Genomic DNA, 62,108 nt, shown 5'->3' with positions numbered 1-62,108 from the left:
GTACAGGATTTTCTTCATTTGAGTTCAGCTGGTTTCATATTCTGAAGGAAAGAGAGAAGATGGAAGCAGAAAAATACAGGAAACGGCAGGAAGGGTATGGAGTTTCGAGGATCTCATTCAGAGGAGCAGAAGAGCATAGAACCAGCTGTTACAACATTCGCATTGCTCTGTCTATAGAGTCATATTAATACTTAGGAGTCACACAATCAATCTGAGCATTTGAAGCATTTCACATATACAGGTCTACCTTGGAAGCTGCTTTATAAACGGAGCTAGGCACCAAACCTATCTAGCTCAGTATTAACAACACTGACAGGTAGTGCTCTCCAGAATGTCAGGCAGAGATGTGAAGTCGAAGGCTTTCATGGCCGGCATCCATATTTTTTTGTGGGTTTTTTCGGGCTTGTGGCCATGCTTCTAGAAGAGTTTCTTCCTGACGTTTCGCAGCATTGTGGCTGGCATCTTCAGAGAATGTTTGCCTAGGAAAGAGTAGGGTATATACACTGTGTGACCTGGAAAGGCAGGAGTGATTTGCATGTGTATGTGTCTGTTGCTGATGGCAGGCCTCAGGGTGGAGAGGGTCTGAAAAGGAGGATGATGTCTGCTTGATTAGTCTCACTGTTGCTGGGAGATTTCTCATTTGCATTTGTTGAGTCTTTACTTGCTCTTTTTCAGGACTGGGTAGCCAAACCTTGTTAAGGATTTCCTCTTTCCGTTGAAATTGGCCAGTGTTTTTGTGATTCAATGGCTTCTCTGTGCATCCTGACATGGTAGTGGTTGGCATGGTCCAGAATTTCAGTGTTTTCAAAAGTATTTTTAGCAAGATGGTTTGTGGCAGTTCTGATGGATGACTAAGGAACTTTCAACTGAGCTAAGTTTTAAACGGAACATGTATAAGAAAATAGAAAAACTGAGACATCACCAAGAGGGGTTCAAACAAATAGCAAGCACATGTAGGGATAAATCAGAAAAGCAAAAGCGCAAAATGAACTCAGGCTTGCTAGAGAGGTAAAACAATAAAAAGGTTTTTTGGATATGTTCCGCAGCAAAAGGAGAAGAAGAGAACAGTAGGGTCACGGTGGAGAAGATGGCAAAATGTTAACAGAGAAAAGGCAGAAGTACTCAACACCTTCTTTGCCTCAGACTCAGAAAAGAAAAGGGTGCTCAACCTGGGAATGGAGCAGGACAGAAAGGGGAATTTCAGCATAGAAAAGCAAAGATAGTACAGGAATACCTGGTGATCTAAATGAATATAAATCTCAGGACCAGATGAACAACATCCAAGGGTATAAAAGAACTGGCAAATAATATCAGAGCCATTGGCATAATCTTTGAGAAGTCCTGGAGAACAGGAGAAGTGCCAACAGACTGGAGGAGGGCAAACATTGTCCCCATCTTCAAAAAGGGAAAAAAGAGGATCCAACAGTTATCATCCAGTTAGTCTGACATCATACCGGAAAGTTCTGTAGCATCATTAAACAGAGAGTCTGTGAACATCTAGAAAGCAATTCCATAATCACAAAAAGTCAACACTGTTTCAGAGAAACAAGTCACCAGACAAATCTAATCTCTTTGATAAAATATCAGCTTGGTAAGATGAAGGGAATGCTGACCTAATTGAGAAGCGTGAGCCAGGCATCCCCCTCCTCACCATTTGCAACCATCAATCTTGTATGGATGATCCACACCTCTGGGGTATGGTACTGGGAGAGAACTGCTGCCACCTGGTGGATAGTAATGGATGATATTACTGTACTTGGGTCTTTCTGTTGAAGGGAAAGTTTTGGCTGCCTACTGGAATGCCAAGAGGGATGGAGCCAGCTTGACTTCCCTTGGGAGGGAGTATCACAGATGGCATCTGGCTACAGAGAAAGCTTTGTTTATGTACTGACTAGCCTAGCCTCTTGGAATGGTGAGATACCATTACTCCAAGCAGCTCAAGGTGAAACACTGATCCTCTGTTCCCATTTTTATCCTCACAACAAGTCCTGCAGGTATGTAAGGCTGAAGATGAGTGACTGGCCTAAGATCACCCAAAGAGCTTCATGACCAAGAGGGAATTGAAACAGGGGTCTTCCAAATCCAGTGTTCTAACTGCTAAACCACTTGTTCTGTTTTCCTCTCTTTTTCTATCTTAGTTATAATTTAGTTTAGGTTGCTCCCAAATATTAATCTCATTGTTCTTGTCTCTCAAAGGTATCCTGAAATTAAGGCATGTCTGGAACTTGCAAAAGATGAGGTGGTAAGTATGAGAAAGGATGGCTGTTCCCTAAGAGAAAGGAATGGATTTGGTTTTGTGGCTTCCCACAAGATTTTCCATTCTATATTCTGTGGCCTTCAAGGGTTTCCTGAGACTGTAAACAAAGGTTTAGTGTGGCATGTTGTGAAAATGGTTTATTAGTCTTTTTCCTGTCCCAGGACCCCCACAGCTGCAGACATATGTTTCACTAAGGAGCTGCATTCTCGTTTCTTCAGCCTTGGGCGATGTGTTCCTGTCTGTCGTGGTAAGTGGATGGATGGCTTGACCAATGCTTGTGGTACAAATAAAGTAGCTGTCCAGACAAGACTAGGACCATGAACAGCAGTACCCAGATCCAGACCTGAGAGGTAGTTTTGTTCTGTTTCAGAGTTTCTGCTTTTGTGGAACTGCAGAACCTTGGACCTCTTTTTCCAAGCCTTTGTTTTCTACCCTGCCACCTGTGAAATGGAAACAATAGTGACATTGTGATGTGTTTGTTCCAAATATTACTCAAGATTTCCAGCCTTTGTTACAAATCAAAATGGCTAGAAATAAGGGACTAAACAGACCGCCCCTTTAGAGCGGCCTGCTGCCGCCCCTTTCAGCACCAGATTGGGTCTGCAGCAACTACATGCTGCGGCCCCAATCTGGCATTTCCATGGTGCAAAAAAGAGCTGCAAAAACAGGCTCCTTTTTGCGTCACAGAAAGGGCCCCTTTGCCACCATGGTGGCACCTTCTGGTGCTCCTTTTGGCATTGTGGCATCTGGATGCAGCGCCAAAGGAGTATTGTGACACCCCTCATCGTGTGCAGCATCAGGGCAGCATCAGGGCAGCTATGCATTGTGTGGACACCATGCCCCCTTCTGCCCTGAGGCCGGCATATAACACTGGTCTGTTCAGCCTTCAACTCACTTATAGGAGGAAAATGAGGATTGTTTTAAATTATTATGAGGTTTTTTATCCTAAGCACTGGTTGAGGATGGACTACATAGACATATATGAGTAGGGTTTATGATGGCCTAAAATATTGTGCCACCTAGAGCAGAACAGAAAATATCAATCCCCATCCATCCTAGTTCAGGTTGTTGTTGTGTGCCTTCAAGTAATTTCTGATGTATGGTAACCTGAAGACAAACCTATGGCAGGGTTTCCTTGGAAGAATTTGTTCAGAGGGGTTTTTGCCTTTGTCTTCCTCTGATACTGAAAACATGCTTCCTAAAAACAACCACTCACTCTGCCTATTGACAGGATCAGATATACTCTAAATGTTTGGTACTACATGTCTTATCATCAGTCCCAGCATGACCAGTGGTAAAGGGTTGCAGAGGGCAAAGTTTGTCTACCACTGGGTCAGCAACACATAATTAGGGAGATGATCTTGCCCTCGATATGTGATAGCACTGTCACTAGCTTATTTGTTCTCTTTGCAGGAGATGGGGTCTACCAGAAAGGCATGGATTACATACTTGAGAAGCTCAACCATGGAGATTGGGTGCATGTGTTCCCAGAAGGTCGGTGGACATGTTGGGTGTATCTGGGCAATGTTTGATAAAATACAATGGGTAAAGCCATTCTGCAGTTCTCCCAGTCACCTTGATTTTTCTCTCAACTTCCTCTTGCAGGAAAAGTGAACATGACCCAAGAGTTTGTACGCTTCAAGTGGGGTGAGTATTTTTTTGAGAAGGCAGAGAGGAGGACATTCTGAGGTACTCTTCTCCTCTCTAATTCCACTTCCTTTTGTTTCTTCCAGGCGTTGGACGCCTTCTAGCTGAGTGCCGCCTGCACCCTATCATAGTGCCACTCTGGCATGTAGGTGAGACCTGAATCAGGGGAGGAACAAAATTTGACAGTAGGCATGGGGCAGTGGATTCAAAATGACGGATTCTTCTTTTTTTACATTTTATTTAGTTAAGGGAACACAACTAAACAGTAGTGCATAGGTGCTATTCAAGTATCATCGACTAAGTAAGAATGTTTAAAAGTACAAAGATAAACAAACAAAACAGAATAGAGAACATCAGTAGTTGGATTTATTTGTCACAGCTGCACGTGGTTCCAGTTGACTTTACGTCAGACCTCTGTTTGAAAATACCAGTAAACGAGTAGATGTCCTATGGATTATGGCATTGCAGAGAGCTGCGGATGCCAGCAAATCCCCCTCCAGAAGGTTGTGTGGGATTTGTGTGGTCAAATTGCCAGATTCCGTGTGAGACAGGACTCCTTTTCCTTTAACAGCTGATTACTTTTGGCAGAGACCACTTCTCTGAGCCAAAACTGGTGTGGGCCTGAAAGCAAAGCTAACACCCAAAGGGTATATAGGGAATGGTGGCAGAACTTGCTGCAAGTAAATTCTTCATCATAGTTGCCAAACCACCATTTTGTTTCTCCATAGTAGTTTGACGAGATTATTGAAATTCGGGATGTGGGAAAGAATTCTGAGTGATTGGAGTGACTTGAGGTAGAAAAGTATGATAGTTGATGTCGGTCTTCCTTTATTTATTTATTTATTTATTTATTCATTTGACTTATCAGTATTGAACCCTCCAGCCTTTATTCTCAGAGTCCAGGATGATGATGAAATCATCCTGTTGGGTAGAGCAACCATCCTAGCTTTCAGTTTTCTTTTCAGCTGGGTGTGAGATAGACTATACATGCTCTCAGTTAAGTGACCCTTTCCTGATAGCGAGGGAATATTAATGAAGAGTTCTGAGAAGCTTCCATTCTATCTGCTGAACATGAAAACTTTTTAACTACCTTGTGTAATCAGCATTGAATGTTTTGAACCAAACTGTCAATTTCATCTGGTTTTTCAATTCCTGTAGGGATGAATGACGTACTTCCCAATGCACCCCCTTATGTGCCCCGTTTTGGACAGGTGAGTGTTCTTAAATGGGCAGGATGTGGAGTGATTGGCACTGCAGAAGGAAGTAGCCAGTGATTTCAGCCTGCAAGAAAGCAAAGAAACCCAGGAAATAAAGAAATGGCCTCCAGTTTTCTAATGGTCCTTCTTATTTCAGAAAATCACTGTATTAATTGGGAAGCCATTCAGTTGCCGTCCTTTGCTGGAGCGCCTACGGGCAGAGAACAAGTCAGCGGTGAGTACAGTGGGGAGACGCTAGGACGCTGTGCTGTGAAGGAGAGGGATTAGAATTGGATTGACTTGAAAGAGTCATACTCTCTTGGGCCTTTTTCTATGATGAATAATTATCAAACTTTTCCCATGGAGTTAAAATTGTGCTTTCTGTTGCTGGTCTCTCTATCAAAATTATTTGGAGGCAGGGGGTTCTTCTCCTTTCTTACAAAATCAGAAACACATAGCAGTGCTTCCAAATGGGGAAAGACGCTTAGAATAAATAAACTATCCAACAAGAGCAGCGAAAGAATGTCCCAGGACCAGAAGATGAGTTTTCAGACTGGGATGCTGTCCCATCAATCTGATTTTGTGTCTCAGCACAGCAATAAATTGATTTACAGATCTAGTATATTAGAGATTCCAAATGCTGTTTCAGGATATGCCTTAGTTCTATTCGTTTGTGTGCAGGAATGGTAACTTGTCAGTATATTGGTGGATACTGGAGGTGGAAAGCAGAGTTCTGTCAAAACTGCTATTCTACATGTGAATAGTGTGTGTTGCAATGGCTGCTTCTTCTTGCAGATGGAAATGCGCAAAGCATTGACAGATTTCATTCAGGACGAGATCCAAACTCTGAAGGACCAGGCTGAGAGACTGCATCAGACATTCAAGCTGCAGGGCTAGCAATGGGGGTGCCAATGAGCCTTGGAGGCCCTCCCACTGAAATGCAGAATGGACAGTCCGGAAGCATGATGGGGAATGAAGTCCCTCCGTGGAAAGCCTCTAACCTTAGCTCTTGAGTGAAACCTTCCTACTTTTCCACCTGCCACCTGTGCTTCCCAATGCCACAAATATATTGGCAGTGCATGCAGAGCACTGGTTGAAGGTTCCCATGCACCACACTGAGCCTTGCACCCCATTGGTGTGCTCTCTCATTGTGCCTGTCTCCCAAAGGGGAGAGGAAGGACTCAGAACTGTTTTTGTAAGTAGCATTTTCCATTGCCAGAACGTAGAGTTGCTGAAATTTCAACTTAGCGTCTCTTGGTGAGGCATGTACAAAAACTGGGAAGAGCTTGAGGGAGGAGGTAAAGGCAGACCCTGCCCCCTCATAGCAGTGATGCCCCTTTGCACCAGCCTCCCTTGCTTGGGGGAAAGAAGGATAGAGAGATCCTTTTTTAAGGTGAAAATATTGGTCTGTAGATGACTTTTATACTTCGGACTTTTCCAATAAATGATTCCAATCCCTGCCTCAATCTGTGCTAAATTCTTCAGTAATGGGAGATGGGGAGGGCATTCAGATCAAGGCTGAGGATGGCTTCTGCATTCACTTTGCAGAGAGATGTATAAAAGAGAGAGGCTTCCTCTTTTTCTAGTCACTCCACACTATGACAACCAGCCAAAGGTCTAATCTGCGCTGCAGAAATAATGCAGTTTGACACTGCTTGAACTGTCATGGCTCAGTGCTGTGGGATTCCGAGACTTGCAGTTTCGTGAGATATTTAACCTTCTCTGTCAGAAAGCTCTGGTGCCACAAAAAACTACAAATCCCAGGATTCCATAGCATTGAGCAGTGGTAGTTAAAGTACATTATTTCTGTTCTGACTAATGGGTGTTGCAATCCAATAATGTCTGGAAAACTAGATGCTCCCTTCCTCTGGTCTGTGAAGTACTTTTATAGGGAGAAAGGAGTATTATGCAGGAATAGGTCTTACAAATGGTATTTCCCAGAAATTGTATCAGAAATTGCAGCCCACACTTAGACCACAAACAAATGTGTTGTGTATGAAAAGTCTCATTTTTTTTAGTTACAGCATTACAAAATTAAATACCTTCCTATAAAAGTAGTGTCTTCTTAAAGTCACATAGCTTCCAAATTTCGCCAGTAGAGAATAAAGAAAATCTATATAGAAGTGAAGGCAGAGGAAGCATGGACTGGTTTGAGCGTTGGGGTATGACTCTGGGAGACCAGGGTTGGAATCCCTCTCAAGCTGCATCTTTACTGCAGAATTAATGCAGTTTGACACCACTTTAACTGCCACAGCTCAATGCTATGGAATCCTGGAACCTGTAGCAATGGTCCAAAACACACTGCAGAAATAATCCAGTTTGACACTGCTTTAACTGCCCTGGCTCAGTGCTTGTGAATCATGGGGACTGAAGTTTATTCTGGCACAAGAGCTCTGGGACAGAAGGCTAAATGTCTCACAAAACTACAATTCCCAGGATTCCCTAGCACGGAGACAGGGCAATTAAGCGGTCTTAAAATGGATTATTTCTGCAGTGTGTTTTGGACCTTTGTGTGGTATTTAGCCTCTGTCAGAGGTCTGATGCCACAATAAAGTACAAATCCCAAGATACCACAAGATGGAGTCATAGCAGCTAAAATAGTGTCAAACTGCATTACTTCTGAAAGTCACTCTCTCTCAGCCTCAGAGGGAAGCAATGCACAAACTTCCCCTAAATAAATCTTGCCAAGAAAGAAAACATATGAGAGGATTGCTGTAACAACATGAAAGTGAAGGGAGATGTCTCACATCTTTTTTCTTCTTCTGACCAACTACTGAATATTTTCCTGTTGAAACTTCAGGTGGGTTGGAGATATGGCTCTGCAGTTGCTGGACTGCAATTCCCATGAGCCCTTACACAGCCAAGGACAAGGGAGGATGAGAGTTCCAGTCCAAAAACCTAAGAGGGATCAGTCACACCAGATCACTAGTGCTGCATCTGCACTGCAGAAATAAACCAGTTTGACACCACTTTAACTGCCGTGGCTCAATGCTATTCTGGGATATGTACTTTTGGGAGATACTTAGCCTTCCCTGTGAGAGGGCTCTGGTGTCACAACAAACTACAAATCCCAGCATTCCATAGGATGGAGCCATGGCAGTTAAAGTGGTGTCAAACTATTATTTTCGCAGTGCAGATGCAGCATTGAACACCATGGAGATCGTATTGACAATGTTCTATTAAAATCTTGAATGGCAAACAGAAAGGTCTAGGGAAAAGTAATCAATAAGTAATACATAAGAATGTTTTAAGGTCTGGAAAATTCAATAAATGTAGTTACAGTAATCTCCTGGCATCCAGGTAAACAGTGTGTGCTCAAAGCAATACACTGTGCCAGAAAACAGAAACAACAAGTAATGTAAATACTGCCAATATACATGGAAGATTAGAAATACACCAGTTTCCAAATAACATGCAAAATATAAAAATATCCAACATCCAAAGTGCAAGGAGAAACAGAAGTATGTGCACTTCCAAATGACGTATAAAATTAAAATTATAAAAGCCTATCCATATTTGTTTGTTAACTCATATCCAAGAAGCCTAAGGAAGATTACAGAGTCCTTAGCTCCTTACCTTCCACTTTTCCCCAACACTTCTGTCAAATTTATTGTTACTGTGTCCCTGTTAAGTAGCTGAAGCTAAAGGACAGCGGCTGGTCCAAAGTCACCCACTGGGATCCAGAACTAGAAAGAGATTCGAACCTTTGACTCTAGTATCGACAAGGCCTATTCAGCCTGCCACAACCTGAAACATCTGGGGGGATCCTTGGGTGCAGCACAAAAGTCTGCTTCATGGCTAAGAGGTCTTCCAGAATCATTTTCTCCTGATGTTCAGAACTATAAGGACTTCCATCAAGCCAGAACAGGAGTCTTCAGATTCACCAGACCTTGGAGAATAAGTTAACCAACTGGAGATTTATGTTCACTGTTGGAATAAGATTGCTAACCAGACTACATTTTAGTGTACCGAAATACACTTGTCCCTCGCCTTGTCAATGTGGAAAACCTGCAAATAACAAAAACACCATGTTTTTACTTGAGAGGACACCTCTCTAGGAATCTCTAGGCCCTAGGGCAACAGACACTGACCATAGGACTGCGCTGGAGGAGCTACAAAGGCCTAGTAGAGTATTCTCTCTAGGAATCTCTAGGTCTTTCAGTGCACCTTTTAGTTAAAGTTGACCATAGAGTTGCAGTGGAGGACCTAGATATTCCTAGAGAGAACATATTAATCAAATCCGCAAATATCAAAGCCGCAAATATGGCGGGATGAGTGTAGTTGTTTTCTGTCTGAAACCTCCACAAGATTATAGTTATTCTGAGGCCACATGAGGACACACTCACTTCTCACGGTTATATATTCCCAATATTCTAAGGCTGGATCCACACTGCAGAAATAATCCAGTTTGACACCACTTTAACTGCCATGGCTCCATCCTACGGAATCCTGGGGTTTGTAGTTTTGTGGCACCAGAGCTCTCTCACAGAGAAGGCTAAAAAGGCTCACAAAACGACAATTCCCAGCATCCCACAGCACTGAGACGTGGCAGTTAAAAGCGATGTCAAACTGGATTACATCATTTCTGCATTGTAGATGCAGCCAAAATACCTCAGATGATTCCGTCCACAAATCTTGCAATGCTTTTTTTTACTTGGGGCCAAAATACACTGGAGAATTAATCCATTTTGAGACCGCTTTAACTGCCATGGCTCAGTGTTATGGAATTCTGGGAACTGTAGTTTCTTGTGGCAACAAACCTCTCTGACAGAGAAGGCCCAATGTCTCACAAAACTACAGATCCCAGGGTTCCCTAGCACTGAGCCAGGGCAGTTAAAACGTGCTCAAACTGGATTATTTATGCACTGTGTTTTGGACCTCCCTCCTTCGCAGTCAAAGCGCCCTTGGCTCTTTGGAGGGTCAGCTGTTTTGCAGAGGAGGAAGTCGGAGCATAGAGGAAGAGCGTTCCTATTGGCTGTGGCTGATCCTGCTCCGCGTCCTAATTGGCTGCCGCCTCTTGGCCCTCTGGAATCCTGACTGATTCTCGCGTTCTGATTGGCTACGGCGCGCCGGGGACGCAGGAGCAGGGAGCTGTTGAGCGAGAGGGGCAAAGCAGAGAGAGGAAGATGGCGTTGCGGGAGGTGGCCGGGCTTGTGCTGCTGGGCCTGACGCTGGCGGCGGCGCAGACGGGGCAGGTGCCCTTGCTGGCCTGGTCCAGCCACAGGTACGAAAGCGGTTCCCAGGGAGGTCTGGACTGTATGTAGGCAGACCTCTCAGGAGTCACGCTCCCAGGGGCTCCTAACCCGGCTGTATCCACACTGGAGAAATAACACGGTTTGATACCGCTTTAACTGCCATGACTCAGTGCTATGGAGTTCTGGGAACTGTAGTTTGTTGTGGCACCAGAGATCTCTGACAGAAAAGCCTAAATGTCTCGCAAAACTACAGTTCTCCAGAGCTCTATTGAGGCAAGCCAGTTAAAAGTGGTGTCAAACTGGATTATATCTGCAGTGTGGATGCAGCCAAGGAGGCATGGATTCGCTGTGGGTCTGTACGAAGTGTGCAATCCTCCTGGGTTATGTGCGGCATGTTCCCCGCATGGTTATGATTGGAGTGTTTAATGGATGGGCTGCCGACTTATGATCTTACCTATACACACACACAGACACAGATACACACATATATATACACTATACACATCCAGAAAAAAATGCACCTGATTATACCCAGAAAGCCAGCCTTCAGCTCTGAACACACACACCTACATATGCACACCTACATATATAGTACATACACACACACAGTCACTGCTCCATATCCATGGATGTTTTAACATGGATTCAAGCATCCACAGCTTGAAAATGTTTTTAAAAATATATAAATTCCAAAGAGCAAACCTTGATTTTGTCTTTTTATATAAGGCACACCATTTTACTATGCCACTGTATTTAGTGGGACTTGAGCATCCACAGATTTTGGTATCCATGGTGAGGTCTGGAACCAAACCCCAGTAAATACCAAGGGCCCACTGCATGTGTATTTAAAAATGCTGGTTAAGATCACAAGTGAGCAGCCCATCCATTAAACACTCTGACCACAACCAAGGGGGGGAACATGCTGCACATAACACAGGGGGAATACATGCTTAGCATAGACAGGCAGTGAACCCATGCTTCCTTACTTAGTTTCTCTACACAGGGTACACTTTGGATACCAGGGTACAAATACCTACTGGGCCACGGAAGCCCACTGGGTGACCTTGGGCTAGTCATACCCTCTCAGCCTCGGAGTAGGGCAAAGGCAGACTCACCTCTGAACACATCTTGCCAAGAAAGCCCTGTGATATGTTCACCTTAGGGTCTCCATAGGCACACAACAACATAATGTGAATGGGGTGTGTCATATAGGAAGGGAGTGGTGCATTAAAAGTGGAGAGAGTTATAGAATGAGGTAAAATGGTTATGAACAGGTCTAAATACCCCAAAGGCACCAGATCCCATCTGATATTGGAAGCTAAGCAGGGCACCAGCCCTAGTTAGGACATGGATGGGAGACTGCCAAGGAATGCCAGGTGCTGTAGGCTATATTTCAGAGGAAGAAACTGGCAAACCACCTGTCAGTATTTCTTGCCAAAGAAAAATCTATGAAATTTGTGAGATCGCTATACATCCGACATGAAAGCACATACACATACAAAGTGCTAGCTGAGTAAAAATGGTGTGTTATGGGGCGTGGCAAAGAATAGAAATGTATACTGTTAGTGTTGGGCAGGAGGTTGGTTATGGGGTTCCTGGCATGGCATAGTAGGCAATGATTTTGCTTTTAATCTGTTTTTTCCTTTCTATATGGTAATTTTATCTATTCCTCTTTTAATTGTTATTATCTTAGAATGTACACCTTGGGCAGGCTTTTATTTACTCCTAATTTTACCGACTTTGTACAGCGCTGTGTATAATTACAGCGCTATAGAAATAAAGTTTAATAATAATAATAATAATTTTACTCTTTATGGAAATTAATTTTTGTTTTTTGACATATTTCTTATTTTAACCACAGGGTGAGAGTCAGGCAAATTTAATGGGATTAAATGAAGCAAGAATTAGGAATGTTTGGACTTCAGCTTCCAGAAATTCCACCGCATATGCCTGGTTATAAAGGATTGTGGGGGGAGTTGTCCAAAATACTGGAAGGGCCAACGTTTCCTTAATGTAGATGAAAGGGACAGAGCTGAGTCTAGTGCTTTCCTTGGCCACAGGCTCAGCTTCTTCCTATCAAAATTATTTGCCACATTAAGTACTTGCAGAAATGTTTCCACTGCATGTATGTGTGGCAGACAGTTGCATCCAGTTCTGCCTTCTGATATATTTACATGTAAACAAGTAAGTGTATAATATATAAATATATAAATACAGAGGCTTGCAAATGTATATTTACAGTACAGTATTTCGTTGGTCAGTCAAACAATGTCATTGCCCGTACTGCTGTTATCACTAAAAGCATAGTGTGTAGTCAAAGGTTTTCCACAATGGGATAGCTTAAAGAGTGATATTTAGGAAAGAGGAGCAGTTTGGTCTTCCTCTGGCATTGTAGAATCTGCTAAAATTACTTGGTGCGTAGGACAGATAAGAATATTATGCACATGGGATATACCTGGTTCAGTGGCAAGACTCCATCTTTAGAAGAAATACTAGTCAGCCCTCCCTGTCTGTGCATCTAGGGCAGTTAAAGTGGTCTCAAAGTGGATTATTTCTGCAGTGTGTTTTGGACCTGAGAGACATAATGCCCCATTGCTGGAAGTAGTCTCTAGTCATTGATCGCTTTATTCTCTGTAGCTATGATTCCTGTCCTTTTAAAGCCATCTATGTTTCATGGTCATCCACTACATCTTATGTTACCAAATACTGACTATTTACTCTGTGATTATTTGTCCAAAACTGTCCAGCATTGAACTCTGTTGTGTGACTCAATAGGTGCTAGCGTTTTGAAAGGAAAGAAAAACCCCTGGTTTGCTTTGTCCAGATCTTGCATAATTTTATGCCACTACATTATACTCCTCTTTCCTCTGTTTTCTTTCTTTAGTTGAAGGGCTCCAAACCTTGAAACCTTTCCTCATAGAGGAGCTGCTTCATCTCCTTTGTCACTTGGGTTGCTTTTTTGTCCTTTTCCGGCTCTACAGTAACTCCTTTGAGAGTGCTCTTTTCTGTAACCCCGTGATCCTGTTTATACTTGATAGTTGCAGGAGTTGAAATTATAGTACTGTACTGTAGTTTCCTCAGTTAGCCTATGGTTTTAGCCCACTCTGACATGTGTCTTTGGAAATTAAAATTAGACTTGGGGGTGGAAAGGGACAGAGCAAAAATTCTCATTGTGCCTCTCTGTCCTTATGTTTTATAGTCATACTCCCATAAAAGATAGCAGGATATTCTCACCCTTCCCAGTATTCTAAGGTTGCATCCGCACTGCAGAAATAGTCCAACTCGACACTGCTTTAAATGCTATGGCTCAATGCTGTGGAATTCTTCTGTGAGATATCTAGCCGCCTCTGTCAAAGGGTTCTGGTGCTGGGGCAAACTGCAAACTGCAATTCCCAGACTTCAATAGCACTGAGCCATGGCATTTAAAGTGTTGTCAAACTGGATTATTTTTGCAGTGCAGATGCAGCCTAAAGCAAGGATGGGCAACTTGTCTTTGGTGGTTCTGGGGGTCAATTTGTTACCTTTTGGACTTTCCCAAGACCCCATAGATTTACAGAAAATGACAAAAAATTGGAACTGACTGGAGGTTTGCTGCTGCTTTTGAAAAAAGGCTATTATTTGATGTTTAAACCATGTGAATGGGGCTATAACATACTTGCAAGTTACAAGTTAACTTGTAAGTTAATACAAGTTAATACAAGTTAACTTGCTATTTAAAAGAGGAAAATTGCCCCTTTGGGGATCCAAAACAAGGTCCAGTTCAGGCACTCTGTAAGGGTCAATGGCCACCAAAACAACCTTGGAGGGGCAGAGTTTGCCCACCCTATTTTAAGAGTAGGGGAAGTTGGTTGCCCCAGTCTCAATGGGGTGATGAACTGGCTCTGCTGAAAGCATTTTGGGCTGGGTTTTAGCACCTTTGCTGGTTCCTTGAAAGTTCTGACTGGAACTCGGAGCAGATTTGCTGCCCCATTCACATCACAGCCACCCATTGTCCCTGAATAAGAGAGCACCTCTGTGTCAGAAACTCATGTCTTCCCGAGCTCTTCTTCTCCTTTTCACCCCTTTGCTTTGCCTGTCTTTTGTGCAAAAGATCCTTGTGGTCCCCTTTGGCAGCCCCACATGAGGGACATGTGGTGACAGAAACTCAACTGGCAGCACTACTGGACTCGGCATTAGACGGTGGACCTCACAATGTGTTGCTTTTCCTTCAGGAGAAAGTGAGTATTTGTTTCCTGGCCCTTGGCATATACTGGGGTAGGCAAAGAACAGATTGTGGACCACGTTCTGGCCCCGGACCCTACTTTTGTAGTTCCACAAAGTCCCCCATTTAAAAAAAAAAAAATCACACATTTTTGTCAATTTTTGCCCCCAAACCACAGAGAAACCCCCCAGGTGCATGAAAACACATGAAATATCCCATGCCCCTTCCTGACAAGCACTCCAGAATCCCCAAAATACCTCATTTTTCCTCTGCAGTTCCTCTTAAAATGGGGACAAGAGGTGGCACAATGGAAGTGGAGAGGTAGTTGGGTTTGCTTAGGGTGAGATTGGCATAGCACTGCCCCATGGTCCACACCTAGCTGAGCACCTAAGGTATGGGAATCAACCTCTGCAAGTAGTTTTCCTTTCTTAGAGAATCATTGGAATTGTTCTCCAATGAAAGTACTTCAAATCTATGCAGGGAGGATGAGTGTCTTGACAATTGTATTATTTAACCTTGGGCACCCATCCCCAAGCTGAGGCCCTCCAGATGTGTCAGAGTACAATTTTTCCCCATCATCCTCACTCACCATGGTTGATTTGATGGTGCATGATGGATTTTGTGATTTGTCACATCTGGATGGCCCCAGTTTGGGAAAGGCTGTCTAGGTATATGTGGGGGCGGAATTAACATGCCACTAAGTAAGTCCTGATGCATTTTTTTCAGGCTCTAAATCCTCTTGTATCATCCTAATCTCTGGGAGTAGAATACTCTTCTGGAAATAACTTCCGTATAATTTGCATAATGCCATAATTGAGTTCACTACCCTGAGACTATTTCTCGTCACTTTTTGAGGTTCAGAAGGAGATTCTGTTATGTATTTTTAACTTATTATCATTTTACACATCACAATGCAGCTTAGATGTAACAATTTACTGGATCAACACCAAAAAAACAATATCTAAAAATCAACCATCTGAATAGTGGTTGTGTTACCCAAGACTTTCAGGAAGATTAAAGCCAGGCCTGGGAGATGGGATTTCACAACAGTCATAGCAGTCAAGGCGAAAAAGCTTCCTAGCCCTAGTCATGTGAGCCAGGAGCCTCATGACTTTCCATTTATCACTTCCTCATACTATTTATCTATTCTCATGCTGTCTGGTCCTCTCTTTGCTAGGACCTCAGATGTTTGAAACAAATTGTAGGGTGCTGGTGTTTTCATTTTCATTTTCTCTGTCTGTCTGTTTAAAAGATTTGGTGAAAAATAGGTAGAATAAAAATTTTCCTCTAATCTGGAGTAGCAGGGAATTAGAGAGCATTTCTTGTCAAACAATGCTCACCTCTTCCCCAACCACAGTCTAGAGTAGTCATGGGCCGTCTTTTACAGAGTATAGCCCTCTCCTTGTTGGTGTCTTTCAAAGTCTGAAAGGCTATCCACTCCAAGTCATTTCAAGATACAACAACTGTAAGAGAGACATCAGAGACGGTGAGTTTGCCCATCACCAGGTAGCACCTGGGTAGCAGGCTTAGCATCAGCAAGCACACTGGTTCACAGTCTTCTATATTCAGATGAGAGGCATTGTAATGCTGTTTAAATGGCAAAAATATCTAATTATGTCTCTGTATGAAGAAATTAAAACATGGCTCTTTACGCAAATCAACATCTGATTTTTTTGTTATTAAGAAGTGATATGACAGTCATGTCTAAATACCTGAAGGAATAAAATGTAGAAGATGAAGCAAGCCTGTTTTTTGCTTCTGTAGTGACTATGGCTGCATCTACACTGCAGAATTAATTCAGTTTGACACTACTTTAACTGCCATGGTTCAGTGCTAAGAAACTCGGGGATTTGTAATTTTGTGAGATATTTAGCCTTCTCTGTCAGGGAGCATTGGTACCACAACAAACGTAAATCCTAAGATTCCATAAAATGGAGCCATGACAGTGGTGCCACAACAAACTACAAATCCCATGACAGTTAAAGTGGTGCAAAACTGTATTAATTCTCCAGTGTGGCAGCAGCCTAGGACACGAACTAAGAGATCCCACCTAACCATCTGGAAGAATTTATTGACTGTAAGAGATGTTTGACAGTGTGATAGACAGCCTCTCCTTCTTTAGAGGTATTTCAACAGTGGTTGGATGGCCCCCCTCTCAGGAGTGCTTTAGTTGTATATCCCCTACATGGCAGGACTAGGTGCCACTTGTGTTTTTTCCAACTATATGAGTTTATATGTGAGTAGCTGATCTATCTCCATCCCCAAGACTTTTTTATTCCTTTCATCCATTCTGCTACTAAAATTCTAGCAGCTGACAGACAGTTGGAATGGACAACAAGATTGTGTTTAGATATTTTAACATAGTACTGTTCAGAGTGTCAACTAAAAGCGGCTTTTCCTTTCAGCTCAGTGTTGAAGATTTCACCGCCTATGGAGGGGTATTCGGAAACAAGCCAGACAGCGCCTTCCCCAACCTAGAGGTGAGTAAGTGAGAAATGGTGATTATATATGCTTGGGTAAGTCAGTGATTCCACCACCAGGACCTATGGCAGCCTGATGTATATACATGAATAACAGCACTTTTGATGGTTCACTGCATTCCAGTGAATTGTTCAGCATGTCAAAGAAGGATGTCAAAAGAGGAACTTGAAATACAGTTATGACTTTAAAATCCCATCTAACCAGCAAGAACTCATTTTCCATTCCTCTTTTTCTGTGACCTCCAGTGCTAAGTAAGAACAGCTTGATGATTCCTTTGATTTAGGCACTGTACTAACAGAGGACTGAAGACAAGGAGAAGTAATTTGAGTTCACAATACCGTCTTAAACCTCAGCTTGGAATAGTAAGATTTTACTACTGCTCTCAAAATTTTCTACTCAGCACACTAGTGGCTGTTCTGGCTGGGGAATTCAGGACCTTATAGTCCAAAATAACTCTTCCCAGGCTCAGTACTAAACAGGATGGGGAAGAATATTCCCCACTCCTCATTTTTCAAAACTTTAGAAAGTAATTTGAGTTCACAAACTGCTCTCTTTGGACTGCTCTCTTTGATTCTTTAATTGTTGGCATGACCATTAGTTGTTCATCTGTGGTGAAAAGCTGGTAGACTGCATCCTTCATTTAGGCCTTTCTTATTGCTCTTGATGAGAGAAACAGTCCCCTTAAAGCATCCTAACAGAATACTGTTAGCTTGAACAGGGGAAAAGCAATGCAATTGACATTTCTCGCTATATCCCTCCTCACACATACTGTACTGGTTTATTTTGGGAAACAGCCTTTTTGATCAGGTGTAAGCATGGAAAACTAGAAACTAGAAAAGATCATAAAGAGTAAAGACATACAACTGAGCACTAAAGTCAGAATCATACAAGCCATCATATTCCCTGTCACCAAGTATGGGTATGAAAGCTGGACAGCGAAGAAAGCAGATTTTTAAAAAATCAGTTCATTTGAGATGTAGTGCTGGAGAAGAGTGCCGAGGATACCATGGATGGCCAAGGAGACAAACAAATGCTTCCTTGAACAGATCAAGCCAGAAGTCTCCCTGGAAGCCAAGATGATGAAACTGAGGCTGTTTTACTTTGACCACATCATGAGAAGGCATGACTCAAAAAAGATACAACAATGCTAGGCAAGGTGGAGGGGAATAGAAAAAGAGGAAGACAGCATGCTAGATGGATAGACTCAGTTAGGGAGGTCATGGGTATGAACTTACAGGGCCTAAGCTGAGCAGTGGAGGACAGGGTCTTGGAGGTGTCTCATCCATTGAGTTTCTATTAGTTTGGGTCAACTCAAAGGACATTAACAGCAGCAGCAACAACAACAATAAGAAGCACATTGGATTTTTTTTATGGCTGCAGTTATGCTGATGCTGCTTCATGTTCCTCCTCTTCACCTTCTCTTCCTCCTCATCTTTATGTGTACCCCACCTTTTCTGCATAACTGAGAGTCAAGTCAGTTTATGATATTTATCTACCCTCACTCAGCCTGTCTATGAAATTTTTAGTCCATTAATGGAGGAGTAGAATTCTAATGGCAGAAAGTACCCCTATTTAATCAACAAAATGGTATATTATTCTTCCCTCACTGTTGAAACAACTTGCTCACCTCCTATTCATTGAAGTGTACATCCTGCCCATTCAGAAATACAGCCCAGCCTTTTATGTAACATGTTGGCTCCTCACAGGCCATCATCCAGTGTTTAAGTGCTTAGGCCACGAGGTGAACTAAACAAACATACTTGTACAGCAAGAAACTGGATGGATTACAATAAAGAAACTGTGTAGACTACAATAAAATTTAAAAATTGAAATTACTTTTGCTAGTTATTTCTATATTCTGCTAACCTAAGATGGAATTCTGAAACCCTAAGATGATAATAAATAGGTAGGCTAGGCTTTCCTGAATTAATGTGCATTTGAAGAAACACATTTCTTTAGATGCCTTGAGAGTCACTTTGGAGTCACTAGTGGAGGTGTAAGACTGAATTCTGTAGCACTAAACGAGGGGTGGGCAACTTGTGAATGTCTAGGTGTTGTATTGTAGCTGTCATCATCCCTGACCATTAGCTGGATGGGCTAGGGCTCTTGAGCACTGGAGGCTGACAGCATTCTGAGGGCTACAGGCTTCTCATTCCTGCAGAAATAATGAATAGGTGAGGGACAGGGAAGCTCATGATCACTTTATAGCTCGTGTCCTGTTGGCAATAGCAATGACTCTTCTCCTCTGTTTCCCAACAGAATGCGCTAGGTGCAGCTCCCTCCTCCTTAGTGCTTCCCTCTGTGGACTGGTTTGCAGCGAGTGCTGTCCCTGCATTTTTGAAGGCCAAGTTGGGCATCTCGCCCCTCCATGTGGATCAAAACACCCTTCAGGAGCTGCGGCTCAATGCCAGCTTACCTGCCTTGCTGTTGATACGACTGCCATACACCACTGGGTATGTAACCTGCCTTTTGGCAGCTTTCCTGATATTGCCGAGGGGCAAAGTGCTTTTCTCTCTGCATCACCAGGTGCAAAGAGAGATGTGTGTAGCTGTAAATCTGCTAGGGTGGCTTGCGTGCCCAGAATTCACTATTTGACATTGGTTTTACTATCATTTTAGAAAACATCTTTCTAGCACCAGAGAGTTGCTGAATTTGACATTTGAGCTGTCAATGTTTATCCTTCCAAAATCTCAACCTCATCAATGTGTTTTTCAGCGTCTAGTATCAACTTGTACAGCCTTCTCATGTTTCTTGGGATCCGTACTTCCTTCTTCTTCCAGTGTGAATGGATACATCCCTGTCCTGAACTAGCCAGTTGTCAAGCACATTTTATTTCCCCTAGCATTTCAAGTAATTCAGTGCTGGCACACAGGCTTAGATGTTTGATCAGTTGCCCAGAGTGTAGACCTCCTTCTTTCTTTTCCAGTGAGAGGCAAGCTAGTTCTAAAGGCAGCCTACCTGTTCACAAAAGGTAGGAAATGAAATCATATGGCACTCCAGATATTGGACTGCAACTCTCAATATTCTTCACCATTGGATATGCTACCTAGGACTGCATCTGCACTGCAGAAATAATACAGCTTGACACCACTTTAACTGCCATGGCTCCATCCTGTGGAATTGTGAGATTTTGTAATTTTGTCAGATGATTAGCCTTCTCTACATAGAGTTCTGGTGCCACAACAAACCACAGATCCCAGGATTCCATAGCATTGAGCAACAGTAGTTAAACAGTGTCAAACTACACTATTTCTGCAATGCAGATGCAGCCTTCTTGGTGTTGCAGTTCAATAATAACTTGAGTGCCCACTCGTGAAAAGGGAGACATTGACATTTTGTAGGAGTTTAGTTTTCATACTGAAAGGGAACACGTTAACAGTAATCTTCCTCCTTTTTCTTTCTTCTTTACTCCTACAGTTCAAGTTTGATGGCCCCAAAAGAAGTTCTAACCAGCAATGGTGAGCAAAAGCAAGGAATCCGTAACTCAGAGGGGAGGAATGGCCCCTTAAGGCACTTAGGGATGGGCGTGTTGGGTTTAATATTCACTCTCTGAGAGAGTCCACTGGCATGGGTGTTAGCCTGGTCAAATTCTTGGCTGATGTTAATGCTGGATGGGAAGTTGCCCTTGTATTCACTGTCTGACCAGATGCATGTTGTCTGAAAGCTGTAAAATATGAATGTTTCTGAAATGATTAATGCATTCAAACAAACAGCCCAGTGTTCTGCGGGAAGAGGCAGCAGCACTTTATGGCGGTCAGAAAGTTTGATGTGAGGCAGACTGGCAAAGAGGGAGGTGGGTAAATAGGAGGAGAAACTGAGGAAGTGAGTGTCACTGCTTGAGTCAGGAATCTGTTCATATGCACGTTCATCTGTCCTATGCATGAGAGGATACAGGCTTTGGGATAGAGATTTTCTGCCATTTTCTTCTCTAACAAGATTTCTCCATGCAGATGAAATCCTAGGGCAGGTTCTAAGTGCCCTTCAATCAGAGGACATTCCCTATACTGCTATCCTGACTGCTTTACGGCCTTCAAGGGTATGTGGACCTTCTGATTCCTGTGCTGCTTTGGTTGACTACTTGATCCATTCATGGGAATGAATGTGACTGCCCTGACATTTCATTTGCCATTATTATTATTATTATTATTATTATTATTATTATTATTAAACAACTTTATTTATATAACACTGTAGATTTACACAGTGCTATACATACAATAAAAATCGATAAAAATGAAACCTGCCAATGGCATACATTCTACAGGAAAATAACAAAATACATATAAAACAATAGATAATAATACAAGATAGCCCTAGATAAAATAAGCCAGCAACAAATTGAATATCCCATATCAAAGCAAAGCATGTATACCCTCCCTTTTAGATCCCAAACAGGATCCTTAGGTATCTTTGTAATAGGAATACTATATAGATATTTAACTCTTTTTCTTGTCCTTGTTCTTGTTCTCTCAGCTATCATTCTGCACTCTTCTCACATTATTTCTTTGGGTTTTATGAGGATAATATATAGGTTATGTCTTGTTCTAATTTGGTTTGCTTTGAGCCTGGTAAACCTGTGCTTCTTAAACTATCTGATGTTGGGGACTGACAGGTGTTTTCCCCACTCAATATTCAGGGACTGGCACCATATTTATGCTTATTAGTTAAAAGTCTTTTTTTCCTTCCTGGAACCTTAGAACCAATAGCCTGAAGGCTAGTACTGATCCCTGGTCTACCACTTTGAGTAGCATTGTTGCAAACCACTCAGAGAACTTGGTTATAGGGCAACTTATGCCTTGTTGCAACCTGTGCCTTGAGCATGCAGTGGCTTAGTGGTTAAGACGCGTTCTGATGATGGGAAGATCAGAACGTTGGCAGTTTAAGGCCCGAGTGCCGCATAATGGGGTGAGCTCCTGTCACTAGTCCCAGCTTTTGCCAGCTTAGCAGTGGGGATCCCACAGCGGATGTCATCCAGTGCGAGGGGTGGGACTACTGGGGGGCAGGACTTCCAGGCAAGACTTCCAGTTTTACTTCTGGGGCTGGAGAAACGGTCACATGGGCGGGGGAAAGCACCCATGCGGGCTGGGAGGAGCACCACACAGGCGGGGGAAAAAGCTGTACATGAGTCACCTGGGCTGGAGACACCCCCCTGAGGCCCGGAGACCCTCACGAGACCTAGAGCAGCAGTTGCACGGCCCCAAGGGGCACCCCACAGGCCCACAGAGCATAGGTGGGGGGACAACCAGGTGTCACCCGCCGTCTGAGAAGTCAACCTATGTGGTCCTCACCCCCTGTGCCCCTCAGTGATGCCACTGCAACCTAGCAATTCTAAAGCCTGCAAATGCAAGTAGATAAATAAATAGATACTACCTCGGTGGGAAAGTAACAGCATTAGGTGCAGTCGTGCTGGCCACGTGATCACCAGAGTAGTCCTTGGACAACACTAGCTCTATGGCTTAGTAATGGAGATTAGCACCATCTCCTACAGTCAGTTACGACCAGACTTTCATTTCAAGGGACTACCTTTATCTTTACCATTTATGCCTTGTATAAAATAAATAAACATTTGACCTCCAGGTTGTTCGGGATGTGTCTGATTTGGCCCCAGAGAGACTGGGCCGACAGTTGCTCCAGAAGGAGACTACAGTTGCACCGGTCCGTTACCCTAAAACTGGGACCCCACAGATACTCTTCTGGGCCAGCAACTTCTCGGTGGCTATCAACGACACATGGCACGACCTTACTAAACTCACATTTGGAGTCCCTGTTGATGTGGAGAAGTCTAAATGGATGTTCAATTCTTCTGAGTGAGTTGAGGGGAAGGGATAGGAGGGCAGGGGAAAAGGTTTTTAATAGACAATGGAAGAAGGACAGAGCTGGAGGTGATTGCATGAAGTGATGCATTGTGTTGCGTCTTAGCAATCAGGGTGCTGAGGATCAAGGTGTGTGTTTAGGTGTTCATATGTTGCATATGTGTATGTTATACTAAAAAATCCAGCCAAATTCAGATTTGAAATTAAACTGTGCTTGCCAATCTGTTTATATGACTTATCTGTTATCATTCTACTTCACCTACTCAGGGTAGGTATGTTACTAAGCCCTTTCTTAGTCCTCTTCAACATAGTGCCCGCCAGATATAGTAGACTATGTTATTCCTGGACAGCTTTTTCTTGAATATGCAAAAGTTAAAAACAAAAAACTACTATGTAATATAAAGCATCAGCACCTCACTGAGAACAAATTATAAGGTTAATCTGCTGGCCTAAGGGCAGTATTTAAAATCATCCAATTTTACTCCATAAAATGCCTGGGAATAGAAACTTGGCCATAAAGGAGATAGTGTTGGGACCAAGCGGATTTTCCTTGGGAAAGCATTCCATAGATAGAAACCAATTAATAGAAAGACCCTCTTAGTTTCCCTTTCTCTTCACAGATAGAAACATAATTTCAAGGTCTTGACCAGAGATACCTACATTTCCCCCCAGAAGAGTTTCTCCCTGTAGTGTGATAGATGCTTGACTTAGAGATGCACATGTACACACCTTGATTTTTGGGATACTGTCCTATATTTTTCATCTGCCAAGTAATAAATTCTGTGCTTACACGATCTAATCATTTACTTGGTTTTTACAGCCCTCGCTAAGGAAAAGTGAAATGTGGGGTGGAGAAGTACCGTCTTTGAAGGATAATGTGAGTTTTGGCTGATGGATATCTGTGCTTTTGAATATTTATATTGCTTCCTTTCCATATTTTAGGTTAGTACTGAGTTATCCCGATGTGGGTGGGCAACCCTTAACAGTCACGTAAGTACAGTACACACATCCTCTTCTCCAGTTCTTTTCTTATGCTAACTGCCATCATTTTCTAGCAATTGGTCTTTGTCCTTTTAAATGTATGGAGATAATTAGCTATGCTGAATTTCTGTCCTCATTAAATTTGGAAGACTACCTCACTCACAGACTTTTCTTGATAAGGATAATGCAATCTCCACTTGGATACAGACATACCTTTTGGCTTTTCCTGTGTTTTTATTTCCATTTGACACATTTACCGAGTAATCAGCTTGTTGTAGTAGTTTGAGTGTTGGATTACTGCTCTGGAGACCAGGGTTCGATTCCCTGCTCAGCCATGAAACCCACTGGGTGACCTTGAGCAAGTCACATGCTCTCAGGCGAAGGCAATGGCAAACCTCCTCTGAACAAATCTTGCCAAGAAAAACCCATGATAGGATCACTTTAGGGCTGCCATATGTTGTAAATGACTTGAAGGCACACAGCCAATCAACAGTCTTCTAGAAAAGGCTGGATGGTATGACCCAGGCTTTATCTGCCCCTCCCCACCCTCCACAAGCTCAGGCAAATTGATAGGCAAGGTTTTGTTTCTTTTCCTAGTGCAGACATAGTAGCATTGGGGACAATCAAGATCTGTCTCCTTTTGAATCCAGGGAGATAAATAAGAAGGGTTTGGAAATGGTGGTGGGGAGAAAGGAATTACTTCACTGGGTATTATACATCTCATGATATGGCACATTGCAGAGAGGTTTTTTTTTTTTTAGAGAATTAAATAGTGAGAGGGGAGGTGACTAGGAGCCTTAAGAGCTCTTCAAGCTGATCTTTCCCATCTGTTATTATTATTATTATTATTATTAACCTTTATTTATAAAGCACTGTAAATTTACACGGCGCTGTACATACAATCTTTTTAATTAGACGGTTCCCTGCCCTCAGGCTTACAATCTAAAAAGACATGACACAAAACGAGAAGGGAGTGGTGGTGGGGAAGGGGATCAGGTCCAGCAGTTCTTCTCTACCGCCAAGGCCTGGACCAAGGCAGATGGACCAGAAGGAGGGCTTGGCTTCTTGGAGCTAGCCTGCCTCTCTCTCCCTCAAGATGGTGGCTGAAGGGAGGGCTTGTCTTCTTCCAGGCAGGCCTGTTGGAGCTAGCCTGCCTCTCTCTCTCTCAAGATGGTGGATGAAGGGAGGGCTTTTCTTCTTTCAGGCAGGCCTCTTGGAGCTAGCCTGCCTCTCTCTCCCTCAAGATGGTGGATGAAGGGAGGGCTTGTGTTCCATTTTACTTTCTTTGCATCTTCCCCATCTATCTCCCAGGTTCAGCATGACAAACCGCTTCTACTCCGTTTCAGCACGGCACTGGTTTACTGTCCAAACTGTGCAGCTGCACAGGCCTCCAAATCCCCCAGCAGTCTTCAATGCCACCCAGATGACAGCACCCAGCAACTATTCATTCAGCTGTGCCCATGTCAGTAATCAGCCGGCCTCTGGGGCCATCTTGGTACCCCACACCAATGCCCACCACTGGAAGGTGGTGATAATGAATTTTCAGGTATGCTGTGATGGTACAATATATTCTTGTAGGTTTAGAATAGTATGTTGGCGCTTGATGGAAAGTTTTATCCCTTTTGGAAGACATCACATCCATACTTTCCAAATAGTGTGTTGTTCTGTGTCTCCATCATTGGATCACCTCTTTATTTCATAAGCTCTTCCGGCACCAGGAAGTGGCTGGTCATTGCTTGTTTTCTTTGATTTAATTTTAAATTGTACCAGGATATATGCTGTATACCCTGCCTTCTTGCGGTGGGGTGGGAATTATATAATCTTTCAGAGGTGTTGGACAACAGTTCCTAGCAGCACCATTGGTGAGGGATGCTGGGAATTGCAGTTCAGACCTGGAGGACCACACAGTTCCCACCCCTGTCTTCTATGGTTTGCAAATGGCAGCTAAACTAGAACTGGGTCTTGTTTTATACTATCATGATGCATGTTACTTTTTGACTGTGACTTATAGAATCTCCCAGCCAGTAACATTCCCAAAATGAATGATGAAATAAGTTGACTTCCTTTTGGGATGTTGTAAGTTGTGGGGTGCAGCTGAAATTAGGCTCCATCACTAATGTGTTCACTTGTTCCTTTCAGATCCAGAGCTTCAACGTGACAGGCGAACAATTCTCCTATGCCAGTGACTGTGCTGGCTTCTTCTCTCCTGGAATTTGGATGGGTTTGCTGACCTCCCTGTTGCTTGTTGCCATTTTCACCTATGGCCTCCACATGGTCATGAGTCTCAAGACTATGGACCGTTTTGATGACCCCAAAGGGCCTACCATCTCTGTGCCCCAGACCGAGTAGCTCCCTCCTCTTGTAGCCATACTGGGTTTGTTCTGCTCTTTCCACCCATTGCCACATCCTCACAACACAATCCATTAGGATCCTGTTTGGTCCAGCCCCATATCTTTTTCTATCTTCAGGTTCCCTTTCCCAGTAGTTGCTTCCCCGTTAACATCCCTTTATCACTTCTTCTGTGCTTCTGATATTTTCCCACTACCCCAGCTTCAAATGATCCAGTGGATGTGGTGGAAATAAGGGGGATGTGTAGTTTTCCAACGGATGGAAAAGCAAGTCCTGCATGAAGTGCAGTGTCTCAGCTGTCTGCCATGAACTTTGCTGAGGGCAGAACTCTTCAGGGACACATTGTCATCCCTTTGGGTTTCCAGTGGAACAAAAGTAGTCTTGCCTTGTAATGTGGTGTACATGCTCTCTTACATTGTTGTGTTAAATGTCTCTATCTCACCCAGATCCTCTTACGTAGTGTTTAGATGGTCCTTCTCTCTTCCCCCATTCCTCAGTTATTTATTTTATTTTTTGGTTCTTGTGATTACTTCTGTTTACAGTGACTCAGTATTTGGGACTCCGTGCTGCTGTTGTTCAGGGGTGAGTGGGGTTTCCTTCCTATAACCCCTGCTATTTCATCAACTTGAAAGATGTGAATAAATGACAAATAGTCAAATCTGTCTGTGTGTGGGTCTGAGGGAGGGACTCTTGGGTGTTGTGCAAGGAAACAAATCCCTAAAGCACCTTTTATTTCTAAGCCATTGGATAGTGACTTACTACTCAGTCTTACCTCTCCCCCAACCCAACCCCCTTATTGTAAGTTTCAAAGACCAATGGGTTAATAGCCTACCCTCTGATAATCTTGGGAATATGTTAAGGTTTTGTTTTATTACAGTATATATTCATCTGTAAGTTGAGAAATTTATGCCCAAAATTGACTCCAAAATCTCAGGTCAACCTATTTATGGGTCAGTATGGTAATGTGGCAACAGCTATTTCAGATTTCCCCATGTGATCGGGAGAGCACTTTCTTTCTCTTTTGAGCCAAACAGAGAGAGTCCTGGGCGATTGATTGCTTTTAAACAAAGCTAAAACGCTAAGCAAAAATCCTCAATTAGAGTCTGTGTGCCAACCATACACACACTGGAAGGAGCCTTCAAGGTATAGCCACGGGTCATGGCAAAATCCATAAATTTTTGCCCTAAAGATCTTTGCTGCCTCGGACTTAGACATGAGGTCGACTTATAGTTGAGTAATATATGGTACTCGATATGTTAGTAGTCTTCAACATTGTGTTTTGAATCTTGAAGATTATATTAGGTTCAAACCGCTTACATGAATATGAAATCTTGAACTGTATTGTTGAACATAAAGATGCGTATAAAAAGATTTGTTTGCGCCTTACCCTATGCTATGGTGAGCAATTGTAGGGGAGTCCAAAGACCAGTCCCCGGTTAACTCTTCTCCAACAATACTCTTGAAAGTAACTGTTTACCTGTCATCAGTATGCCATGTCCCAAATGGTGGACAGGAACTGATGTGCATCTCACTTGCTGCGACAATTTTAGAAGACCATGGGAACAATAACACAGAAGGAACTATATAAGAGAGATGAACAGAATGACATTTCATTAGAAAAGAACCACATGAAGACAAAGCTGGAATAATATAATAATAAGTAAGTTTTATTTATATACCGCCCAATCACTGGAATCCAGCGGTTTACAACAAGGGGATAATAGAGACGGTTTCCCTGCCCTCAGCTTACAATCTAAAAGACACGACACAAAAGGAGAAGGGAATGGTGAGGGGGGGAAAGGAATCAGTAGGTCCAGTATTCTTCTCTCCCTCTGAGGCCTAGACCAAAGCAGATGTACCGGAGGGAGGGCACTTCTCTTCAGGCTAGCCATGATGGGCTGGCCAGCCTATTCTCTCCCTCAGAGGCCGAAGGATGACAGGAGGGAGAGCCTCTTTCTTCTTCAGGCTACCTGATGGTACAGCGACCTGATGGTACTGGAAGCCTCGCTCTCCCTCAGAGGCCGAAAGATGACAGTTTAGGGAGGGAGAGGACCATCTTTCGCTTACAGGCCAGCCCCCTAGATGGAACTGGGCCACCTTCTCTCTCCCTCAGAGGCCGAAAGATGACGTTTAGGGAGGAGGAGTCCGCCTTTTCTTTAGGCCAGCCCGATGGAACTGGGCTAGCCTCTCTCTCCCTCAGAGGCCGAAAGATGACAGTTAGGGGAGGAGCCTCGTTTTTTCAGTTTCAGGCCAGCCCGATGGAACTGGGCCAGCCTTTCTCTCCCTCAGAGGCAGAAAGATAAGTTAGGGAGGGAGGAGCCTACTTTCTTCTCAGGCCAGCCCCTGAGGGAACTGGGGCCAGCCTTCGCTCTCCCTCAAGGCCGAAAGATGACAGTTAGGGAGGGAGGAGCCTCTTTTCTTTCAGGCCAGCCCCTGATGGACTGGGCCAGCCTTCTCTCTCCCTCAGAGGCCGAAAGTGACAGGGAAGGGAGGAGCCTCTTTCTTCAGGCAGCCCCTGATGAACTGGGCCAGCCTTCTCTCTCCTCAGAGGCCGAAAGATGACAGTGGGAGGAGCCTCGTTCTTTCAGCCACCCCTGATGGAACTGGGCCAGCCTTCTCTCTCCCTCAGAGGCCGAAAGATGACAGGTAGTGGATGAGGCCTCTTTCTTCAGGCCGCCCCTGATGGAACTGGGCCAGCCTCTCCTTCCCTCAGAGGCGAAGATGACAGGGAGGGAGGAGCCTCTTTTCTTCAGCCAGCCGCTATGTAACTGGGCAGCCTTCTTGTCTCTCTCTTCAGAGGCCGAAAGATGACAGGGAGGGAGGAGCCTCTTTCTTCAGTCCAGCCCCTGATGGAGGTGGGCCAGCCTTCGCTCTCCTCAGAGGCCGAAAGATGACAGTTAGGGAGGGAGGAGCCTCTTTCTTCAGGCCAGCCCCTGATGGAGCTGGGCCAGCCTTTCTCTCTCCTCAGAGGCCAAAGAAGATGACAGTTAGGGAGGGAGGAGCCTCTTTCTTTCTTCAGGGCCAGGCCCCCCTGATGGAACTGGCTAGCCTTCTCTCTCCCTCAGAGGCCGAAAGATACAGTTGGGAGGGAGAGCCGCCTCTTTCTTCAGGCCAGCCCTGATGGAACGGGGCCAGCCATTCTCTCTCTCCCTCAGAGGCCAAAGATGACAGTTAGGGAGGGAGGGCCTCTTCTGTTCAGGCCAGCCCCTGGGTTGGACTGGGCCAGCCTTCTCTCTTCCTCAGAGGCCAAAAGATGACAGTTAGGGAGGAGGAGCCTCTTTCTTCAGGCCAGCCCCTGATGGAACTGGGGCCAGCCTTCTCTCTCCCTCAGAGGGCCGAAAGATGACAGTTAGGGAGGGAGGACCTCTTTCTTCAGGCCAGCCCCTGATGAGCTGGGCCACTTCTCCTCCCTCAGAGGCCGAAAGATGACAGTTAGGGAGGGAGAAACCTCTTTTCTCAGGCCAGCCCCTGATGGAACTGGGCCAGCCTTCTCTCTCTCCTCAGAGGCCGAAAGATGACAGTTAGGAGGGAGGAGCCTCTTTCTTCATGCCAGCCCTGATGGAGCTGGGCCAGCCTTCTCTCTCCTCAGAGGCCGAAAGATGACAGTTAGGGAGGGAGGAGCTCTTTTCTTCAGGCCAGCCCCTGATGGAGGTGGGCCAGCCTTCTCTCTCCCTCAGATGCCGAAAGATGACAGTTAGGGAGGGAGGAGCCTCTTTCTTTCAGGCCAGCCCACTGATGGGAGCTGGGCCAGTCCTTCTCTCTCCTCTAGATGGCCGAAGATGACTTAGGGAGGGAGGACCTCTTTCTTCAGGCCAGCCCCTGATGAATTGGGACGCCTTCTCTCTCCCTCAGAGGCCGAAAGATGACGTTTAGGGAGGGAGGAGCCTCTTTCTTTCAGGCTTCAGGCCAGCCCTGATGGAACTGGGGCCAGCCTTCTCTCTCCTCTCAGAGGCCGAAAGATGACAGGGAGGGAGGAGCCTCTTTCTTCAGGCCAGGCCCTGATGGTACTGGGCCAGCCTTCACTCTCCCTCGAGGGCCGAAGATGACAGTTAGGGAGGGAGGAGCCTCTTTCTCCGGGGCAAGCCCTGATGGAACTGGGGCCAGCCTTCTCGTCTCCCTCAGAGGCCGAAAGATGACAGTGAGGGAGGGAGCCTCTTCTTCAGGCAGCCCTGATGGTACTGGGCCAGCCTTCACTCTCCCTCAAGGCCGAAAGATGACAGTTAGGGAGGGAGGAGCCTCTTTCTTCTCGGCCAGCCCCTGAAGGAACTGGGCCAGCCTTCTCTCTCTCCCATCAGAGGCCGAAAGATGACAGGGAGGGAGAGCCTCTTTGCTTCAGGCTAGCCCCTGATGGAACTGGGCCGCCTTCTCTCTTCTCTCTCCCTCAGAGGCCGAAGATGACAGTTAGGGAGGGAGGAGCCTCTTTCTCAGGCTAGCCCCTGCTGGTACTAGGGCCAGCCTTCTCTCTCCCTCAAGAGGCCGAAGATAACAGTTAAGGAGGGAGGAGCCTCTTTTCTCAGGCCAGCCCCGTATGAACTGGGCCGCCTTCTCTCTCCCTCAGAGGCCAAAAGATGACAGTTAGGAGGGAGCCTCTTTCTTCAGGCCAACCCTGATGGTACTGGGCCATCCTTCTCTCTCCCTCAGGGGGCCGAAGATGACAGTTAGGGGAGGGAGGACCTCTTTCTTCAGGCCAGCCCCGATTGAGGTGGGGCCAGCCTTCTCTCTCCCTCAGAGGCCGAAGAATGACAGTTAGGGAGGGAGGAGCCTCTTTCTTCAGCCAGCCCCTGATGGAACTGGGCCAGCCTTCTCCTCCCTCAGAGGCCGAAAGATGACAGTTTAGGGAGGGAGAAACCTCTTTCTTCGGCCGCCCTGATGGAGCTGGGCCAGCCTTCTCTCTCCCTCAGAGGCCGAAAGATGACAGTTAGGGAGGGAGGAGTCCTCTTCTTCAGGCCAGCCCCTGATGGAGCTGGGCCAGCCCTTCTCTCCCTCAGAGTGCCGAAGATGACAGTTAGTGAGGAGGAGCCTCTTTCTTCAGGCCAGCCCCTGATGGAGGTGGTGGGCAGCCTTCTCTCTCCCTCAGAGGCCGAAAGATGACAGTTAGGGAGGGGAGGAGCCTCTTTCTTCAGGCCAGCCCTGATGGGAGCTGGGCAAGCCTTCTCTCTCCCTCAGAGGCCGAAAGAACAGTTAGGGAGGGAGGAGCCTCTTTTTCAGGCCAGCCCTGATGGAACTGGGCTAGCCTTCTCTCTCCTCAGAGGCCGAAAGATGACAGTTAGGAGGGAGGACCTCTTTCTTCAGGCCAGCCCCTGATGAACTGGACAGCCTTCTTCTCTCCCTCAAGAGGCCGAAATTGACAGTTAGGGAGGGAGGAGCCTCTTTCTTCAGGCCAGCCCCTGATGGAACTGGGACAGCCTCTCTCTCCCTCAGAGGCCGAAAGATGACAGTTAGGGAGGGAGGAGCCTCTTTCTTTCTTCAGGCCAGCCCCTGATGGGACTGGGCCGCCTTCCTCTCCTCTCTCTCCCTCAGAGGCGCGAAGATGACAGGGAGGGAGGAGCCTCTTTCTTCAGGCCAGCCCTGATGGTACTGGGCCAGCCTTCTCTCTCGCTCTCTAGAGGCCGAAAGATGACAGTTGGGAGGGAGGAGCCTCCTTCTTCAGGCCACCCTGATGGTACTGGGCCAGCCTTCTCTCTCCTCAGAGGCCAAAGATGACAGTTAGGGAGGGAGGAGCCTCCTTCTTCAGAGCCAGCCCCTGATGGTACTGGGCCAGCCTTCTCTATTCCGCAAGGCCGAAAGATGACGTTGGGAGGGAGGATTCTTTCTTCAGGCCAGCCCCTGATGGAACGTGGCCAGCCTTCTCTCCTCCCTCAGGGCCGAAAGATGACAGTTAGGAGGGAGGAACCCTCCTTCTTCAGGCGCCCCTGATGGTACTGGGCCAGCCTTCTCTATCCCTCAGAGGGCCGAAAGATGACAGTTAGGGAGGGAGGAGCCTCCTCTTCAGGCTAGCCCCTGATGGTACTGGGCGAGCCTTCTCTCTCCCTCAGAGGCTGAAAGCGAAGTGGAAACTGCACAGAGAACCACAGGAGAAATAAAACTTACCGAGGAACAGATGGCATACTAATAGGCTGCTTCAGTCTTCCGAAACAGAATCTATTCTTAGTTCAGTCAGTCAATCAATCAGTGTTTACTGATTAGCCCTTAACATAAAAGGAGATAAAACACGCAAAAAATGTATAGAAGGTTCTATAGAAATGAGAAAAAGCTAAATATAATATATCTAAAGAGGATAAACTACCATACAGATGCCATGTGGAATGCCATACAATTTAAGTACAAAACCCTTAATGAACAAAATTATAGAACTTGATTATAAAAATCTATTTAAAAGATTTCAATAAAAAAATGGGTAAAATAGAGAGGGGGAAATACAGCTTTAAATGAGTGACATAAAGCAAAGATGGAACATCAGTTACACATCAAATTCCTCATTACCTCTACCGTTGACCCCAATTGTCCCCCACATATCTAGCTCTCAACTGTGTTGCTTTACATAGAAACCGAGCTGTTGTGAAATAGATATTTTTGAATCTTGACCACTCATGAAATAAGAAGTTTCTAACATGGGATCCCAGACCATTGATCATTGATATAGGGACCAAGATACTGGTCTCTTTCCTGTTGGTACAAATACACTTCAATAGAATATGAGCTAAATCTTCATCTCTCTCGGTCTCCGTCCACAATACAGTGTACCCCGGGATCGAATTGATCGCGTTACGAAATTTCCGGGATACGAAAAGTTAGATAGGAAAAAAACTGTTTCCGGGATACGAAGGTTTTTCGGGTTACGAAATTTTTTTCAGCGAAAATTCAAACGCGCGGCTTTCCAGCGCTAGCGGAAAGCCTTTTTCTTTTTTTCGGGTTGCGAAATGCATTCGGGTTACGTACGAACGCGCGTGCGGGGAACGAATTAATTTCGTAACCCGAGGTAGCACTGTACAAGTTCGCTCATCAAAGGAATAACATTATATCTACCATATCTTACCATTGGTGTCAAGTCTGATCAATCTAGCTCGAGTAAATGCCTCCCTCAGTTATTTTGGCATTTCCATTTTTAGAATTTAAGTCTTTGAAAAGTGCATTAAAACGGCTCAGCCATTTTAAATTGCCTACCTTACTAAGAGTGGCTATATTCTTTTTGGGCCTTGATACCTGGATCTCTGTCTCGCCCCTTTTTTGCTTGCTCATTGATTGTTGCAGGTTACAGGGAGACCACAGCTCATAAGAAAGTTTGTTATTTATCTAAACCAAGAGGACTCAAGATGGGATTGAGATGTTTCTAAGAGACTAATTATGGTAGTCTATTGGCCCCATTTCATTTATTTTTACACTAATAGTTAAACACTTTGATTTGGCTTGCAATGAATTGAATATATTTCTAGTTCTGCTCTAACAGCAGCCGCGCGGATGTCCTCTTGTCTACACCCAATATACATCTCAGATGTTGAGAATGAGCGTTGCAACTACTGAAATGGGATTTAGACCCCAAACTTGCTGTGTATAAAAGTGTAGGTGTAAACTTTAGCTTTATAAACATTAATTATTGGGGTTAAAGAGCATGGGTATTTGTGAGCTTTTAGTTTAAGTATGAGATTCAAATGGGCTTTAGTTCTAACTAAAATCTCCCAACAAATATGGAAAAAAATACAATGGCTCACAGACTTGAAACACTCAATATACATCCCAGGATTTGCAGTAACCTAAGGTCCATTGCATTATGTAAGCAAAATTATGCTCAAAATTCTACAACAAATACATTTTACTATATATGGAGTAAGAAATGCCAGATGTCCAAGCTGGATTCAGGAAGAGGCACTAGGGATCATATTGCAAACATATGTTGGAGAATAGAGCACACCAAAAAATTTGAAAAGAAAATCAGCCTGTGCTTTATAGCAAAGCCTTTGATTGTATAGATCTGGAAAAAACATGGCTCACTCTTAAAGAAATGATTGTCCTGATGCATAACCTATACTCAGGACAAGAGGATACTGTTAATACAGAATATGGAGAAACTGAATGATTTCCAGCTGGCAAGTGGGTCTGGCAAGGATGCGTTTTATCACCCTGTCTGTTTAATTTGTACATTGAACAGATTATATGTAAAGCAGGATTAGGCTCACAGTAAGGAGATGTGAAAACTGGAGGAAGGAATATCAACAATTTAAGATATGCAGATGACACCACACTACTGGGAGAAGATAGCAAAGTCTTGGAACAAACTCCTGAAAAAAGTCAAGGAAGAAAGCGCAAAGGCAAATTTATAGTTGAACATTAAAAAACATGGCCACAGATTATTTACATCACTTTAAAGTAGAAGATGAAGATACTGAACTAGTTCAAGATTTTCTATTTCTCGTCTCAGTCATTAATCAAAATGGAGACCGCAGTCAAGAAATCAGAAGAAGACTAAGACCTGGAAGGGTAGCTATGAAGGAACTAGACAAGAGTGTCAAGTGTCAAGATACATCATTGAATACTAAAGTTAGAATTGTCCATGTCATTTGATTATTTCTATGTATGGTTGTGAAAGCTGGACAGTGAAGATAGCAGATAAGATGAAAACTCATTTGAAGTGTGGTGCTGGAGAAGAACTTTACGGATACCGCTGACTGGCATGTTTTAAGTACTTGAAATGATCCTGTTTTTGTGGTTTGAAGCAGTTAATAGGGACATTGTCTGTTGATGGTGATTTATTCCTTCCAATTTCTCTGAGTGACACTTCCATCTCGCTTTCTAAGTCTTGGGGTTCATCTTTATCTTGGGATTGTGTATAATAGTGGCAAAGTGGTAAGTTATGAAAAGCAACGAGGCCAGCCTTTTGTAAAGTTAGCAGGTATTAATTGTTCAAGAAAGACCAACTCACTGCGATATTCTTTCTAGTACAATAAGGTAGAGCATATAAATCCACTGTTTCTGGGAAAATATATCCTTCTCAAATTCTAGGGGGCTGCAGGTCAGTCAACCATTTAATAATATTTTAAGGGGAGGATTCAGGGATATGGAATGTATATGTTAATGCTGTAAGCCGCGCTAGTTGCGTTGCGTAGACAGGTGGGATAAAAATAAATTTTAGTAGTAGTAGTAGTACTAGTAGTCAGAAGGGACAGGGAAGTTGTGGGTGGGTGGCAGGTGGCCTGCTTAATAAAAAATATCCCAGCCTGAGCTCTGGCTCCCTACGCTTCTGATAGTAGCTTTGTGGTTTTTGAGAATATAGTTGCCCAATTTGTGCCACGAATTAAGTTGTGGACCCATCCTAATTACCAAAACTCTGGACAAGTAGCCAGCAGATCTCAGATACAAACATCCTGCCCTATCCTGGCATCCTGCAAAGAGGAAGACAGAGAAAATAAAGGGGTGTCAGGAGGGTCCCCTGAACCCCCCTGGTGTGCAGTCCTCACGGGGGGTGGGGGTGGTTTCTTGCCTATTCTAGAATGAAGATGAGCCCTTCTCAATAACAAGTACGTGACAGTTGCTCCTGTGCTTATTTGCTTTGAAAGTGGATTTTCCTATGAGGACAAGGACCAGATGCAAAGAAGGACAGAAAAGGGAGGGCCCTTGTCCTTTTATATTTGTAGGAGCCTGTCAACAAATGCCAGGTGCTGTAGGCTATACTTCAGAGCAAAACCACCACTGAGTCTTTCTTCCCTAAGAAAACCCTATTTGCCTAAGTACCCTAAAGGCACCAGATCTGATCTTGGAAGCTAAGCAGGGTCAGTCCTGGTTAGTACCTGGATGGGAGACTGCCAATGAATACTAGGTTGGTGTTGGATGTATTTACGGAAGAAACTGGCAAAAACACCTCAGAGTCTTCCTTGCCTAAGAAGACCCTATTTGCCTAAATACCCTAAAGACACCAGATCCCCTCTAATCCTGGAAGCTAAGCAGGAGTCAGCTCTGGTTAATATGTGGATGAGAGACCACCAGTGAATACCTGGTTGCTCCCAGCTTTACTTGAGGAAGGAATTGGCAAAAAACCCTCTGAGTCTGTCTTGCTTAAGAAAACCCTAAATACCTTAAAGCAATGGTTCCTAAGCTTTGGTCTCCCAAACATTTTGGATTTCAGCTCCCAGAATTCCTGACTTTTGGCCAAGAAGGCTGGGGTTGCTGAGAGCTGAAGTCCAAAAAAACTAGAAGACCAGTGTTTGAGAACCACTGTCCTAAAAGTACCAGATCATGTCTGATCTTGGAAGCTAAGCAGGAGTCAGCCTCGGTTGGTAAGTGGATGGGAGACCACCGATTAGAATAATACCAGGTTGCTGTTGGGTGTACTTGAAGGAATTGGCAAAAACCCTCTGAGTCTTCCTTGCCTGAGAAAACACTAGGAAATTCATAGGGTTGTTGCCATAAATCGACAGGTGACTTGAAGGCACATACACAGAATACACACAAATGTCCCAAAGAAAGAAAGAGGGCACCTGATGTGCAGTGGCATCACTAGGGGGGTACGGACTGCACCTAGTGCTTTTTGAACACCATTCACCTGCTTCCTTTAGAATGCTTTAGGAGATGGTGGGAGTGGGGTGAGGCTCAGTGGGAGGAGAAAGGAGAGGCACCAGAATTTTTTAAAATTGAAATTAAAAATATTCTTCAATTTTTTTTTAAACATCACATAATAATCAAATCTTCACTATGGATATGTAAATACATTTAGGTTGTGCGTATGATATTGTAATTTTAAGGTAGAATTTAAAATTTTGCTATTTGTTTAAGTCACATGTGGCTTAGTGGTTTAAGACACCCATTCTGACGTTTGTAAGATTGGAAGGCTGGCATTTCGAGGCCTGAATGCTGCATGAGCTCCTGTCACTAGCCCCAACTTCTGCCAACCTAGCAATTCAAAAGCATGCAAATGCAAGTAGTTAGATAGGTACCACTTCTCAGTGGGAAGGTAACAACATTTGGTGCAGTCATGCTGTCCACATGACCTTCAGAGCAGTCCTTGGACAATGCTGGCTCTTCATAGAATCATAAGAGTTGGAAGAGACCCCAAGAGCCATCCAGTCCAACCCCATTCTGCCATGCAGGAACTCAAAATCAGAGTATCCCCAACAGATGACCATCCAGTGTGCTTAAAGACCTCAAAAGAGGGAGACTCCACCACTCTCCGAGGAAGGAGTGTGGTCCACTCTCAAACAGCTCTCACTGTCAGTAAGTTCCTCCTAATGTTTAGGTGGAATCTCTTTTGCTGGAGCTTGCATCCATTGTTCCGGGTCCTATTATCTGCAGAGCAGAAAACAAGCTTGTTCCATCCTCATTGTGACACCCCTTCAAATACTTAAACAGAGCTATCATATCACCTCTTAACCTTCTCCAGGCTCAACATCCCCAGCTCCTTAAGTCTCTCCTCATAGGGCTTTATGGTTTCCAGACCCTTCACCATTTTGATTGCCTTCCTTTGGACACACTCCAACTTCCCAATATCCTTTTTGAATTGTGGTGCCCAGAATAGGACTCAGTATTCCAGGCAAGGCATGACCGAAGCAGAATAGAGTGGCACTATCTCCGGCTTAGTAATGGAGATGAGCACCATCCCCTACAGTTGGTTACGACTAGACATTTATGTCAGGGGGCTACCTTTACCTTTTACTTATGTCACAACTATTGGCATTACATTCAATGGTATATGGGAATTACAATTTAAGAGTAACATTAATGCAAAAAAGGCACTATTAAGGATTCTGTATGGTGTGAAATGGGAGGAGGTCAATATGGGGGAGGGTGACACCATGAGTTCCCGTGCTGGGTGACACCATCCCTGGGGAAACCACTGCTGATGTGCTCTCCTTTCAATGCTACAACGTCGTGAGGTGGTTCTTCTGGCTCCTCTGGCATTCACAACATTACTATGGAAAAGCAAGAAGAGCTTTTGTTCTTCTCTGTTGCATTTCTCACGGGTGTGGCGGTGGACATTTGTGCTGCAAGGCTGTACACACAAACACACACATATACTCACAGAGAGAGGGGTTTGCAAAAGAAGTATGTGTGTTGTGTATTCTCCTTTGTTACCATTGGCAACAACAGTGTTTGAGGGGAAGAGAACCGCCATAAGCTGATACTATATTCAAGAAAATCCTCAATATTGTTGGTGTAAAGGAGTCCCTTATTGAAGTCAAATCATTAAAAGTACAGTAATAATTTGTTGAAGGTGTTTTCAGGTTTTCCAAAATGCATCTAAAACCCAATCTACTGAAGGCGTTTTGTGTGTACATAAGCAGAATTATGCCCGAGTATCATTTTGCTAAATTGGCAGCCACAAGGGTCCAAAACACACTGCAGAAATAATCCAGTTTGAAACCACTTTAAATCCCCTGGCTCAATGCTAGGGATTCCTGTAAATTGTAGTTTGTTGTGGTACCAGAGCTCTCTGACAGAGAAGGCTAAATGTCTCACAAAACTACAGTTTCCAGAACTTCCTAGCATTTAACTAGGGCGGTTAAAGTGGTCTCAAACTGGATTATTTCTGCAGTGTGTTTTGGACCAAGCATACCCTGAAGGTGCATCTAGTTGCCCATCCAAAGAGAATCCTGTCAGCACTTTTTAAGTGGAATAAATGGTGTGCACATCTCCATTCACTATCTGAAATAACTAGGCATGCACTTACGTCTAAAGTTATTGTATCGTTGGCGATTATATATGTCTGATGTTCCTTTGGTGAAAAGGGTGTTATAAATAAATGGTGTTGTAGTAGTAGTAGCCATAAATCAGAAATGACTTGAAAGCCCACAACAATGACAATATTCAATTGACAGAAGCCAAACAAACATGTATGCAATACAGTATGTGAACGGGCGTGCTAGTAAGGCCACACTCCAAGGCCTCCTCACACACTTGGCAGCCATTTATAATCTTTACTTGGGCTTTACTTCCAAAAACATCCATATAGCATATAGCAAATCCAGGAACAACAAAAACCCACCAAACAGTGATACTCTTATTGGAACAACCGAAATTCACAATACACATGTTGCATGCTTTTGAAGCTCCACTGGCTTCTTCATCAGGCAAGGTGTTAAAAACCATATAGGAGAAAGAAAGTTGAAGATGTTAGTCATAGGCCTGCATTTTGCTGTTTTTGTTCTCAGTTCAGATAGTGGTATCTCTTGTAGGCTGGAACCCGTTCCTTCTGGCCATGGGGCTACTGTGAGATTCTGAAAGTCCAGGAAATTTTACATCCATTTGCAACACAAAAAAGATGCAGTACTTCCTTTGCAATCCAATATGTCTCCATCCTTTTTTCTCCTGTATGATTTTTAACACCTTCCCTGATGAAGAAGCCAGTGGAGCTTTGAAAGCCTGCAACATATATATTTTGGTTGGTCCAATAAAGGTATCACTGTTTGGTGGATTTTTATTGTTACTGGACTGGGCTTTACTTGTAAGGAAACCCACCCGTCCTAGTCACTATTATTATTCTTCAGCCTTCCCGCCCTCAAGGATTGATGGCAGCCCTCTCCTAAGGCACATGAAATATCCCTATTAGCCTTAGTGGGAGCCTTTTCTATGCCCCACTGAGATTAAAATGAGAGTGTTTTTCATGCAACTGGGAATAATTCACACTCACAGACACAAGAATGTGAATTATTGTCTGAATTATTTAGCAGAGGCGGGGGTTAAAGAGAATTACTTTCCTCTGACTGAATAGCAACCTAATGGGGAATGAGGGGAAAGAGGAAAAAGTGTCCCTGAGGCAGGGCGACCAGGTGTCCTCCTTTTCCAAGACACAACCTCCATTTCCACCTTCTGTCCAGGAGGAATTCCAAAAAGTCCTCATTTTAAGCATGACTAAGAAGCACGAATTTACATTTCTGTGAGCGTTTTTAGCTTTGTTTTTGCCATCTGCTATATTCTTTTATAGTCTCCTACATATTACACTGCCTAGTCCTCCGTGGCGGTTATGACACGACCCGGTCCAGGCTGACCAGACGACCTCCTGTTCCAGGACAGGCTCACCATTTTAAACCTTTTGTCCAGAGGAATCCCAAAATGTCCTAATTTTAAGCATGGCTTAAGAAGCAGGATTTTTATTTTCTAGGAGTGTATTTAGCTTTTATAGTTTTTTATGGGTTTCTTGGGCTATATGGCTGCATTCTGGAAGAGTTAATTCCTGACGTTTCTCCAGCATCTGTGGCTGGCATCTTCAGAGAATGCTGGCATGGGAGTGGGTGGAATACATATACTTACTTACTGTGGACCTTTGTTGAAAGGAAGCGATTTACATGTTAACTCTGTGTTCTCTATTGTTGGATGGCAAGGCCTCAGGGTGTCTAATTATGAATGATCCATTGTCTGCTGGGAAATCCCCCTGACCCTGGGTGGTTTCCATTTGCATTTGCTGGGTCTCATTTTGGTGGTTTTCAGGACGGGTAGCCAAAATGTTTACTTTAAGTGTTCTTCTTTGCTGTTGAAGTTGTCCATGTGTTTAGGGTTTCAGTGGCTTCTCTGGCATTCTGACCTAGTTGTGAGCTGGTCCAAATTCAGTGTTTTCTACGCATTTTATGCCCAGGATGGTGTATAATGTGTTCTCACTGCTGATTTTTCCCGGCTGACCCACTCTGCGTTCTTTCATGTGCCTTGATTAATGTCTGAAACACTTTTGTGTTGTGATGGTCCCTGTGTAGACTTGTCCACAGACTGGGTGAGCTAGAAAAATCAGCAGTAGCATAAATTCGTACCATGCAGTCTGTGGAGTTTTAGACAAGGGAAATTGGAAGTATAATCCATAGCAATCTGAACACAATCATGGCATTTAACATTATGTGTGATAGACTACCACACGCAATTTCGGGCAATGGGAAGTCAGTCCGAACGCAATCATGGGGTCACTTATGTGTGTGATAAGACTACCACACGCAATTTCAGGCAATGGCAAGCTATTTTCAGGCAATGGGAAGTCAGTTGAAACGCATGAGCATTCACATAATCGCTAACTAGTGAATTCACGTGAATGCGTTCTGGCCCCCCTTTCTATTCATTCGAAATTAAGAGAAATTCCTCCGTGTGATAAACTCTTATAGGTCATAGCCTTACATTAGAAAGTAAAAAAAGAAAGAGTAGGGAAAAGGAAGGAAGGAAGAGAGAGTGTTTGTGGATTTCAATAGCTTTCCTGTGCATCCTGACTTGATAGTTGATAAACTATAGAAGGTAAAAAAAAGAAAGGCAGAGCAAGGAAAGAGAACAAGAGGTGGGTAAAAGGTGTATTGAGAATAGAAAGCAAAGGAAAAATTTAAAGTAAGGAGGGTGAGAGAGGAAAATTGAAGGAAATAAAGGGGAAGTGAGTAGAAAAGAGAGAAGGAGACGTAGTAAAGAGGATAAAACCAGGAGGGAAGCAAGAAGAGAAGGATGTTGGGTTAGATTCAAAAGTTATAAGATTATAAGAGTTTTAGGATATACTATGGAGATTTAATAAGGCCTTAATTAAATTAATTAAATATATAATTAAATATATATCTTAATAAATAGTTAAGATATGCTGGCTATTGCCATAATAAATGAAATTAAATTAAGATGAAGTTTTATAGTTTTAATTTAGAGGTTAAATTGTAGTCGTTAAATGTATTGTGAGTGGTGATTTGTGTTCTCGGTCAGTTTGTGTTTACTGTGTTATATGTCAACATGTGAAACTAATAAAAATGACTTAAAAAAGAAAGGAAAAATTAAAGATAGGAAAATGAAGGTCAATTATCGGAAGAAGAGACAGATGGGGGAGGGACAAATGGTATTTTGTGAAATGTAAATTATAAGGGGAATTGTAATAAGGAGCAAGAAGATTGGGAAAAAGAGATATAAGAAGGAAAATCATAGCAAAATGAGGACTGGAGGGATGTGATAGAATAAAAGAAGATTAAATAAGACACTTGTTTCCCCTTCATTTTACAAGCTAAACTCACAGACTATACTATGCCTCCTTCTTCTCCTTATTTATCTGATACAGTTTTGTGATGTTATCTTGTAAACGAAGGAGAAATGACGTGTGAAATGAGTGATGTTGGGGGGGACAACTGAATAAAGATTTTAAAAATGTTTAAAAACACACACATGACACAGGTTGTTTATTTATATTTAATGTTTATTGGTTGTTTGCACTCAAACTGGTCTTTGTGGCGAGGAGAGAGAGTGGGATGCCCATCATCCACCAAGGCCTCCCTCTCCTCCTTGCTCGCTCTCTCTCAGGAAGCGATAATGACGATGACAGAGAAGAAGAAGACACAGCCGGAACTACTTCGCCTGCTTTCTATTATAGAGCAGCTGTCGGAAAGAAAGCGAGAGAGCCAGGAGAAAAGACCCTTCCAGTATATTTGTTTCTCAGTTTTGCTTCCATATCCCAATCCGCTAAAGGTGAGGAGGAGGAGTGGAGAAAACGCTCCGCGGCTGAGGCGTTTCCCCTCGGCGGCCGGCGAGAGAGCTCTCTCTCTCTGTGGCCCGGATCCGTTTCCGGCGGAGGATCTCCTCGTCCTCCTCCTCCCTCTGCCCTGTGGGGGTGGTGGTGGTGCGGCCCACTTGGGCTCCGCTTGGGGCGGAGGTGCACCACCATGGACGAGGCCTACGACGTGATCGTGCTGGGCACCGGCCTGACCGTGAGTCCCTCGCCTCCCAGCAGCCTCACAGCAGCCTCCTCCTCTTAGCAGCAAGAGCAGCTGCAACAACACCCTCCTCCTCTGTGCAGCTGCTGCACCCCTCCAAGGCGCCCCCATTTCCCGGACCGTCCTACATTTCCCGGACGCGTCCTCCACCCCCCTCCCTTTCCCGCCCAGGAGGCATCCCAACATGCCCTCCATTTTGAGCATGAATAGACACCTCGATATCTATCCCTCTAGCTAGCCACCCTCTATCCAACCACCCACCCACCATCCACCTCTATTTATCTATTTAACCATCCCTCCCTCCCTCATCATCTATTTTATCTATCTATCCCTCTATCCATACACCCTCTATTTAAATCTAACCATCCCTCATCTATCATCCCTCCCTCCCTCCTATCTATCTCTCTATCCATCCATCTCTCTATTTATTATCTAACCATCCCTCTTATCTATCATCCTCCCTCCCTTCTCTATCTATCTATCCCTCTATCCATCCATCTCTCTATCCATCCATCCCTCTATTTATCTAACAACCACCCCTCTATCTATCATCCCTCCCTCCTCCCCTATCTCCTATCTGTTATCCCCGCTCTCTACTATCAATCCATCCCTCCATCCTCCTCTATCATCTATCTATCTATCCCTTTATCTCTCTATCTAGTATCCCTCTCTATCTATCTCTATTATTCTATCCATCCATCTATCTAATCTCTCTCTCTAATCCATATATGAGTGTTGTCAGCGTTTTATTTGTTCATCTCCTGCTACATTTTCCCCTCTCCTTCCAGCGCCCTCCATTTTTGAGGTGCTTTGTCCTCCTTTTCCAGGACGCGTCCTCCATTCTTCATCCTACTCTGTCCAGGAGGAATTCCCAAACGTTTCCTTCTCTCTTCTTCAATGTCCTCCATTTTGAGGTGCTTTGTCCTCCCTTTGCAGTGACCACGTGTCCTCCTTTTCCAGGACACGTCCTCCATTCTCCTCCCCTTCTGCCCAAGAGGGATACTAATATGCCCTCCTTTTTGAGCATGGATTGACATTTATATTTATGAATTGATATTAAATTAATATTAATATACCAACATTAATTTACAATTATTTATATGTGAGTGTTTTTAGCTTTTTGTTTGGTCGTGTCCTGCTACCTTTCCCGCCTCCATGTCCTCCATTTGGCGGTGCTTTGTCCTCCTTTTGTAGTGAGGACGCCTGGCCCAGGGTGACCAGGTGTCCTCCTTTTCCAGGACACGCCCTCCATTTCAACCTTCTCTCCAGGAGGAATTCCAAAACATCCTCAATTTTGAAGCATGAATTTACATTTCTATGAGTGTTTGGAGCTTTTATTTCCTGACGCCCTCCATTTCCCTCGAATATCCTCCATTTGTTTCTGTGCCTTGCCCTTTTTTGTAGTGAGGACATCTGGCCCAGGGTAACCAGGCGTCCTCCTTTTCCAGGACAAGTCCTCCATCTCAACATTCTGTCCAGGAACAATTCCAAAATGTCCTCCATTTTGGGTATGACTAAGAAGCATGAATGTACATTTCTGTGAGTGTTTCCAGCTTTGAATTGGTCATGTCCTACTACATTTTCCTTGAAGGTCCTACATTTTATGGTGTTTTGTCCTTTTTAGGAGGACCTCTGGTCAGCCTGCTCCCACATTTCATTACTGGATGGAGCTACATTGCATGCATCCTCTCAGAAGGCCATTGCCAAGCCTTCGGGGGCTGCAGCTTTGCAACAACCAGGCAAAGGGGTGGTAGTGGTTATTGTGCATCTTCCTCACTGCAGCTGCTTGTTGTTGTTGTTGTTGTGAACTGCCCTCGACCCATGGAGACCCTAGTAATTCAGGGTGACCAGATGTCCTAACCACAAAGGAGGACAAAGCACTGCAAAATGTAGAACGTTCAAGAAAAATGTAGCAGGACATGACCGAATAAAAGCTCAAAACACTCATATACAGATTAATTTATGCTTCTTAGTCATGCTCCAAGCGGAGGACATTTGGGAATTCCTCCTAGACAGAAGTCTGAAGTGTAGGACATGTCTGGGAAAGGATGGTGTCTGGTCACCCTGTTTGACTCAGAGACCTCCAAGCCCTCCTATCAGTAGTGGCCCTGCTCAGGCCTTACAAACTCGTGGCCAGGTTTCCTTGATGCAGCCTATCCACCTGGAATACAGCCTTACTCTTTTCCTGTTGCTGTGTGTTGTGTGCCTTCACGTTGTTTCCGACTTCTGAGAGACCCTAAGGTGGTGAACCTATCATAGGGTTTTCTTGGCAGGTTTCTTGCCAAGAGAGGGGTTTGCCATTGATCTCTGTAAAATTGATCTCCATATCACCATTGCCATCCTGTGAGGATGAGAGTGTGTGACTTGCCCATGGGTTTCCATGGCTAAGCTGGGATTCAGACCCTAGTCTATAGAGTCCTGTCTAGCACTCAAGCCACTAGGCCACACTGGCTCTCTTATTTTCCTATTGACCTCCACTTTACCAAGCATTATCATCTTTTCTTCTCATGATATGGTCAAAGGATGACAATCAATTTAGTCATTGTGGCTTCCAGGGAGAGTTTGGGCAGATCTGATCTAGGGCCCCTCCATTGGTCTTTTTGGCCATCTGCGGTATCTTCGGCACTCTTCTCCAGCACCACTATCTCAGCTGAGTTGATTTTCTTCCTGCTGGCTCTCTTCACTGTCCAGCTCTCACATCCATGCATGGTGATGGGAAATGCAATGGCTTGGACAGTCCTACTTGTAGTATTTAATATCTCATTATAGCTGCCTATTTTCTAAGCGCCTAGTTCCCTATTGCTCCTGCATTCCACCCTGAATTACAGCTGTTCCTGCCAGCCGTGAGCCGCCATGCATCATGTATTTATCTCCTCCCCGGCTCCATTCCCCGCCCAGCGACCTAACGGATGATGGGTCTGGCCCCATTGCAGCTCCTCTGATGCAACCCGACGCCATCCCCTGTCCCTGTCAGTGGGCACAGGTGAATACCAATTGCAGGCATCTCTTCTCGTTTCTTTTTCTTCCCAGTACTTCCACATGATGTTCCTGCTCATTCTAAGATTGCCAGCACATCACTTGGCTTCTACAGTTGTGCTTTTAACAGGAGCCTTATATGCAGTGGTTACATAGATCATAGTGTTTACTTCTATCTTGTGCAAAGCTTCTTGCTTTTTTTCTGCGGATGGTGCAGCTAAAGGCACTAAACAGGGAAGCGGTACAGAAATTGCAGGGAAAAAGACAATAGCATTGCTGGTATTTCTCCGGTTTGCATATCATCTATCCCACAACATCCCTGCAGCCACTCATCCTGCAGCCATTTAACTCTCGGTTCCCAAATCCTCGAGTCACAAAATGAACACCTATCATCATCCCAAGGTTGAAGGATCCGCAGTGCAAAGGTGTCTAATGCCTTGTCCTGGTGCAGATGTGCAGGTTTCTCTCATTGCAAGTTTAAATAGTGCACCTTCCATCCTCTGTATGCAATTCTCCAGATCTTCCAGTCAATATCCTGTGCTTTTCCCACTCTGGATTTTGTAACTATATATGAAAATTTCTAAGTTACAGTAAATGCTTTCCCCATTTCAATTTTTTTTTGAGGGGATAAAGCTTTAAAAATATGTTTCTCCTTCTGTATATCATTGTAATCTAGAAAATAGACTTGGGTCCAAAACACACTACGGAAAGAATCCAGTTAGAGACCGCTTTAACTGCCCTGTCTCAAAGCTAGGGAATTCTGGGAACTGTAGTTTTGTGAGACGGTCTTCTCTGTCAGAGAGCTCTGATGCCACAATAAACTACAATTTCCAGGATTCCCTAGCACTGAGCCAGGGCAGTTAAAGTGCTCTCAAAGTGGACTATTTCTTCAGTGTGTTTTAGACCTTGGTTTTCGCTTCTTGGCAGTCTATTTTCCCTCCTTCTTCAAAGTGTCCTTTTTTCTGTATCACCTTGGTTTTGTATAATTGTTAGTCTATCTCATATATGGATTGACATTTTTTTAAGGTTAATCTCTTCATTTTTGTTTGGTATGACCAAATAAGGGGAATTGTAACCAGCTTTCAGCGTGTTGGTTTGCTCCTGTTCCCACAGCACTACAGGGATGGGGTTTTCTGCCTTGGAAACCAATGCAGGGCACCTCTTGCTGCCTTCAGTGGATGGGTTGAAGCCCAGCCTCCTTGCATAATTGGAAGACCTTCCTACAACTTCTGTGTGTTTTGCACTCTTGAGAATTCAACAGTCCTAACTAAAATAGACCAATTAAGTATGGATTTTTGTTGTTAGTGCTGTCAAGTTGGCTTCAGGTTGTGGTAATACTATGAATGAGAGACATCCAAGAGAAACTGCTATTGATAGTCCTGCTCAGATTTTACAAACTCAGGACCAGGGCTTACCATTCAACAGTTCTTTCAGTGAGTCTACTCTAGGTGACTTTAAACTAGGGCTGGGAATCATGTGCTTCTTCAGATATTGTTGGGCTGCAGCTCCCAGCATTCAGGCTGACCAGATACCCTTACCACAAAGGAGAGCAAGACACCACAAAATGTAGGACATGACGAAATAGAATCTAAAACTAATATAAATGTAATTTCATGCTTCTTAATCATGCTCAAAATAGAGAACATTTTGAAATTCCACCTGGACAGAAGGTTGAAATGTAGGACATGTCCTGGAGAAGGAGGAAGTCTGGTTAGCCTGCCAGCATTCATCACATTGCCTATGCTGGCTGGGGCACATCTAGATGGCTGCAAGATTTAGGCTCTTGATTAAAGCCTTTGTTTTTTTCTCACCTCTCTTCTGTTTATAGAAGTTCAAGGAACATAGCCCTCATTTTGGTACCTATTCAACTGAATTCCTTTCTTTTCTTTTCCTTTCCTTGCTATTCCTAGATTAAGAAACACAATCTGTTCTCCTTCCTATTCTCTGACCCCCTGAGAATGGTAATCAAATGAGGGGAGAGGGTTCATACACCCATATCACTTTTCCATCTTCTGCCTACAGTCCTGTTGGGTAATGGAAGGAAATGAATTTCTTACATCTCCAGAATGTAGGAAATGGTGTAAAGACCTAGTCCTTCCTACCCATGCCTGTAGCTGGTAGAAATTGAACCTGGGATCTTCTGCTTACATGTGTATTCAGTTACAGAGCTGTTATGGCCCCTCACTCTGAAACCATCCTATTTCTGTGCTGTAGAAGAGAAAAAGAGACAACATTTTAGGAAGGGAAAATACTGAGGCTGCTAACATATTGCAGAATTGATGCACTGCTTTAACTGTCATGGATCCACCCTATGGAATCTTGGGATTTATAGTTTGTTGTGGCACAAGAGCTTTCTGACAGGAAAGACTAAATATCTCACAAAACTGTACATCCCAGAATTATAACTGGACGTTAAAGTGGTGTCAAACTGCATTAATTGTGCCATCTAGATGCAGCCCGAGTTGTCTTCTGCCATTCTTTCTCTAGTCTCTCTCGACACCTCCCCATCCCATGCCCAGGTTCTTGGATACATCCAAGCTGTTGATATCCCTTGGAGAATCCATTTGTCCTCTTGAGGCAAGTAGGCTGTCCTCTCCTTCTGCACTCACAGTGCATTGACTTTTAATAGCAAATTGGCACTGCAAGCACCTTTTGTGGTTAGCCATGATAGCTTAACCACAGTGGCTTCTCCCAAGAAATTCTTGGACCTCAGGGTGGATGTTGCTATTCAGAATTTTCTCTTAATCCTTGTAGAGCTACAGAACTGCTGGGGAGATGAAATGTTCATTAAACCAGTGAAAATCTGTAATGATGCTGTGCCCAAAGGACCTCTTCCAACTCACAGTTCAGTGACAGGGGATATCTTCCCCAGTGCAAACATTACTGTTTCAGAAATCGTCCCATAATTTCCCCTCACTCAAACAAGAATTGTTGTGGCGAAAAAAAAAAAAAGAATATACAGCTAGCAAGGTTTGTTGTAACCTGGAGTGTTGCCAGAACTTGGGAAAGTTAGGGATTTTTTTAACTACAACTCACAGAATCCTCCACCTTTTGCAGCAGGCTGGGGAATTATGGAAGTTGTAATTAAAAAACATACTTTTTCTGAGTAACAGCCATAATATCAATGATAACAAATTACACAATCACCCCTAGAATGTAGCTCTTCACCTCTGGCTCTAACTCACCACCTTGTTATGCAGCGGTGCTGACCAGCTTTGGTCAGTGGTTAATGCTTTTCTCCAAAGCAGCAGAGTTTCAGAGAATAGGCTGAAGACCCTGACAAACTCTCCAAGCCTTCTCACTCTTCTCCCTCAGAAGTCTCCAAACTTCTCCAGGATCCTGCTGGCTCTTGTATCTTTAGTCAAGACACCAGACAACTCAGTAGTCTTATATAAAAGATCTACTTTATTCTACTATATACAAAAACTATATGCCCTCACAATCTCCAAACTACTCCAACTATCCACAACTACCCAATCTACTCCACAAAATACATAGGCAAACATAGCAATTATTATAGCCATTGTTAAACACCACCCACTTAGTCAGTTTCCACCCAGTGGGCGTGTACATTCATTTGATTGGTTCACATAGTTCAACCCATACTTAACAATTTCATCATCTCACCTTGTACACTTAATGATTCTCAGGTGTTTCCAATTGTACACTCTATAATTCTGTCCTTGGCATTCAAGTCTTCTAAATTACATTAGCTTTTTCACCTGTGTGGCTTCTTAATTGCTCTTGCTTAGTCATTGTGACTTTCACATACATGTTTTATTTCTACTACTGTATGTCCCATGTTGCATTTTCCTTAACATTGTTGTGGCGGGAAAAAAAAGAATATACAGCTAGCAAGGTTTGTTGTAACCTGGAGTGTTGCCAGAACTTGGGAAAGTTAGGGATTTTTTTAAACTACAACTCCCAGAATCCTCCACCTTTTGCGGCTGGCTGGGGAATTATGGAAGTTGTAATTAAAAAAACATACTTTTTCTGAGTAACGGCCATAATATCAATGATAACAAATTACACAATCACCCCTAGAATGCTTAAGTCAGATGTGACTGGTGCTTAAGGGACTATATGGAACTAAATTCAGTGTTTGTCCCAAATGGGGAAGACCCCTGAAATCAGTGTCACTTACATAAGTAGTGATTGATAAGTCCCTTTCATTTTCATGTAATCTACTCACATAAGAACTAACATTGGACTTTGCCCAAGACCTGTTACTGAATTCCACTCAGAAATAGCATGATTGCCACTTCCCTCTCTCTGAATACAGTGCTGTTCTGATAACTAAAGATAACTGAAAGAACTTTGGATAGGTGAAATCATGTGAAGGACAGTTAAATCATAGTAGAAGTTAGGTTTGCATGTTGGCTTGTAGTTAACGGAACTGACCTACAACCTTCAGTGAGATTATGTCTTAACTGGAGAGAGGGAGGACCAAGCCTAATGAAGCATTTCTACTAAATTAAGAACAGGCCCAGAATTTCAAAGTGTAGAGCATCCTTTTGTGAGCTACCTTCTCACTCACACCTCCATCTACTCACTGAAGCTTACCTCCAGACGTTCCAGGTGAAACTGGCAAGGGCATTCTGTAAATATACCCAGGACATTGTTCCCTTTTGACCAGTGAAGCTGCTTCTCAGTTTAATGCTCTCACCTCTACCTATCTGTGATTAAATGCTCAAGGCAGAATTAATTAATTAATTAAAAATAAAATAAATGGCAGAGTGTCTGTGGACAACTCCCTCATCAGTTTCTCAAGATTTCCTTGAGATCATGTAGTTCCACTCCTTCATCACTCTTCCCCTATTTTTAACACTACTTAAATAAATTGCAGTCGGCCCTCCTTATCCATGGATTCAAGCATCCATGGATTTAAAATATTCAAAAAATTATAAATTCCTAATAGCAAACTGTGATTTTCCATTTTATATAAGGGACACCATTTTGCTATGCCATTATATTTAATGGGACTTGAGTTTCCATGGATTTTGTTATCCACAGGTGGTCCTGGAACCAAACCCCAGTGGATAACAAAGACCCACAGTAAAATAAATTCCCAGAGGTTAACACTACTTAAATAAATTAAAATTAATTAAAGTTAACTAAATATTTGAATATAGTGTTAGTTACATTTTACATTGAACATCCAGAAGTATTTGCAAAACCTAAAATACCTTTTCAAAATATGAACCTCTTGTGGCACATTTGAAACTATTATGGAGAAGACATAAACCTACCATTTTCTGTCCTAGGAATGTATCCTTTCAGGCATCATGTCTGTGAATGGCAAGAAGGTTTTGCACATGGACCGGAATCCATACTATGGGGGCGAAAGCTCATCCATTACCCCTCTGGAAGAGGTAAGGTATTGGGGCAGTCTGTGTGCATTTCTACTTTTGTTGACAATATGCCCAGTTCTAATCTACTGAACCACGAACCCAATAGGTCACCCTAGGCAATGGCCTTCACTGTTGGCCTCCTCACCTGCAGTAAGGGAGGAAGTACTGAACATTGTTAGGATTTTCTGAGATAATATATATACAAACCATTTTGAACACTCACAAAAAGAACCATGTAAGCACTAAGTCACAGAGTTTCTCTGTTATCAAATTCTTTACAATCTAGAATTTTCCAGCCAGGTGCCCACTGGTATCACAAAATGGTGATGTTTGTATTGTGTGCGTGTTTTGGTGTAAACACCATATAGCAGTGCAGCAGCACTATTTTTGCAGTAGGGAGATTGTGAAAAAGTAACAAGGCTCACAATACAGTGGGTGTTGGCTAATGGGATTCTGATGCCTTTTGGCTAGGAGAATCCCTATTTGTGGAACTAACTGGTATTTCTTTTCTCTAAGGAAAAATAGCAACCTTTCCTGGCTGGTACAGCTGAAATAAATTCTATTTTGCTGGCACTGAAACTGTTGTTTTATATCAGTAAGGTGCATTAAGTGTGTACAAGTACATTGTTTTTCCTCTCTCAACCACCAGCTCTATAAGCGCTTTGAAATCGCAGAGGGTCCTCCTGAATCCATGGGGCGTGGCAGAGACTGGAATGTTGACCTTATCCCCAAATTCCTCATGGCAAATGGTAAGCCTTCTTCCATTTGATCAGTTAGCCAAAGAGATGTTTCCTGTTTTTTTCCCCCCCCTGAAAAAGGGATCAGGATAAGTTACAAAAAAAAAATACCTATAGAACAGTTCCTCTGAATGATTTAACCTATAGTGCCCATTAGTCCAACTCAGTATGGTCAGTGGTAAGGGATTGAGGGATTCTAGTCCTAAATTTTTGGAGGATCAGTGGTTTCTTATCTCTGTGGTAGGAGAACGATCCACAGTGGTTAAGAACAAGATTCATCTAGTAGTACCATAAGATGTGTTGGTATGTCAGCGTGGGCCAGGACTTTGCATGTAATTGGCACTGATAGGCAAACATCCACACATTGTTTCTGCAGTCTTTGGAGCTCTGCTGCTTATGAAACAACTCTACCTGTACATTCCAGGCACACAAGCTTTTTACCATCTGTTTGCAGCTTCCTGCAATCTTTTATCCTTATTTCTAAAAAAAACCCTTTCTGCCTATTTTTTAGTGTTATTCTTTGTGTATTTAATGTGTTAAATGCCTTCATTTGTTGCTCTTTGAATGCCATGGTGAGCTGGTAGGTAATAGGTAAAGATTTAAAATAAATAATATCTTGGCTAATCTTTTTGCCCTGTCCTGGGGGTGAGTGGGAGCTACCTGTGGAGACAACTAAAGGATTGTCTTCTCATATGTAGGCCAGCTGGTGAAGATGCTGCTGTATACAGAAGTAACACGCTACCTGGACTTCAAAGTGGTGGAGGGCAGCTTTGTTTACAAGGCAGGAAAGATCTACAAGGTGCCATCAACAGAGACAGAAGCCTTGGCATCCAGTGAGTGGATCTGGATTGAACAAATGCCTGCTGCAAAATTCTGCTCTGTCTGACCTTACAGAACAGCTTTGTGTCTGTATTAGTTTGCATTTACTTTTAATTTAAAATATTATCCTGATAATCCATTATTGAGCTCTCCAAGCAGTTACAAACACACAACAGCCGTATCCAGTAAAAAAAAGCTAGAAGAGTTCAACCCCAGATCACCTAAAGCCAGCCCATACTCATGTATTGGCAAGATCAGCCTACAAACAATGCTTTTGAAACCTCTGTTAGCCAAGGTACACTTAATTGATTTCTGAATGGAAATTGAAAACATGCTTCATTTTTACATCTGTAAAAGTTTATCATATCAGAACAACCTGTACCCAGAGGAATCCAATTACCCACCCTCCCATTTGTCTGAATGGCATGTATGGATATGGCTTCTTTGGGGGCAGGCAAATTCAGATGTATTTATATTGGGAATGATTGACTGATTCTGATGTAGATGGGAAATCAAATTACTTACCTCCAGAAGAGTCAAGGCCAGAGCAGCAAATTATACAGAGGTGTACTGGGTGGTCTTCTTGTAGGATGAGTATTTGAAACCCTTGGTTCTTGAACATCTTTAATTTCTTGAAACACACATTCTACAGAAGGTTGTTGCTGAGTTGCAATCACTTACCTAAATAGAAACATTTCAGCTGCACTTTATTCATTCCATGTTGTTACCTGAGATACTGGAATCGAGGAAATGGAATGACAGCACTAGTCTTTACCTTTCATAGATTCAAAGACACTGTGCTGGTGCTCAGTAAATCTCCTTCAGGTTTAGAAGGAGAACAGTGACTCCCATCTCTTTCCCTTCTCTTCCTGAAGGAGCAGTTCCTTCAGCTGGGGATACTAGAGAACCTGGAACATTCTGCAGGGAAAATAGGGGCTCTCTCTCGTGAGCCAGGGCCACAGTAATTCAGTGTAACTCTCCAGCGTGATGTCTCCAACCCATCCATCTTTTCTGCTTATCCCACCCCTTTCAGATCTCATGGGCATGTTCGAGAAGAGACGCTTCCGCAAGTTCCTGGTGTTTGTGGCAAACTTCGATGAGAATGATTCAAAGACATTGGAAGGTGTGGATCCTCACAGCACCACCATGCGTGAGGTCTATCGGCGCTTTGATCTGGGCCAGGATGTCATTGACTTTACAGGACACGCGCTGGCGCTCTACCGTACTGATGAGTGAGTGATTCACCAGAATCCTCCTGGATTGTAGCATGGCTCGCTCTGTATCCCTTCATTCCTGGTTATTTGTTTAATTAATTAATTCAGTTTATATCCTGCCTTTCTCCTGCCAAAGGGACCCAAAGGCAGGTAACATTTTGGCCTGTTACAGACAGCCAAAATAAAACTGCTTCGAGTCACTTTGGAGTTATGGTATTTCAATGATACATGCGTCCTAAGAGTCCAAAGGCCGCACCAAAGCCACGCTCCACTCCTAAGGCTGGAATGCAGCTTTGGTGAAGCTTCCAGACTCTTAGGACTCATGCATCATTGAAATACCATACCTCCAAAGTGACTCGAAGCAGCTTTATTTTGGCTGTCTGTAACAGGCCATTGTGACTCTTTGCTCCACTAGCAATTTCTTGCTCTTGAGAGATGGGTAACTTGGAAGGTAGTCTGATGTTGATGTCCTTTCCAGGACTGGTTGGTAGGTTCTAGGACAGGGGCAATGGGCTATTGGCTTCCTAAGGCAAAACCAAAGCCAAAAATTCACTACAGATCTGCTGCCTATTGTTTTGTCTACTGCTATCTTCTGTGCCAGGCTAGACCAAAGCAGCCTGTTTGTCCCTCTCCCCTCTTTTCACAGTTACTTGGATCAACCCTGCTTGGAGACCATCAATCGTATCAAACTGTACAGTGAATCCCTGGCCCGCTATGGGAAGAGCCCGTACCTTTATCCACTTTATGGTCTGGGTGAGCTTCCCCAAGGCTTTGCCAGGTATTGAATCTTATAAAGAAATCAAGGGCATAGAACTGGGGTGGGACTTGTGTCACACCCAGATGTTTGTTGGATTGCAACTCGCAGCATTCCTTTTCCTCACCAATGGCTAGTCTACTCAGGTCTTCTGGGAGTTGTAGTCCAGCTCACATCTGGAAGTCTGCATGATTATTCTTGGCATAGTAGAACTCTTGCCTTTGACCTGCTTCTTATCATAGACCAGAAGACAAGACTGGCACTGATCCCAGTTGCTTGTTTTGTTCCAAAAAATTAAGACATTCAGTTTTCCATGGGTTGCTCAAATAAGTATCTGTAAGCTCAGCATAAACATGTATGCATTTGTTCTGAACTCAGCAGCCAGGCTTGTGAATTTAATTTTTATAATTGTTTGCAACAGAGACGGCCAAAAGGGAGACATGGATATGTCAGGGAGACATTTGTAAATAATTGAACCTTGAGTAGTACGTTGAAGGAGAAAAACATAAGAAGACCACAGAAATTCCTTGAACATTTTTTTTGTAGATAACTGTTTTAATACTTTTTCAAACTAAGGATTGGCTACTACATTTTAAAGAAAGGTGTTTTTGTTTTAGATAACTAAACTCTGTTTGATACTAACAGAATAAATAAAACCAGCTATAGGGAATATATCAGGAATTAAGGAATCTATTGGGTAGGTGGGAAGGATTTTTTAATTTTGGGGGTTGTCAGGATATTATTTTGTCCTTAAGCTGAACTGCGTGCTCTGTGTTTGGAGTGGGGTACAGGGAGAAACCAGATCAGTACCCTTCATCAGCTGCCCTTCTCATGTCCTCAGGCTCAGCGCTATCTATGGTGGCACCTACATGCTCAACAAGCCAGTTGATGAGATTGTCATGGAAGATGGCAAGGTCATTGGGGTCAAATCAGAGGGAGAGGTGAGAATGGGAAACTGAAACTTTCATCCCTGTGTGGTGGAGAACCTGGGAGGCAGTAATGGGAAGATTGGGGATTTTTTAAAGAGGAGGTACCCAACTTTAAAAAGACACTTTGTGTTATGAGATGCCTCAGTGTTCATGTCGTTTACCAGCATCCAGAATCAACTTTTGTCTTTTTATCACCCTTACTTTTTGCTAATCAATTGAGTACACATGGACTCACAGATGGAATGGGGAATCACTCTTCTCCTGAGTCCTGACTAATCCTGACTATATGGTTTGTGAGGTAATCATAATCTCATCTTGTCCTTGAGTTAATGTCTTTTGATAAGAGCCAATCTGAAATACTTTGCTGTCTAAAATTGTACCCAAAACCCCAAGTGCAACCCCCCCGCCCTCTGTGTTCATAGTACCCGAAACCAATTAACTTTGTGGTGCATGAGGCAAAAAATTCCATAATCACATTTCTCCATCTCTGGCATTATAACTGAGAGCTAGGCATAGTGTAGTGATTTGAGCATTGGACTACAACTTTGGAGACCAGAGTTTGAATCCTTGCTCGGCCATGGAAACCATTGGGTGATCTTGGACAAATCACACTCATAGCCTCAGAGGAGGCAAAGGCATTCGGAAAAAATCTTGCCAAGAAAACCCTGTGATAGGTTTGCCTTACGGTGCCATAAGTCAGAAACAACAGTGACAAAGCACTGTAAATACATAATGAAAAAAGAGAACAATTTGCTGCTATTGAGGCACCATGTCACTCTGCCTAATGTTAAGGTGGTCCTGCTTTTGATATGGAGATAAATTGAAACACACAGTTCCTTCAGCTGCACTCTAATATAGTAAAACTTGGCAGAATTTCCTTATTATCTGTTTCAGCTCCTATTTTACACTGGCAGCTGAAATCAGAGCAAAGTGGGGAAACATTTACACAAGAATTTCCATATCTACCAACTAAACTGAGGTACAAAATAGTGGCTCCAAAATTTAAGTGTAGATTTGTGGATTGATATTCCCCCTGAACATGGACTCAGAAGTGTGTTCTTTTCAGCACCGGAATTGAAGCCACAATCCTTTCATACATAAATCTGCTCCCGGTTTCCTCCCAAAAAACTTCCTTCATTTCAAATCTTCAAATTAAAAAAAGAAATAAAAAAATCTATATTTATTTGTTGCTTACTTTTATATTCCACTGTTCAGTATCAAGATGTACAAAGTAGTCAAATTTTTGAAACAGTAAAACAAATACTACAAAATGGAGAATGGCAGAATTTTTCCATATCATTACTTGTTCCCAAAGCATGCAAGAAAGGAAGGATGGGTCTCTCCCCACGTCCCTTTGATAATGGTGACTCTCCCATCCCAGGTGGCACGCTGCAAACAGCTGATCTGTGACCCCAGCTATGTACCAGACCGAGTACGCCCAGCAGGGAAGGTTGTGCGTGTCATTTGTATTCTGAGCCACCCCATCCGAGGCACCAGTGATGCCAACTCCTGTCAAATCATCATCCCCCAAAATCAAGTAGGACGCAAGTCTGGTGAGTTAACAGACATGGAGTTTGAGAAAGGTGGAAATGGGGAAGCCAGGAACGTACTGGGCTGTGGGGTTCTTCTGCAGGCTGACATGCCTTGTAACAAGTGCCTTCTAATGCTGTATCTTTCTCAAATCTTTATTTCACAGGATTATTGTGGGGATAGGTCAAGTGCACCTAATGGGTTGGGGAACTGAAGACCCAAACAGACAGGCCAAAATAAAGCTGTTTCGGGTCACTTTGGAGGTATGCTGTTTAAATGATACATGCGCCCTAAAAGGCCAGAAACCGCACCAAAGCCATGCTCTAATCCTAAAGATTGGAGTGTAGCTTTGGCGCAGCTTCTAGACTCTTAAGATGTGTGTGTCATTTAAACAGCATATCTCCAAAGTGACCCGAAGCAGCTTTATTTTGGCCTGTCTGTTCAGGCCCTTCGTTTGCAATATAACTGATATAGCAATCTTCTTTATACTCAGTTAGCCTGTTGGTCTATCTAGTTTACTGGTGGGCCTAATGCAGCTTGTAGACTGCATGTGACACCTGAACCCCATTCTTGTAGTCTCTGAAGCCTCCTCAAGTAAAAATAAATCAAATTTTTCAGGTGATTTTTGCCCCCAAACACACGGAAAACATGCAGATACCCCCATTCCACCCCATGGGCACTCTCAACCACTTTTGATTCCCAAATGCCTCTGTTTTCCTCTGTAGGAAAATGACAACAGGATGAGATACAGTTCCTGTTACCATTTTGACAGAGACTGTAGAGGAAAACAGTTATTTGGGCTTGCTGTGGGTATGTGTGGGGGTGGAATTGAGTTCTGTGGAGGGGGGCTTGGTGGAAATTGGCTTCTGGCCCCCATGCAGCTGTCCACCTCAATCAAATTTGATACTGTCTGCTCCAAGGACCTTTTCAATATATTGGGGATTAAATCTGGGCTGTTTCACATGCGAAGCAAGGAATCTGTCACTAAAACTATAGCCCTTCCTTATGCTAGCTAAAGCAAAACATTGCCCTTTAGGTCTCTCTATAGTAGAAGTGTTGGCACTTGAGTACATTATGGAAGCTGCTAAGGGGCACATTTGTGATCCTTCTGACTTTCTTTCTAATTCTTTCCCAAACAGATATCTATGTCTGCCTCATCTCGTCTGCCCACAATGTGGCTGCCCAGGGCAAGTACATTGCCATCGCGAGCACTACTGTGGAGACGGACTCTCCTGAGAATGAAGTGCAACCAGCCCTTGAGCTGCTTGAACCTATTGACCAAAAGTGAGTGTGGGTTTTCAAAGAAGGATTCTGTGTGGAATTGTAATTTACAAATTGATTTCCTGCCTGAAATTTACATGCTAAAGCAGGGAAAGAGAAGTTATGTGGATATTGAAATGTTTTTGGACTGCAACTCCCAACCCTGCCTGCATAACCAGTGGTGGTGTTGCGGTCCAACAACATTTGGAGGGCTATACAGTATCTGTGATTTAAAGGAATGGAGATGAGCACACGTGCTTGCCTGCAGAAACATAAACTTGAGCACAATGAAAGAAGAGCACATAAATACTTCACTCTAGTTATAGAATGTAATGTAACACTACGTTAAAGGTGGCTTCAGATGGTAATTTGTGAGAGAAGTTAGCCATATCAAGTTAAAAAGAAAAGCCTTAGGCAAGGGTTGACAAAATGGGGCACTCCCATAAGACCAAGTCAGCATGCCCAGTGATGAGCGTCTGGGGAATTAGCACTTGAAAATGTCTGGAGGGCTTGGAGTTATTTACTCCTAGCCTATGAGAGGATTTTGGAGTTGATGAATTTAAATTCTACCCTAACAAGGAGAGTGACCAAGCAGGAGAATCACTGTAGAGAAAAAAATTGTGGACTCAGCCTTGTTCTTATAAATGTAATGATTCTTTTTATTCAGCCTGTACTTTCAGAGTGCAGGTGGAACATCCAGTTTCAGAATGCAGATGGGTGCTCCATACCACAAGTGCCTCGGTGCCTCAGTGATGGCAAGAACAAAGGTTTAATCCCACTCTTTCACTTGTGTACTGGCTTTCTCTGCATTCGGGTATTGTAGCATATGAACCCCATCTGTAGAGCAGACACATGTTTACCATTTTGTCTAAAGCTAGCCTTGTGAGGATAACAAAATGGCTAGAAGTATAGTAAGAAGTAAGGATAAAAAGATGAAGTGCTGGAAGATTACTGAAACGTGGAAGTTTAATAAAGTGAAAGGCTTATATTAAATCTGAAAATGGCCATGGTCCATGACAAAAGAAAGGCATGATGAATCATCTTCTGGGGCAGAGTGTTGGTAGTGGAACTGAATCTATGAAGGTCAAAACTTTAGAAATTCTGAGGTGGTAGGTATATATTGAAAGTGCTTTGAAGGAAGATCATCATTGGTGCATGCACTAATCTCTGTCCTGCTTGTGGTTAATAGGATTAACTGGTTTCTGTGACTCAAAAACCAGCAAACCTATTTGATGGGGGGGGGGACTCTAAATCGGCATAAGGTGTGTGTGTGGGTGTGTGTGTGTGTGTCAGTGTGTGAATTATTCTGAGGGCTCCTAAGTGTGCTATACCATTCCCATCATTCCCTGTCAACATTGGTTGTATTACAAGTTGGAATCAAATACATTATGGGTGTCTGGTTGTGGAACACTGGTTATGCTATGTGACACAAAATCTGCTTTGTACTTTAGGCTGGGAAATAGGCTTTCTTACACATCTTTTTTCACCTATAGGTTTGTGGCTATCAGTGATATATATGAACCTACTGATGATGGATCTGAAAGTCAGGTGAGAATCGCCAACACATTTAATCTTCTTAAGTGTTTTCAAATTGAGAGAGAGAGGAGCGCACGAGAGAGAGAGAGAGCAAGAGCGAGAATGCTTAGCTGGGTCCAGAGATGGCTCTGGGCAAGGTCCTTGCTTCTCTCTCCCATTTCCTCTTCCCATCCAATAAATTGCTTTTGGTTTTGTCTCTTGGCTTTCTCCTTGCAGATATTTTGCTCACGATCATACGATGCTACCACTCACTTCGAGACAACATGTGATGACATCAAAGACATTTACCGGCGCATGGCAGGGGCTCCTTTTGACTTTGAAAGCATGAAACGGCGCCAAAATGATGTCTTTGGCGAGGACGAGCAGTGACCATGCCTTTTCCTTCCCTGTCCCTTCCCTCCCTAGGTTATCCCCATGCAAGGGACCATACTCCCACTAGGGACTGGCTTTAACCCACACTTCACCTTAGACTGGCTTGTCCTCCAAATCCTCATTCCACTAGGCCAGACTTCTCCTTGCTGGGACCAGTCCCTTTAAACTATAAGGAGAAAACACATTTCTAGATTAATCCTCCCTGTGCCACGTCCTGATAGTCTTTTTGGCTACAAACAAACTTCTCCCAAGTGCCCCATGATTGAGGTTGGATCAAACTCGGGGCAGCCTAAACCTTTTCAAAATCCATGTCTTACATTCCTTACAGTGCCTGTTCTAGGCATTTGGGACCAAGCTGCCTATTACATACAATTGCATGCATTTAAATTCTACCCTAATCTAGGAAAAAAGCAGTTTGGGACAGGGGTGACTTGGCACACTTTTCTGCAGCAACTCGTTCTCCCTTATGGTCTCACTGCATGTTTGCAACGGTAAACACACATCTGAAAAGAGGCAGAATTAAGCACACTCACCACTTTTGCACTTCAAGTTGTCCCATTGCAAACTATTCCAATCTAGAAATAGCAACTATTGGGGATTAAATGCATGTCATTGCATGTAACATGCAGTCTGGCCTTCAGTCCTGCTGCTAATGTGAAATTCTCATCTTCTCTCTTCTTCTCTCCCCCCCCCCCCCCCCGGTGCATTTTGCAGATATCTTTGTTCTGTCCACCAACTGTGCCCCATCATTGCTTCTCTGTGCCTCATAGCCCACTCCCCAACTTTCCTTGCCCCAATTCTGATCCCAGTGAACTGGTCTTCTGCTTCACTTGTGACAGACCTTCCCCATCCACCTTACCTAATGTATAAATAGCTGTTCTTTCCCCTGTTTATCCTGACACCCATTCCTTACACCAAGAGGAGACTGGAATAGCTACCACTACAGTATGAGGATGTGGAGGCAGAAAAAGCCATTCTGGACCATCTCTTCCACACATGCTGTCTCCCTAGCCAGTCCTATGCCCCCACCTTGCTACTTCAGGTTCCCACAGGCCTCTGTTTGTCTTGCGTCTATTTTGTCCCCTCAATCCCTCTTAGTTCCTTTAGCCTAAAATGTGGGAAGATTTGTGTGTGTGTATGTCTCTTTCTCTCTCTCTCTCTCCTCTCTTGTGTGCTGGACATAGGGACAGGGTGGTGGTTCTGTCCCCTTCCACTTGCTGCCACCTGCTGTAACTTATTGTAACTTATTAACGAAGCAGGTCAAACTTTTGTTGATACTCCTGAGAATTAATGAAGTTTGGATGGGGGGTTAAGCCCTGACAACAGCAAAATGGCCTGGGGCCTGTTTTGTGTCAGAGGCTTCCTTCATGCCAGAGCTGGCTTATGGTTAACAATCTGTCTGTAACTCTAGGGGGATATGAGGGGTCACCTCCCTCCACCCCACAGCTGCTCAGTTGTCTCAAGATAATAAATTCACTTAGTCTATCCCTGGCTTCTGTCTGGTACCATTGCCATGTGGGTGAGAGAGAAGGGTGGCCAGGCCCAGACACTTCTCAGAGAGATGTAGGGTGCATTTTGTAGACAGAGACCATGCTGAGATCAGGAGGTGGGAGAAAAATGGAGTATCAGCCCTCCATATCCACAGAATTTTAAACCATGGATTCAAGTGTTTGCGGCTTGAAAATATTTAATGTATATGTATATACATTCTAAAAAGCAAACTTGATTTTGCCATTTCATAGAAGGAACACCATTTTACTATCCACTGTGTTTAATGGGACATGAATATCCATGGATTTTGGTATCCACAAGGTGTCCTAGAACCAAACCCTAGCAGATACCAAGGGCCCACTGTATATGTGAAATGGAATCTTTT

The 62,108-nt window shown here is 43.6% G+C and overlaps 3 protein-coding genes across 3 annotated transcripts; all 3 read left to right on the top strand.

Moving 5' to 3' along the window:
* The first annotated feature begins 1,602 nt into the window (after positions 1–1,602).
* TAFAZZIN (tafazzin, phospholipid-lysophospholipid transacylase) lies at positions 1,603–6,566 on the top strand. The gene is made up of 9 exons (XM_042452432.1): positions 1,603–1,695; positions 2,197–2,242; positions 2,419–2,504; positions 3,671–3,751; positions 3,863–3,904; positions 3,991–4,053; positions 5,063–5,115; positions 5,258–5,335; positions 5,896–6,566. Exons 1-9 carry the CDS (start codon positions 1,674–1,676, stop codon positions 5,995–5,997), a joined length of 573 nt encoding a protein of 190 aa, XP_042308366.1. The 5' UTR covers positions 1,603–1,673; the 3' UTR covers positions 5,998–6,566.
* A 3,601-nt stretch (positions 6,567–10,167) lies between these two features.
* On the top strand, positions 10,168–26,778 carry ATP6AP1 (ATPase H+ transporting accessory protein 1). The gene is made up of 10 exons (XM_042452418.1): positions 10,168–10,324; positions 14,386–14,512; positions 16,902–16,976; positions 19,237–19,430; positions 20,395–20,435; positions 20,928–21,013; positions 22,555–22,784; positions 23,733–23,780; positions 25,083–25,317; positions 25,911–26,778. Exons 1-10 carry the CDS (start codon positions 10,227–10,229, stop codon positions 26,118–26,120), a joined length of 1,344 nt encoding a protein of 447 aa, XP_042308352.1. The 5' UTR covers positions 10,168–10,226; the 3' UTR covers positions 26,121–26,778.
* A 15,871-nt stretch (positions 26,779–42,649) lies between these two features.
* GDI1 (GDP dissociation inhibitor 1) lies at positions 42,650–61,717 on the top strand. Its single transcript, XM_042452419.1, has 11 exons — positions 42,650–42,748; positions 50,995–51,102; positions 51,731–51,830; positions 52,517–52,651; positions 53,671–53,869; positions 54,498–54,629; positions 55,447–55,546; positions 56,916–57,087; positions 58,204–58,348; positions 59,818–59,872; positions 60,077–61,717. Exons 1-11 carry the CDS (start codon positions 42,704–42,706, stop codon positions 60,227–60,229), a joined length of 1,344 nt encoding a protein of 447 aa, XP_042308353.1. The 5' UTR covers positions 42,650–42,703; the 3' UTR covers positions 60,230–61,717.
* Positions 61,718–62,108: the final 391 nt, after the last annotated feature.

This window comes from Sceloporus undulatus, chromosome 2 (genome assembly GCF_019175285.1).
Source record: "Sceloporus undulatus isolate JIND9_A2432 ecotype Alabama chromosome 2, SceUnd_v1.1, whole genome shotgun sequence".
Taxonomy (NCBI): Eukaryota; Metazoa; Chordata; class Lepidosauria; order Squamata; family Phrynosomatidae; genus Sceloporus; species Sceloporus undulatus.
The sequence above is the reverse complement of the archived record's forward strand: the minus strand, read 5'-3'. Positions and strand labels throughout refer to the sequence as shown.

Coding starts and splice junctions, on each gene's coding strand:
- ATP6AP1 (XM_042452418.1), top strand. CDS start 10,227: ATGGCGTTGCGGGAGGTGGCCGGGCTTGTGCTGCTGGGCCTGACGCTG. Junction 16,977..19,236: donor GCGCCTTCCCCAACCTAGAG/GTGAGTAAGTGA, acceptor GTTTCCCAACAG/AATGCGCTAGGTGCAGCTCC. Junction 21,014..22,554: donor CTGCTTTACGGCCTTCAAGG/GTATGTGGACCT, acceptor TTTGACCTCCAG/GTTGTTCGGGATGTGTCTGA.
- TAFAZZIN (XM_042452432.1), top strand. CDS start 1,674: ATGGATGATCCACACCTCTGGG. Junction 2,243..2,418: donor AACTTGCAAAAGATGAGGTG/GTAAGTATGAGA, acceptor TTCCTGTCCCAG/GACCCCCACAGCTGCAGACA. Junction 3,752..3,862: donor GGTGCATGTGTTCCCAGAAG/GTCGGTGGACAT, acceptor TTCCTCTTGCAG/GAAAAGTGAACATGACCCAA.
- GDI1 (XM_042452419.1), top strand. CDS start 42,704: ATGGACGAGGCCTACGACGTGATCGTGCTGGGCACCGGCCTGACC. Junction 42,749..50,994: donor TGCTGGGCACCGGCCTGACC/GTGAGTCCCTCG, acceptor TTTCTGTCCTAG/GAATGTATCCTTTCAGGCAT. Junction 51,103..51,730: donor CCATTACCCCTCTGGAAGAG/GTAAGGTATTGG, acceptor CTCAACCACCAG/CTCTATAAGCGCTTTGAAAT.